The following is a 70,874-nucleotide window of genomic DNA, read 5'->3' on the forward strand; positions in this document are numbered from 1 at the left end:
ACAGCATAAGAACATAGATTTTGGAGCAGCTGAAAATGAATAGTAGTTTCCAGACCAGAAGCAGCCTATAAAGGAGCCCTTTAAAATTCTTGTTTTTATTTGGCGTGCAGTGCTCTTCAGACTTCTTAGCATATTTACATTTCTTATCTGCACAACTAGTCAAAAGGTAGAAAACCTCTCAGGGGGTTGGGGCTTTTCAAAGTTGAAGATAAGGTCTTCCTTTCTCGTCTCCGGATCCCCCACAGATCTTCTGGTTTCCATGATCTTTCCATGATGTTCGGACTGGGGCCATCCAATGCCTCTGGGACTCTTAAGCGGCTCCACCCTGCTTCTTATTCCCTGTTTCCAACCACTCTGTAAATTGGCATCCTGCTCCCATGCAGGGTTCTCTGGTTGGAGAATGCTGCAGGAATCTTTCCTTTTGAGCGAACGCTAATCTGGTAAACCAGATTTGTTTCCCCACTCCTACACACGAAGCTAGCTGGGTGACCTTGGGCAAGTTACAGCTTGGTTGTGAAAGTGGAAGAGACCCCGGGGATGTGGGGGGAGGCATTTGGGGGTGCTGCAAAGACTCCTGCAAAATCCCGCCACCCATCCAACGACTCCGTAGTGAAGCAATAATCGCTCCTTGCCACGATGAATCAGCGGGCTCCATTTCCCCCAAAGGGTTTCCCCTCTTGCTCTCTGGGAGCTCCTCTGCCCCCTTGGAGGCAGAGCCCAGCTCCTCAATACTCTGCATATGCGCCATTGTGCTGTTGGTTTCTGCGCATTCGGCTGCTGCCTGCAAACTAGCAAAATGGCTGCTCTTTTCGCTTTTTGTTCCGATCCTTCCCATCAGCCTGGCCTTGTTGTGGGGCAGGGGTGGTCCCCAAAAGGGCCTGCAGGTTTTCCTCTTGCTTTTCTGGCAGAGCAAACGTGGGTTTTTTTTTTTAGGGTTCCCCTTTCCATTCTCCTATGGCTTTTTCCTCCTGCCAGCAAATCTTCTTTTCTGGGTCCCTTCTGTGGGTGGGCTCACTTCAGCGGCCTTGGGCGATTGATCGTGTGTTTCCAGCAATCTGGCTCTCCTCTTGCAGTCTGGGGCACCTGGGAGAATCTGTTGTGGGGAGGGAAAGGGAAGGTGAGTGTAAGCTAGTTTGACTCTGCCTTAAGTGGTAGAAAAAGCTGGCAAATAAAACCAACTCTTCTTTATACTTTACCAACACCTGTATTAAGCAGCGGATGACCTTTTCAGAAGGCCTTTCTGTTTGATGTCTGGAAGGTGGAAGGTCAGAAGAAATGGGAACCTGAGGAGTCATTATTAAATCAGGCTCTGTGGACTGCTGCTCTCTTGAGCTTCCTCTTCATTTAATATTTTAATATAACTTATGCCCCACTTTTCTCCCCAGTGGGGACCCACAGTGGCCTGCCACATTGTACCCTTTTCCACTTTCTCCTCACAAGAAACCCTGTAAGGTATGTCAGCCTGTGAGTGTGTGACTGGCTCAAGGACACCCAGGTAGCTTTTGTGGCAGAGTGGGGATTCGAACCTGTGACTTCCAGACCTAATCTGGCATTCTAACCACTGCACTACTTGCTCCCTTCTGCTAATTTTGCACTCATTTCAGTGTTTGTCTATCGTAGCAAAATTAAACAAGAGTTCAGAAGACTAACACCCTTGATTCTAGTATGAGCTTTCGTGAATCCGAGCTCACTTCTTCAGATGCAGATTTCACATGTGTGTGTGTGTGTGAAGCTGCCTTACACTGAATCAGACCCTTGTTCCATCAAAGTCAGTACTGTCTACTCTGACTGGCAGTGGCTCTCCAGGGTCTCAGGCAGGGGTCTTTCACATCACCTACCTGCCTAGTCCCTTTAACTGGAGATGCAGAGGATTGAACCTGAGACCTTCTGCATGCCAAGCAGATGCTCTACCACTGAGCCACAGCTCACACTGAGCTCAACACAAAAATAAGTCTTGGCTTCTCAGGAGGTCACAGATCGGACTCTTGTCTTTACAGAAGAATCTGTCAGTGGAGGAAGGTGACGTGCTAGTCCAGGTGGAGGCTCATTGGAACGGGAGGGAGGATGAGGAGAGAACCAGACTCAGCTTTTCCTGAATCAAGAAAAGGGCCTGATGCCACCGAGGCTGGGAGAAGAAGGAAACAGTGCAAAGGAACCATGCAGAAGAGCCTGGGAGACAACGATGTCCTCCCTCCAGATGTGCAGTGTCAGCAGTTCAGGCAGTTTCAATATCAGGAGGCCGAGGGGCCCCGAGAGGTCTGCAGCCGACTCCACCGTCTGTGCAGTCAGTGGCTGGAGCCGGAAAGGCGCAGCAAGAAGGAGATGCTGGACCTGGTGATCCTGGAGCAGTTCCTGGCCGTCCTGCCCCCAGAGATGGAGAGCTGGGTCAGGGAATGTGGGCCAGAGACCAGTTCTCAGGCAATGGCCCTGGCAGAAGGCTTCCTCCTGAGCCAGGCAGAGGACAAGAATAAGGACCAGCAGGTGAGAAGTTATCCTCTCTGTCAGGGGTGTTGAACGCATTGGTTAGGTGTGCCGGATATAACATCGATGTCACTTGGTTGGGCCGGGCCATGTGCGCATAAATAAATTAATACCATATGTAATACCAGATACTGGAGATACAAACTTTACAAAAGACACAGGCAAAGTCAATTAATGGTATTGTTTTTTACTTAAAACACAAACAGGTTTATAACAATAACATTCTTACAGTATTTTATTTTATTTAACAGTTATTGTTATTTTTTAAAGTATGTTTGTATTTTAAGTAAAAAATAAAGTAAAAACAATATAATTAATTGACTTTGAAAGTGTCTTCTATGAATTGGTTCTTGTAGGTTATCCGGGCTGTGTAACCGTGGTCTTGGTATTTTCTTTCCTGACGTTTCGCCAGCAGCTGTGGCAGGCATCTTCAGAGGAGTAACAGAGGAGTGTTACTCCTCTGAAGATGCCTGCCACAGCTGCTGGCGAAACGTCAGGAAAGAAAATACCAAGACCACGGTTACACAGCCCGGATAACCTACAAGAACCAATGAACTCTGACCGTGAAAGCCTTCGACAATATGTCTTCTATGAAGTTTGTATCTCTAGTCCCTGCCATTAATTCTGTTAAAAATTTTAAACCAAGGGGCTGGTGAACCTGCAGTGGGCTCAGCAGCCCACATCTGCACTAGGGGAAGGACTGGCTGTCTTGTCTGGGGAGCCTGCAGCTCTCTCCCAGTCCAGAAAGACAGGGAGAAAGAGAGAGTGAAGAGAAATAAAGAGGGAGAAAGAGTGAAACAGATAGAGGCGAGGGAGGGAGGAAGAGGGGGAGAGGGAGGGAGAGGAATAAAGAAAGGCAGAGAGAGAGAAAGAAGGGAGGGAGAGAAAGAAGCAAGGGGGAGGAAGGGAAAGAAGGAAGGAAGAAAGGAAAGGGAGGGAGGAAATGAGAAAGGGAGAGAGAAAAGGGAGGGAGAGAAAGGAGAGAAAAAAGGAAGGGGGAGCGAGGGAGGGAAAGATGGCTGGAAAGAAGGAAAGGGAGGGAGGGAAGGAAAGGGAGGGACGGTGGGAGAGAGAGACAGAAAAAGTAAGAAAGAGGGAGAGAAAGAAAGGGAGAGAAAAAGAAGAGAGAGACAGAAAAAGGGGGAGAAATAAAAGAAAGAGTGATAAAGAGACAGAAAGAGGGAGAGAGAAAGAAGAGAGAAAGAAAAAAGAATGAAAGAAGGACAGAAAGACAAAGAGGGAGGGGGAAGGATCTTGGCTGTGCTTGAGGGGGGAGGTTTCAGGCTGGAAATGCAGGGCCGGATCCAGCTCGTGTGTGCCAGGAAGGGAGGAAAGGGGCTTCAGGCTGGCACATGGGGCCGGATCCAGCCCCCCCGCATGGCAGGGAAGGGAGGAGGGAGGCTTCTGACTGTTGCGCGGGGCCGGATTTGGCCACAGGAAGCCCAGAAAAGGTCGGGGTTGGGGGGAAAGGGGGACTTGCTGCCTTGGCTCTGCAGGCCAGAGAAAAGCCCTCCAGGGGCTCGATCCGGCCCCGGGGCCGCATGTTTGACGCCCCTGATCTAGGTAGTGTGGGGGAGCATATTGTAATATCCAAGATCCCCTCGAAATCGACACAGGTTGCCCCAACTTTTTGGAAGCCCTTCCCCTTTTTTTGTTTTCCTCTTCCTTTTCTCGCCAGCCTCGCCTTTCATGGATCCCCACTTGTGTTTCAGGTGCAGGAGAGCATGGCACAGGAGCGTTACCACGGAGCAATCTTTCCAGGTATGATCAAAAGGGATTCATGCCCAATGGATGGCCTCCTTGGAAATAGGGGGGCTTCTCTGATGCCCCCTGCTCTTGCGCAGGAAAGATACTCCACTCCATCCTTTCAGTTTAGAAATTTTGCTTGAGGAAGGAGAAACCTAGAATCGATTTAAAATCACCGCAGGATAATTGGACAACTACAGTAAGGGATTTGAGGACAAAGATGCCTCCAAACTCAAATGATGGATGGTTAATGTCAAAAATTGGGGAAATGGTTCATTGGGCCAATAGAAAGAGATAGAAACTCAAAGGTTTTCACGAGCTCTTATCCCTTAGTAAATTCCAATACGTTTAAGTGAAGGGCTTTTTGTTACGCTGTTATCAACAGGGCGAGGTGCATCTAGAGTTGATAAACCGGAGAAGGATGGTGGTGGAAGGTGGCAGTCAGTGATTTTAAAGCTATGTTTTAAAAAAACAAACAAACAATTTTTATTATTTTTCTAAGACAGATAAATATATACATTTCTACATTTACTAATATTCTTACAAAAAAATACAGTGTTATTGAAATATATCTAATATAAATTTAAAAAAGAAAAACGAAAAAAAGAGACTTCCCCTACATCTTCCTCCCTCCAGTGATAAACCTGTGTACTCTTTAGTATTAACAATTCCAAGCCTAATATTTTTAATTTTATTCACTAAACTAAATCACATACAATTTTTTTTAAAAAGCATTGAATATATTCATTAAAAAGTAATTGGTACTAACAAAAAAGAATTAATAAATCATAATAATAAATGGATTAGAATAACATTAATCACCTCCTTTAAAAAAACATTTCTCTGTAAATCCTCCATGTCTCCCAAACACCTATTAATTGTAAGTTATCTTTCTAACATATTAGCGTAATAAGTTGAACCATTTTCACCAAAAACAAGCCTTTTAACCAGTTCCTTTATTCTTCCAGAAGATCTAACTCTTTTAACCAGTCCCTTTGTCCGGAATTTCCAGCCTCTTCCGCTTTTCCTCCTTGACACTAATCGCCGAAGAGCAACCTTGGAGATTGTTGGTAAAATTCCCTCTGCAGACATAGGGTTCTCATGGTCAATTTGCATTGTGGTTTCTTCCATCCCCAAGTCATAAAGAGAGATCCCAGTGACTTCAGCCTTTTCATCCTTCAAGTCCTCCAAGCAAGTGTTAAAGAGTTCTTCAGGCAGATTGTAAAGGCAAAAATCAAAGTCTCTCACATTGAGATCCATTGTAGCCAGATGATCTGTTACAATTTCTTCTTGAAGGTATAGAACAGGGATGGGGAACATCAGGCCCGGGGGCCGTATGCGGCCCCCAAGGACATTTTTTGTGGCCCTCAGGAGCTCCGGGGCCCTGCCGCGGAGGCGGGGTGCAGGGCGTCCCTCCTCGAGGGTATTCCTGAGGCCGCTGCTTACAGGGCCGCTGCGGCGCCCTTTGGACCTCCTCTCGCTGACTGTCGGCTGTTGGTTGGCAAGAGGAGAGGGGAGGGGGAGGGATGCTGCCCCCAAGGCTGCCCCCTACAGCCGTGGCGTGCAGGAATGCCGCGGCACATTGTAAGTCCCTGTTGCTGCCTGTCGGCTGTTGAGCAGCGAGAGGGAGGGGAAGAGGCCGGCAGAGCATGCATGCAGGAGCCGATCGGGCTTCGGGAGGGGCCTTTTGTGGACTGTGGGGAGAAGAGTATGGAGACTGGGGCCCGGTCGCGTGGGGCTCCGTTCACTGCCGTGTGTTTGTGGGGGGCAGGGGAGGCGGGGAGGCTGGGGCCCAGTTGCTTGGGGCTGGTGTGCGCGGGTGTGTGTGTGTGTATGGGAAGGCTTTTCTCTCTTCCTCTTTTTCTGTCACTCTCCTTTCTCTCCCTCTTTCTCCCTCTTTTTCTGTCTTTCTTTGTCTCCCTCCGTCCTTTTCGTTCTTTCCCTCTGTCCTTTTCTTTCTTTCTCCCCCTCTCTCCATTTCTTTCTCCCTTTCTCTCTCTTTCTCCCTCCCACCCTTTTCCTCTTTCTCTGTTTTCCTTCCTCCCTTCCTCCTTTGCCGATTGACTCTGGGCTGAGCCCCCCTGGCGCCTTGTTTGCTCGGGCTGCTGGCTGCTCTCCCGCCTGGGAGTGGGGGAGCAGGGGCGCCCTGCAGGCCTTCTCTGTGTGGCCTCCCCTGGGGTTGCCAACCTCCAGGTGGTGGCTGGAGACCTGGCAACCCTAGCCTCTCCCCCCACCGGGAGATCTACACCTGGTATGGCCCCTGAATGATGTCATAAATGTGCAAATGGCCCTTGGCAGGAAAAAGGTTCCCCACCCCTGGTATAGAACCTCTGATTGCTTATCTTGGCTCTCCACTTCCTTTATAGGATTTTTCTGTTTTTCAGCCGTCTTCTCAGTTAGAAAATCCACTGTTTCCACATCTGGCTTCATTGTAGTAGCTTGGTTTTTTATATCTTTAATTTCGTCTAATATGATGTCCAATTTTTGGTTGATAGATTGATATTGAGTGTTTATCATAGCAAGTAGTTGATCCATCTGTTTGATCGCACGTTCCATGGTTGCTGCTTTCAAAAATTCTATTAAAACTTAGTTGGTAGAGTCCAGACAAATATACAAAAAAAAGAAGTTTGTAAATGGTTTGGTAGGATTCTTGTAATGTGGGTAGTCCTTTAGTATTAGAATACCACCGAGTTAAGGACGCTCTAGCACGGAAACTGCAGGAAACAGGATATACACAAAAGGTTACAGGGTCGTGGACCTTCCATTACCTCCTCTTATCCAGGAACTTGGGAAATATTTTCCAGTTACGCAAAGGAGCCACACTTCCGGTCTCACGACCCAACAGAACTCTCGCGATGGTGTTAAACACTCAGGTCGGAAAGACTTCACCGCTGAGATGGGGGGGGGGGATATCTCTTCCTCCCTCCCCTTTCTGCGTCAGAGTATCTGATTGGTAGTTGTAGCGTCTTTCAAAAAATCGTGTTTGTTATGTCTACCCACTGATCAGATTGATAGGGTTCCTGCCGATTTATCTGATATTTTTTTGTTTTCAAAGAGTCAATTACACATCAGGTGGGGAGGCGTGGATTTAATAGATGTATTTAACGATCCTTCAAAACTTCCAAATCCAGGTAAAACGAAAGAGTTCTTGTAACTTACTCAGATTTTAGAAGAGTAGGTATACTTGCTTCAGTATAATTGCTTAGATGGTAGTAGATAGAGGAGATCTGAGCCTGATGCCAAGGAAACGTTTTCCGCGTTGTATTTCCCATTGGTGCCGGCGGGACCACACCCAATATTCCCGAGAGTCTTCCGAAGTTACTCTCAGAAAAAATGGGGGTCAAACCGCTCTTGTAGGCTGCAGGGGTATTCCTGCTCCCAGTCCACTGCTTAGGATCCGGGTAGGGGGTGCAGGATTGCACCCCAGATTTGAACAATTTTTGGGTCCCTCGGGAGATCCCGAGAAACGTGGCGCTCAGATCAGCGTCTCTACCGGAAGTCTGTGGTTTTAAAGCTATGTTGTATCGGACTGGGTATAATGATCTTGGATCATTCTGTAAATACCCATGTTTGGCAGTATGACATCCCTGGTCTCCTCATTCTTAGTGAATATGATATTCTGTTATTATTCTCAATAACAATAAAATGCAGCTCGATGGGTCCTTACAGGGACCCCGTGGAAAGCACACATACGAGTGGTGTTCCATCCGCTGCATTGGTTCCAGATTGTATACCGGATCAAATTCAAGGTGCTGGTGCTTACTTTTAAAGCCCTAACCAGCCTGAAACCCCCCCCCCCATATTTGAGGAACCACCTCTCACGATATACCCTTTATAGGGTGTTATGCTTGTCAGGAGATAATCTCCTAGTGGACCCTGGCCCAAAGATCTTTTGACTGTCCTAAGCCAGGGCCTTTTTGGTGGCTGCCTATACCTGGTGGGACTCTCTGTCTAGGGAGATCCAAACCCTGAGAGACGTGGCTCAGTTTCACGGGGCTTGCAGGACAGAGATGTTCCGCCAGGCTTATGGTTGAGGACACCGACGGTTCTATACCAGGGCAGGCCATTCGTTGGTACCGCTTCCTGAACCCACCCTGACTTTATTTCGCTGGCCTCCACATCACTCACCCTATCACATCATTCTTATCCAGGCTTTATTGTCCATTTTGTGTGGTTTATTTCGACCCCCGATTTGTTGTAAAAAAAAAAGGTAGATTAATAAATTTTTACAAGGTGGAATATGATATAAGGGGCCATCATCAGCCAGGTTTGTTATTGTATTGTGTTTTTATTCATATTATTTAATTCTATATTGCAATTAGTGCATGCGTTTATATACGGATGTTTTTATTTACATGTAAGCCACCGTGAGCCTTGTTTTGGTGGGGAAAGAGCGGGATAAAAATGTAATAGTAAACAGTAATAAATGAATTGTTAATAATACTAACACTATTTTCTTTTCTGCTCTGACTTTCTAACTGGGACTCAAGGCAGAATATATGTATGATAAAAAGAAACACAATCAGTAAGGAGTGGATTACAAGATAGGATAACAGTATTAGATTGGATAAGAATCTTTGAATTGAACAGCATAGATTCCTCGTGAGGCTAAATAAAGCATTTAGGCTAGGATTGTAGACTGTGGATGAAACGTCAAAGAAGGCATGCAGATAGAATAAAGAAAGCGCACCGGTGGTACGTGCCGCCGTGTCGTCTCAGTATCGTCAAGTGGCTAATGGCTGGTCCTTCACCAAAGGTGAAGTGCCTTTTCCTGTATGAGCTAATAGTCTTGCCACACTCAAGGAGATTCTGGGATTTGGTAGCTGCTATTCTGCCCTTCTTTACCACTTCCTGTTTCTTGCATTGCAGAGATCTTCATTCTAAATTCTGTGAATTCTGACCCATCAGACAAACAGACAGTAGTTTTGTATACGATAACAGAACCAAGACAAGGTCTGGCAAAAGGTTGGAGACAAAAAGGGTGTGCGAAATGAGTATGCGGGGACAATTGTGATCACGAGACAAGAGAGTAGGAGAATTGAGTTCCCCTGCCAAGAAAGTATAACACAAAGTACTTGGAAAGTATAGAACGCCTGCTGTTGACCTTCTTATCTTTCCAGGTGATGCCATCAAACCTATGATGGAGAATCATGATGGAGAAAAAGCGGCTTCTGTGCAGCCAGATCGGGTAAGTGTGGAACTGTGGATCGGGCCCTTGGGTGTCTCCCCGCACCCTCCCTAGGCTGGGGAAAAGCTCTCTCTTCCTCTTTCCCTCGGCTGCTATCTGTGCTGCTCACTGAATAGAAAATGAAAACGTCTGATGAAAGTGTGAACCCTGACATCAAACATTAATTATTGTCCTTTTGGAATGACCCTACGAAGGGGAAGAGCTGTTAGATTATCTGTGAAGGCAAAGGAGTTTCTTCTTTATCTTTTCAGGGTCTGGTGACCTTTCAGGAGGTTTCCGTTCATTTCTCTGAGGAGGAGTGGGGCCTGCTGGATCCAGACCAAAGAAGGCTTCACAAGGAAGTCATGGCGGAGAATTATCAGTATGTGGCCTTCCTGGGTAAGGCACTCATTTCCCTTGATTGATAAATGCTGAAAGCAGAAACCATTCCTTCTAAGAAGGACCTCAGCTCTGACCTGAATGGCCCAGGCTAGCCGTGAAGTAGGTCAGTGACTTTCAATGATTATGTTCTTAGAATTGACCCCTTTCTTAGAAGTGGTATGTTACCTTATTCAGATAATCACCTAATAAGCAGGACACAACTTAAATGACTTATAGAAGTAAGCCCATTTATTGTATAACTTCAATATAATATGTGTATACGCATGTATTGTAATCTTAAAAGTATACAAGAATACAAGCAAGTTCTATACACTAAGTAGTCTTTTTTATATAAATTTTTATTACATTTTTAAACAAAAAGAAAAAAACAATACAAATAACAACAAATACAAAAGAAAAAAGTATAACAATATAGAGAACTACATAATAAGATATATCTATTAAAAGATTTTAAAAGAAGAGAGATACAAAATACAATCATTACATTCTTATTACAATCATCTTACCCATTTTGTTCCCACCTCCCTCCACCAATGTACCCTTAATCCCTCCCACCACTGTGTTGAACTTCCGGAGAAGTGTCTAAACATTGTCGAAGGCTTTCACGGTCAGAGTTCATTGGTTCTTGTAGGTTATCCGGGCTGTGTGACCGTGGTCTTGTATTTTCTTTCCTGACGTTTCGCCAGCAGCTGTGGCAGGCATCTTCAGAGGAGTAACACTGAAGGACAGTGTCTCTCAGTGTCAAGTGTGTAGGAAGAGTAATATATATTCAGAAAGGGGTTGGGTTTGAGCTGAATCATTGTCCTGCAAAAAGTATCAAAGGTAATGTGTTAGTCATTGTCCTGTAAGTATCAAGATAATGTGCTAATGAGGGTGTATTATTAACATACCACACCCTCAATATTATCATCTAGTCTAAACTTAATCAATAATACTTCTAAAACTAAAATAATCAGTAAAGGTGAAAGATGGCACCCTTGTCTGGTGCCCTTTTGGATTTGTAATTGTGGTGATAATAATCAGTTAATCATAAGTCTAGCTGTTTGCTGAGTATATATACTCTCAATTGCTGTATGAAAACCAGTATCCAACCCCATACATTCCAATATTTTTTTCATAAATTTCCAGTTTACGTTATCAAAAGCTTTCTCTGCATCTAGAAAGATCATAGCCATTGGGGTTGGAGTGTACTCTGAATATTCTAATAAATCTATCACCGTTCTTACATTTTGGCTAATCATTCTACCAGGTAGAAAACCAGTTTGATCTTCATGTATTTAATCATTTAATACCTTTTTGAGCCTTGTGGCTAAGATATCAACAAATAGTTTATAATCATTGTTTAATAACGAGATAGGCCTATAGTTCTTAACTTCCAATAAATCTGTATCCACTTTTGGTATTAGTGCTATATTTGCTTGTTTCCAAGTTTGTGGGATAGAACTATTTTGTAAACATAAATTCATGACTTTCAATAAATGCGGAGATATCTGTTCCTTAAAATCCAAAACTTAAAATATAATAGTTAAAGAAGTCTGATTTAGTTAAAAGAATCTGATTCACAATATCTAGAAGAACATTTAAGTAAGTAGATAGACCTACGAAACCAGGTCTCTTTTGAGAACCTCTTGGTCTACACAAAGACTTGGAGAGATCGGACTTTCCTACCTTTCTGCACTCATATTTACATGTCTCCAATATTAATTTAATAATAGGAGAGAAAAATCTTGCTATATTTCAACCTCTGAAGCAGTCAGGATTAAGCAACCAAAGTAGCTTCGGCGTCACTGCTGTTCCTTGCTACAATATTCTTACTATAGCATTGTTGACCTGGCAACATACTGAAAAGGCCTATGCATGGCTCACAGAGTCAGTCAAGTGAGGTGGTGGAGCCCTGAGGTAACAAATGAAAGAAAACCCGGATTTCAGCAGGTGAAGTTTGGCTCTGTGTCACTTGCTGAATTCCTGCTTCTGAGGCTTCTCTGGAATTCGGTTGGGCAGCTGCGGTTTTCCCTTTCTAAGATGGAGGGAAAGGGGGGCTCTGTCTATGCTCGAGTCTGGTTTAAAGATCTGAATCTTTCCTAGAGTTGGAATGTCTGGAAGTCACTGGTCTCTTTCTTTCCCCCGAAGAAGGACTTCTGCTTCTCCAACCTGATTCCATATCCCCAGTGGACGAGGCAGGAGATCCACTTGTCCAAGACGCAGAAGAACCAGAGGGATCAGCAGGTATCTGCTGACTTGTGTGGTGGAAGTGGATAAACTTCTCTTGGGCTTAATTTCACCAGCTGGAGAAAGGAGGGATTCCTCGTGAGGCGACAGCCTGAGCATTGCCAGGAAAGCTTTCTCAAGTGTGAAAGAGAAGTTAAAACAGGAACAAAATGCTGGCTGGTTTGTACCTAAGATTGGTGGGAAATGTTTACTGAGTGCTCAGCTTTAATACACATTAATTTATTTATATGCTGCCTCTTCACAGAGCTGCTGAAGTTAGCTCAAAACAAGAGCATAAAATCTGAATACTGCCTAAATGATCAGTTTAAAAATCCAGGGACAAAAAAATAGTGCAAAAAAGCCACAAAGTTGCCTCAGAAACCTCCTGAGAAACACTCCTCAAGTTTAAAGAAGACCCTGAAACAGCTAAAAAGATAAACCCCCAAGTTAATGCCTAGTTCGAAAGACATGTAGGTCAGCTCCATGCAAGTTTCAAGGGTGGGGCGACATTCCCCAGACGAGGGGCACCACTGGAAATACAAACCCAACCCCTTTCTGACTATATATTACTCTTCCCACACACTTGACACTGAGAGACACTGTCCTTCAGTGTTACTCTTCTGAAGATGCCTGCCACAGCTGCTGGCGAAACGTCAGGAAAGAAAATTCCAAGACCACGGTTACGCAGCCCGGATAACCTACAAGAACCAATGAACTCTGACCATGAAAGCCTTCGACAATATATAGCTATGCTGTTGGTACGAACTCATGCATTTTAACATAGCATATACAGCTATTATAATACATCTACTTAAAACAAATACAGTAAATAATATAAATTAAAATCTAAAACCTTGTCTTGAAGATTCCCAATGAGGACATTTCAAGTTGAGAAGGGGAAATACATCCTGGGTCTGTAACAGCAGGCAATTCATCCAGATCTTGTTAGGTAAGCCCAGAGCTAGAGAAAGAGGACTGAGGCATGTAGCGATGGCATGTGTATCTAACAGATCTATAGTTTGCTGCACGGCTGTATCTATAGCATTTTTCATAGTAAGATCAAGTGGCAAAGTAAGCTCAATCTTGGCATGGCTAGTAGAAGGAACTGAAGTTGTTGCCTCTTCTTCATTTCTCCTCACTGAGTGGAGAGTTGTCCCAATAATTCTTCTTGAAGGTGCATAGTAATCATAATCACGCGCCCTAATATGGTCCACTAGCATATGAATAGTATCTAGAGGACATGACTCAAGTAGGTTAGACGGTGTAACCCCCATTGATTCATACACATCTGGGGCTGTTTCCTGTACCAGGACCAAATCAGGAAAGGATTCATCACAATATCTACAGAAGTATGTCATATCCCATACCCTGAGAACAGGCTGTAAAGCTTGACAACTATAATGATAATAGATTGCCTGTCTATGGCGTCTCCCATAAAGAGATACCACAATATTTGAACATTGTGTCTCATTTACATGAGGATCATTGTTATTCCATATGGGAAGAGTACAGTACCCATACCCATGTACCACTAATTGTTCAGACTCTTGAGAAGAAGAGTCCCTCTTCCTTTTTTTGGGAGTTGATGTTGGTGGCTGTTTTGACAAACTCATGATGGCTTGTAGGTTTTCTATTTAAAACAGGGGTGGGGAACCTCCGGCCCGCGAGATCATTTTGTCCAGCCCCCGGCCCACCTGCCGAGGCCGGGAGCTCCACGGCCCACCTGCCGAGGCCGGGGAGCTCCACGGAGCTAGCTGTCACTAGCCAGGCCCTCATCTCAGCACTTCGGGCTTCACTGGGAAGCCGGAGTGCGTGCACACAAAGCTGAAGGTTGATTGGGGGCGTTTCCTCCAAGTCTCCCTGCTTCCTGTTCCTTGCGAGAGAGAGAAAACATGTGCCTGGCCAGCTCTCTCGGCAGCCCAACTTTGTTTCCTTGGCCCCCTCCCCTTCGCCCGTGCCCTACCCGCTTTTTCTACAAGAGTGAGTGGCTTACCTCGAGTTCTTGCTGCGACGAAGCCCCTGCCTCCATTCCCTCCCGCTTCCTGCGCGCTTGCCTCACCATGGCATCGAGTTCTCGGGGCAGCCGAGGCCCCTGCCTCTATCCCCCCGCCGCCTGCGTGCTTGCCGTGCCACTTGCCGAGGGTCCCCGCCCAGCCCTCCCTCTGCTTGAGCCCGTGGCCCACGAGCTTGCTGCGCTGCTGCCGAAGGGTCCCCCCCAGCCCTCCCCGTGCTCCATTTCCCCGGCCTGCGCGCTTGCTGCGCTGCCGCCGGAGGGTCCCCCCCAGCCCTCCCCGTGTATGTGCGTGTGTGCGTGAGCTCCCCGGGCCGCTGGTGAGTGCGTGCATGTGTGGGGGGGGAAGTGTCCCACCCCCTCCTTCTTTCTTTCTTTCTTTCTTTCTTTCTTTCTTTCTTTCTTTCTTTCTTTCTTTCTTTCTTTCTTCCCTTCCCTTCCTGCGCTGCTGCCAAAGGGTCCCCACCCAGCCCTCCCCATGTTCCATTTCCCCGGCCTGCGCGCTTGTCGCGCTGACCCGGAGGGTCCCTTCCCAGCCCTCCCCGTGCTCTATTCCCCCGGCCTGCGTGCTTGCCGCAGGAGGGTCCCGCGGGAGGGTCCCCCCCAGCCCTCCCCGTGCTCCATTCCCCCGGCCTGTGCGCTTACGCTGCTGCCGGAGGGTCCCTCCCAGCCCTCCCCGTGTATGTGCGTGTGCGCGCGAGAACCCCGGGCTGTTGGTGAGTGCGTGTGTGTGGAACTCTCTTTCTTTCCCTTCTTTCCTTCCTTCCTTCCTTCCTTTCCTTCTTTCTTTCTTTCCTTCTTTCTTTCCTTCTTTCTTTCTTTCCTTCTTTCTTTCCTTCTTTCCTTCTTTCCTTCTTTCCTTCTTTCCTTCTTTCCTTCTTTCTTTCTTTCTTTCTTCCTTCCTTCCTTCCTTCCTTCCTTCCTTCCTTCCTTCCTTCCTTCCTTCCTTCCTTCCTTCCTTCCTCCCTCCCTCCCTCCCTCCCTCCCTCCCTCCCTCCCTCCAGGTGGTGGCTAGAGATCTTGCAACCCTAGCCTCTTTCTCCCCCTCCCCCACACCGGGAGATCTATGCCTGGTATGGCCCCCGAACGATGTTATCAATGTGAAAATGGCCCTTGGCAGGAAAAAGGTTCCCCACCCCTGATTTAAAACAACAAGACATGAATTCATACAATAACAATAATTATCACAATACCCCTGTATTGGTTACCATTCAATATTGATAGATACTCACTTTCTTGAAGAAAGGGCTCACTAGAAGAAGCCACCCACCTTCTGCAAATGCTGAAGGACAATGAATGTTACTTGGGAGTGAGTGCTACCCCACTATCTTAAGTCTGCGTGTTTTAAGGTGCGAGTACATCTTTTTATTATGGCTTCCATTTCCAGGGACGCTGGGGAAATTTCCAGCATGTTATTAGAACATCCAACAGATTAGTTACCAACCTAACTGATTAGGAACCAACCTAGCAACTTTCCTTGCAGTTGTTTTTCGTATGAATGAATGTTTTCAATCATAGTCTCACCAACTCATACACATTATTATTCATATTCATAATTATTTCAATTTTACCTTCATTTTCTTTTGGTGTCATAAATATATTCTAGGAATTTTTTCTCCCTTTGGAGGCGTTCAGCTTAAAACACAATCTGTGCCAGATTGTGCTGGTCCCTCTGTAGGCTTGATAGCCACAACTTCATACAGATACCGTGAGTGGTTATAACAAAACATTGTTGTTCTTCTGCAGCTCCACCGAAAAGATCCTCAGTGGACTTTTCTCGTCTCCAGTTCTAAAACATCATCTTCCGTAAACATCAACATGCTTTGGTCTAACATCACATGGTTCAACATTGTCAATACTTAGCTGTCATCATTTGTACAGCATAAGCTGTTGTGGCATGGTGTAAATGTCTTTTACCACATTATGGAGAAAAGGTTGTTCAGCTTGTAGCATCCGATGTAGAAATATTCTGGATCTTACCAGGCCATCAATGTCCATCAAGCTATTTCTCCTTATTTTGTACTTGCTTCTGTTGCATAGAATTGCAAATCATCTGTTTCCAGTGCATAGGAATTTCCATCCAAGTACCAAAAACATCATAATGGTCAGAGATACTTTCTCAAGCTCTCTGCTTTATTACATTTCTCTTTCTCTTGCCAATTTCTGCACAGGGCACTTCCATAGTCACGTATGCATCCATAGTTTCTTATAGTTCATAGTGTAATGGGTATATCACAACTCACATCAATGATGTCATGTTCACAGTTCCATAGTCAATGAAATAGGATAGGCATATCTTTCTTGTTTCCTGTCATAGCTGTGGAATAAAACTGTAAAATATTAAGGCTGTATAGTACAATAATCTTTTTGTACTTAATTCTTTTGTTGCTGATATCTTCAACATAGTCCAACATTGTTGATTCCTTGGAACACTGACCATGTATTTCATTTTACGAACTTCAGTCTTTTCTTAATGTCATGTGTCATATCTTTCATGACATTCTTCAGAATCTGTGGCTTGTATAAAGCAATAGTTTTCATACTTGCTTTTATGAACATTTTATATTTGAACTGTCTTCCATCCTTTTTCATACATTGTAAATCAGTTGGTACTTGTTCCATATTGATCTGCTTTATTGGAAAGAATTCTAGGAAGATTTATAATTTCTCACCCAGTTGTATCTTAAGCTGACTCTGTCCTAGACACCAATTTTTAAACTAATTGAAGATAAAAGTGAGATTCATATTGTAATGCATACTAATTACCCAGCATATCACTTAGAAACAACAGATAGGAGTTCAATCTTATACATTTCGTCTCTGCTTTTTTCGTTCCACCTTCCCACAACTTTGGGGGTGATAAACGCCCTAGTATTAAGATCATTGCTCCAGGCATCTATTTGCATTTGACCTGCAATTTTACAAACAGAAGGAATCCTGTAGACAAATATTTCAAAATAGCAAATGAGATTCAGAAACAGTGAGTACTCAACGTCTCTGTCAACCATCTGAGGCTCTGGGGATTATACCAAATAAGTTAATATACATTATTTCATTACTGTAGTCATATCTTATACTCTCATAAGAATAGGATACCTTTACTCCAGATATATTGAAACGGGAATAGAAACCTTGTCAGTATTTAACACACACATTTCAGTACAGGTTACACATAGTACATTCATAGAGTTGCTTGCTTGCTTGCTCAGCCAAAGTATTGGCTGTTTCTTTTAGGTTACCCTGTTAATAACCTTTATTTCCCTTGTAAATACATAAGGAAGACATCCATTGGTTCATGTACTTCAGTACATATGTCCTGGCTCATTTCTACATTGTACAAGGGCAAAGTATCATGCAATCTTAACTTCTTACCTTTAAACCTTTACAATATGAAGTTAGTTGGCCTTTTACCCCCAACTAAGATAAATACATATATCCATATTATTTGCATGTTCATAGAGCCATAAACCACCTGTGCTGTGCCTAAGGTACCTTGCAAGGATTAAATTCCAATGGTTTTTATAAATATTCAGAAAACTCAGGATCTCAGGATTCGCACTCAGGTCTGAATACGCCCTGAGTCCTGCCGCGGTCGCCAACTGAAGCGGGTCGTGGTGTTCAAATGATAGGCTCTTAGAATGTTTCACTTACTGAGAAGTGAAGGTATCTTATTCAGCCAATCATTGAATATAGAAAGAGATTTGCTAGAGGTCCCCCTAGTCCAGCGTCTTGTTTCACACGGAGGTCAACTAGAGTCCCTGGAAGTCTCACAAAAAGAGGAGCAGCTCCAAAGCATCCCTCTTCAGAGAGCGACTGCCTCTAAACATGGAGGTTCCACTGGGCTACTGAAGCGGGTCATGCTGTTCAAATGATAGGCTCTTAGAATGTTTCACTTACTGAGAAGTGAAGGTATTTTATTCAGCCAATCATTGAGTAAGCAGGACTCAACAACTTTACCTACTTTTAAAAAGCAAGTTTTTATTTAATAGTTCCAGTGAAAATATGAAAAGAATATTTGAATAAAAATATTACTTATTTCACATAAAATATATGTAAATAATTACAGAAATAAAAACTATAATGGTTAGTTCAACAGGAACAAATATATCTGCAAGAATCAATAGCAATATCATCAATCTTTATGATTCTATTTGAGAGTTTCTCAAGTATATATTTCATTCTGGAAATAATACAGTTTACAGAAATCTTATAAAATAATGATTAGTGCATTGAATAAGTATTCTAGTACTTAACCTAGTTATGTCATTGTAGAGTTTCTGTAAGGATCTATAAGTTCATTTAGAATAGTTAGATTTCCTTCAGGTATTCTCTAAGCATCATTCTGTTATTTCAATGCTTTTAGTAGGAATAGATCTCTCTGGTTTCACAGTTTCATGTTAGAGCTGATTCTGTAGCTCTCTCAGCAGTCTATTTGTGACTGAAGTTTATGAAACCACAAAGTCTTTACATGTTTAAGATCTATGGGTCTGAAGATGAGCTTCAGAATAGAAAAGACTATATGTAAGCCATGCTCTAAGCATGCATTTGATATAAGCATTGTTGTATAGCTAAGAGCCATTCTAATGGTTTAACCATACTATGATTAATCAGTATTTGAAGCTATGTGTAGCTTTAACATTATGTGTAGAGTGTTAACTCCATTCTACTGTCTCTCTGACTGCAGAGTATATTCAGTGCTCTCACCTTGTGTAGAGAAACCCCTGAAATATGCTCTGGTAATAGGCTTCTTAGAGAAGCTGCATTTACATCTTGTCTATCAGAACTAGGAAGTCTGTATATATGACAGATCTTATGAGAAGACATAAGTCTTGTTAGAACAAATATGTCACCATATTCAAATATGGCAAGGTCCATTCTCTTATGATCCTTAGAACACAAGAGCCTCCATCACAGGATGGAGCATTATACAGACAAATCTCCCAGACAATCAGTCTTCAGAGAGACAGATTGTGTGGCATAATATTTCTCTGTGAGAATTCTCCAGAATCAAAAGACAAGAATAAATGTGTCCTGATCCACGCAAGGATCAGTTTCCCTAATCCACGCAAGAATTAGGCTGCCAAGGGTTTTACATCTCTTGGTCAATGGAGGAAGTCCATAGGTCAGCATGTTCAGACCATCAGGATCTTCTCTTAGTCTCACGCCCGAGACATATGTAGGGAGTGAGGTCAGACAGCGTCCAGCCGTCTTCCTTCAACCCCCTGCCATTCTAGTTTTACATCTTGGCAGATGTTTTGGAGGGTTTAACAGCCAAGCAACATTCAGTTGCTCTCTGCCAGCTCTCTAACCCGAAGTCCGAGAGAGAGCTCTATTTATACCTTTCAGTGTCCTAGGATGGATGGGTGCTAATCCAGTCAACCATAGGATTTACAAGCAGTGTTTAAGCTTGCCTGTTTCCAATTAGCAGAAAATAGTTAGTCAAACCTGTGTAAAATAGTCAGTCAGGCTCATACATCAATTAGCAAGCTAATATTCAGCTGAGACAGCAGTTTACCTAATTACAACATCAAGACTCTAAGTAGCATAGTAAATTTTGTTGACCTTGAACTAATTCTGTCACACGCATACCAGTTTATTCCATGGTATGACTATAACAGTAGAATCAGGCTTGCCTTTAAAGAGTTACTTCCATCTGGTTTGAGCTTATTCAATTCCAGTTTATGAAGTAATTACATCTTCTCAATACATTTAATCCTTATAAAACCTAATGGGGACATGCTTTCCTAACATAATCCAGGTTATATGGTCTCAGCCCACGACACTACCTTGTGTCTGCTGGAACTGCCCTTCAAGGAAGCATCAACAGCTGATTCATACAGGGCAGGATTTGACTTTCCTTTAAGTGATCCCAGTTCTGTCGTTCTGGAGAGCAGTTAATGGCCTTTTTTACTTGATTCCGCTTTTGCTTGAAGGTCTTACCAGGCGTTTCTCTTTATTGCAGCGGCTGATGTTCCCCCGAAAAAGCCCAAGGGTGAACCACAACACGTCCTATTTGCTGAAAAGCAGCAGAAAAGAAACGCTGGAACGAAACGGAAGAGGGGGAAGGAATGCGCTGCTTCTCAGGCTGCTGAATCCCAGGTGTTTAATCCACAGTGGAGAATCCACACAGGGAAGAAGCCTGATAAGTGCTTGCAGGGTGGAAGCAGCTTTGTTTGGAAGAGAGACCTCCCTGGCCACCAGCGTATCCACACTGGGGAGAAACCTTATAAATGCTTGCAGTGTGGAAAGGGCTTTGCTTCGAGTTCAGACCTTACTGTCCATCAGCGTATCCACACTGGGGAGAAACCTTATAAATGTTTGCAGTGTGGAAAGAGCTTTGCTCAACGTTCAAACCTTACTATCCATCAGCGTATCCACACTGGGGAGAAACCTTATAAATGCTTGCAGTGTGGAAAGAGTTTTGCTTATAATTCCATATTAATAATCCATCAGCGTATCCACTCTGGGGAGAAACCTTATAAATGCTTGGAGTGTGGAAAAGCCTTTGCCTCGAATTCAGAGCTTATTGTCCATCAGCGTGTCCACACTGGGGAGAAACCTTATAAATGCTTGCAGTGTGGCAAGAGCTTTGGTCGCAGTTCACAGCTTACTATCCATCAGCGTATCCACACTGGGGAGGAACCTTATAAATGCTTGCATTGTGGAAAGAGCTTTGCTCAGAGTTCATGTCTTACTATCCATCAGCGTATCCACACTGGGGAGAAACCTTATAAATGCTTGCAGTGTGGAAAGGACTTTGCTCAGAGTTCTGATCTTATTGTCCATCAGCGTTTCCACACTGGGGAAAAACCTTATAAATGCTTGCAGTGTGGAAAGGGCTTTGCTTCGAGTTCAAGACTTGTTGTCCATCAACGTATCCACACTGGGGAGAAACCTTATAAATGCTTGCAGTGTGGAAAGGGCTTTGCTTCGAGTTCAGGTCTTATTGTCCATCAACGTTTCCACACTGGGGAGAAACCTTATAAATGCTTGCAGTGTGGAAAGGGCTTTGCTCAGAGTTGTGATCTTATTGTCCATCAGCGTATCCACTCTGGGGAGAAACCTTATAAATGCTTGCAGTGTGGAAAGGGCTTTGCTTCAAGTTCGAAACTTGCTATCCATCAACGTTTCCACACTGGGGAAAAACCTTATAAATGCTTGCAGTGTGGAAAGAGTTTTACTCAGCGTTCAACTCTTACTGTCCATCACTGTATCCACACTGGGGAGAAACCTTATAAATGCTTGCAGTGTGGAAAGGGCTTTGCTTCGAGTTCAAGTCTTACTGTCCATCAACGTTTCCACACTGGGGAGCAACCTTATAAATGCTTGCAGTATGCAAAGAGTTTTGCTCAGCGTTCAACTCTTACTGTCCATCATTGTATCCACACTGGGGAGAAACCTTATAAATGCTTGCAGTGTGGAAAGGGCTTTACTCGGAGTTCACACCTTACTCTCCATCAGCGTATCCACACTGGGGAGAAACCTTATAAATGCTTGCAGTGTGCAAAGGGCTTTACTTCGAGTTCAAGTCTTATTGTCCATCAACGTATCCACACTGGGGAGAAACCTTATAAATGCTTGCAGTGTGGAAAGGGCTTTGCTTCGAGTTCAAAACTTACTCTCCATCAGCGTATCCACACTGGGGAGAAACCTTATAAATGCTTGCAGTGCGGAAAGGGCTTTGCTTCGAGTTCACACCTTACTCTCCATCAGCGTATCCACTCTGGGGAGAAACCTTATAAATGTTTGCAGTGTGGAAAGGGCTTTGCTTCGAATTCAAATCTTACTGTCCATCAGCGTATCCATACTGGGGAGAAACCTTATAAATGCTTGCCATGTGGAAAGGGCTTTGCTTCGAGTTCAGAACTTACTGTCCATCACCGTATACACACTGGGAAGAAACCTTATAAATGCTTGCAGTGTGGAGAGGGCTTTGCTTCGAGTTCAAACCTTACTCTCCATCAGCGTATCCACTCTGGGGAGAAACCTTATATATGCCTGCAGTATGGAAAGAGCTTTGCTTTGAGTTCAAACCTTACTGTCCATCACCGTATCCACACTGGGGAGAAACTTTAAAATTCTTGAAGTGTGGAAAGGGCTTTGCTTAGCGTTCAAAACTTACTGTCCATCACCGTATCAACACTGTGGAGAAAGTTTATAAATGCCTGCAGTGTGGATATTGCTTTGCTTCGAGTTCACAACTTACTGTCCATCACCGTATCCACACGGGAGAAACTTTATAAATGCTTGCAGTGTGGAAGCAGCTTTGTTTGGAAGAGAGACCTCCCTGGCCACCACCGTATCCACAGTGGGGAGAAACCTTATAAATGCTTGCAGTGTGGAAAGGGCTTTGCTTCGAGTTCAGACCTTACTGTCCATCACCGTATCCACACTGGGGAGAAACCTTAGAAATGCTTGCAGTGTGGAAAGAGCTTTGCTTAATGGTCAAAACTTACTGTCCATCATTGTATCCACACTGCGGAGAAACCTTATAAATGCTTGCAGTGTGGAAAGAGCTTTGCTCAGAGTTCATATCTTACTGTCCATCAGTGTATTCACACTGGGGAGAAACCTTATAAATGTTGCAGTGTGGAAACGGCTTTGCTTCGAGTTCAAATTTTACTCTCCATCAGCGTATCCACTCTGGGGAGAAACCTTATAAATGCTTGCAGTATGGAAAGAGCTTTGCTTTGAGTTCAAACCTTACTGTCCATCACCGTATCCACACTGTGGAGAAACTTTATAAATGCTTGCAGTGTGGATATTGCTTTGCTTCGAGTTCACAACTTACTGTCCATCACTGTATCCACACGGGAGAAACTTTATAAATGCTTGCAGTGTGGAAGCAGCTTTGTTTGGAAGAGAGACCTCCCTGGCCACCAGCGTATCCACACTGGGGAAAAACCTTATAAATGCTTGCAGTATGGAAAGGACTTTGCTTCGAGTTCAAATCTTACTGTCCATCAGCGTATCCACACTGGGGAGAAACCTTATAAATGCTTGCAGTGTGGAACGAGCTTTGCTCAACGTTCAAACCTTACTAACCATCACCGTATCCACACTGGGGAGAAACCTTATAAATGCTTGCAGTGTGGAAAGGGCTTTGCTTCGAATTCCATATTTATAATCCATCAGCGTATCCACTCTGGGGAGAAACCTTATAAATGCTTGCAGTGTGGAAAGAGCTTTGCTCAAATTTCTTATCTTCCTGTCCATCAGCGTATCCACACTGGGGAGAAACCTTATAAATGCTTGGAGTGTGGAAAGAGCTTTGCTCAGAGTTCATATCTTACTGTCCATCAGCCTATCCACATTGGGGAGAAACCTTATAAATGCCTGCTGTGTGGAAAGGGCTTTGCTCAGTGTTCTGATCTTATTGTCCATCAGTGTTTCTGCACTGGGGAAAAACCTTATAAATTCTTGCAGTGTGGAAAGGGCTTTGCTTCGAGTTCAAGACTTGTCCATCAACGTATCCACACTGGGGAGAAATCTTATAAATGCTTGCAGTGTGGAAAGGGCTTTGCTCAGAGTTCTGATCTTATTGTCCATCAGCGTATCCACTCTGGGGAGAAACCTTATAAATGTTTGCAGTGTGGAAAGGGATTTACTTCAAGTTCAAAACTTGCTATCCATCAGCGTTTCCACACTGGGGAAAAACTTTATAAATGCTTGCAGTGTAGAAAGAGTTTTGCTCAGACTTCATTTCTTATTGCCCATCACCGTATCCACACTGGGGAGAAACCTTATAAATGCTTGCAGGGTGGAAGCATCTTTGTTTGGAAGAGAGACCTCCCTGGCCACCAGCGTATCCACACTGGGGAGAAACCTTATAAATGCTTGCAGTGTGGAAAGGGCTTTGCTTCGGGTTCAGACCTTACTGCCCATAACCGTATCAACTCTGGGGAGAAACCTTATATATGTTTGCAGTGTGGAAAGGGCTTTGCTTCAAGTTCAAACCTTACTGTCCATAACCGTATCAACTCTGGGGAGAAACCTTATAAATGCTTGCAGTGTGGAAAGGGCTTTGCTTTGAGTTCAGACGTTACTGTCCATCACCGTATCCACTGTGGGGAGAACCTTTAGAAATGCTTGCAGTGTGGAAAGAGCTTTGCTTAGCGTTCAAAACTTACTGTCCATCAACGTATCCACACTGTGGAGAAACTTTATAAATGCTTGCAGTGTGGAAAGCGCTGTGCTTCAATTTCAGAGCTTATTGTCCATCAACGTGTCCACACTGGGAAGAAACCTTATAAATGCTTACAGTGTGGAAAGAGTTTTGCTTCGAGTTCAAGTCTTACTGTTCATCAGCGTATCCACATTGGGGAGAAACCTTATAAATGTTTCCAGTGTGGAAAGGGCTTTGCTTCGAATTCAGAGCTTATTGCCCATCAACATATCCACACTGGGGAGAAACCTTATAAATGCTTGCATTGTGGAAAGGGATTTGCTTCGAGTTCAGAACTTATTGTCCATCAATGTATCCACACTCGGGAGAAACCTTATAAATGCTTGCAATGTGGAAAGGGCTTTGCTTCGAGTTCAGAGGTTATTGTCCATCAACCTATCCACACTGGTGAGAAACCTTATAAATATTTGCAGTGTGGAAAGGGCTTTGCTTCGAGTTCAAGTCTTACTGTCCATCAACGTTTCCACACTGGGCAAAAACCTTATAAATGCTTGCAGTGTGGAAATTGCTTTGCTTCGAGTTCACAACTTACTGTGCATCACCGTATCCACACAGGAGAAACCTTATAAATGTTTGCAGTGTGGAAAGGGCTTTTCTTCGACTTCCTGTTCTGCTGTCGATCACTGCAGCAGTGCAAGTATCGCGCCCCGACTGAAGCGGCCTGGGGGTCTGGAATTGGCTCCTCCCCGGACATCTTAACCCGGCTCCCTTTGGTGAAGAAAGGATGCTGATCGAGGTGCCAGCTGGCAGCCCGTCCTAGGCGCGCTTGCTGTGTCAGAAGCGGCGGTGTGCGCCCGGATGGGTCAGTGGAGAGCCGGCGCCATTAAAATCGCAGGAGCCCGGGAGGATGGCATTGACGCACGGAACATCAAAACAAGGTCTTTTTATGCAAATAAATAAACAGCTCACGGGGGTGTCTGACAGTTACTGAGACAGTTAAAATCAACCTGGAATTTTTCTATACTCATTAATGCTTTCGGAAAAAAACTGTCGTGAGTCAGCCTGAACTCTCCTCGGAAGAAGAGGAGGAAGGAGTGGCAGAGCAGGGTGATGCACCGGTGGAAGTCTTACCAGGGCGACCGGACCATAGATCTGAACCAGCAAAGACGACAGATGCAGAAGAAGGTGGTACATATTGGGAAGGAGCAGAGGAACAGAGAATGTTATCACCTCCAGACCCGCCCAGCCCAGTTAGCCGTCGAAGATCAAAGGTTCGGCTCAGCTTGCAGGAGAGGCATCGCAGCGTGAGATTGCAGGCAATTGCTTGCAGGAGTCAACACCAGCGAGTGATGCAGAACAGCTGGCCCGGGAAGGGAGTGAGGAGGAACAGCCATAAATCTTAGGCTGGCCAGTCAGTCAGTGTGGGAACAACTTTGCTAATTACTGCAAGCTCTGCTGCTCGTGCTGAGATCTCTGCGCTCAGTATTATCTCGCTTAGGTGCCAGCTACCAGCTCCTGCCCTTCTGGTATCCCTGCAGAACCTGGGAGGACTGAGCCTAAACCTTGATGCAAAGGAGCTTGTTCTGGTGAGTAGACCTGTTCCTTGTTTAGAGTGCTGCCTTGGTCACACCCTCAGTCCACCCGCACTACCGGGAAGAGTAAACCCCGACAGGCTCTGCTCCCCCCAGTACTCTCCATTGCTGGGAGTGGAGTCAGAGGCCAAGCACCTCTGCCTGGTCCCTGCCTGTACGCAACAAAAAACTTGGCTTTTTGCCAAGCTGTGACGCACTTGGAATTCTACTCTGCCAAGATAACTGTGAAAGGCATTTGTGCAGGCTTGAAGGCGTTTGAGTTGGCAGTGGAACTCTGAATGAAAAAGAAAAACTCTGCCAGTGTCTCTCTAGGATTGATTTGTGCTGTTACTGAAAGTTCCAGTGGTGAAAGATTTCTTTGAACTGATGTTTTAAATAAAACAAAATCTCACCCCCCCTTTCATTTTTTGGATTACAAGTGCAACTTCTTCAAGCCATTTTGATGGGAGAGAAGGAAGAAAAGAATAAAAAAGACACAGAAAAGCATCCTAAAGTACTTATCAAAGAGCCTAAACAGCTTCAAACTCAGCTAACTATACAGTCAAGAAGAAGAGCTTCTGTCACCAGTCCAGCTGTCTCACCAGCCACTTCACCAACAACAGGGTCAACCTTGGCTGCAAAGATGACTAAAAGACCTGAAGCTACCTTGAACTCTTTACAAGAACTTTTAACCAAAACACTTCAGGAAGTGACATTAGTTAAGAAAGAGGTGACAGAAGTTAAACAAGAAGTGGCAGAAATAAAACATGAGATGGTATCAGTTAAACAAGATATGGACTCTGTCAAACAAGGACTCAATCAGAATACTGCTGCCATTTCTGCTCTGCAAGACTCTATTTCATCTCTGACAGTAAAGCAGGACAAGTTGGATGCAAAAGTTCAAAAACAATCTAAGGATAATAAAGAAACCAGAAAAAGGGTTGATGTTCTGGAACTGTCGATGGAAGCAAGCCAAGAAAGAGAGGAAAGGCGCGACCACCATACAGCAATGTTAGAATTAAAGATAAAGGAAAGTTGGATTCGTATACGGGTCTCAAGGAACGGCTGGAGGGCTCAGATTTGAAGGAATACCTGAAAACACTGTTGGCTGACTTTCTCCGGGAAGAGGAAACGATTGTGGAAGGAATGATTGTAACAGCTTACAGAGTTAACTCTGCTTACGGAACCAAAAATAAAGTTCCAAGGGATTGTTTGGTTCAGCTTTTTTCTAGAACTCATCGGGACCTGATTTTGAATAAACATTACAATAATCCTTTGACAATAGAAGGTACTCCGGTGAGACTTATGAAAGAGATCGCAGGAAGATTATTGAGGAAAAGAAAAGATTTTGCAGAGTTTGTGACAAGGCTGAGATACAACGGAATACAACACAGATGGGAATACCCTCAAGGAGTATCCTTTATCTTTAAAGCCAAAAGGTTCAAGATCACAGACATTGTCAAAGCTGAACAGTTTTTGAGAAGATATGAAGGAGATCTTCGTAAACCACCACATCAACCTTCCAAAGAACTGGTTGAAAAAGATCTTACTGAAGAAGAAAAGGCAGAAGAAGCAACAGGAGGAACAAAATCATCATCGGATGAAGAAGAAGTTGGCTGAACTACACAGAAGGGAAAAGAAGTGGGATGGGGTGTGTGAGAGAAATAAATTGATTTTTGGGAGAAAAATAAAATCAATTAACATGGGCTTTTATTAAATTTTAATATGCTACAAATTTTGTCATGGAATGTTAATGGTTTGAATTCTCCAAATAAGAGGAAGAAAATATTTCATAATTTACAAAAATCCAAAGCTAATATTTTCTGTTTACAGGAGACGCATATGATAACAAAGGAGGTTATAAGGTTGGAGCAAATTAAATTGGGTAAACTGTTTACATCTTGTAATGAAAAGGAAAAAACCAATGGAATAGTTATGTATATCCCTTCAATATTCGAACTCAAGATTTTATATAAAGACCTTGAAGGGAGGATTCTGATGGTAGAAATTTTGAATGTTTTTCAAAAAATAATATTGGTTGGTATCTATGCACCTAATACTAATCAGAAATTGTTTTATACTAATTTAGCATCGATACTAGCTGAATATGCTAATGAAAAAATGATCTGGATGGGGGACTTTAATGGTGTAATGGACCCAAGATTGGATAGGTCAGCAAAGAAGAAAATGGGTAATTGTGAAGGTAAATTACCTGGTACTTTCAATCATATAACAGATCAATGGGAAATGTTTGATTTATGGAGATTGGTAAACAGTAATAAAAAGGATATACTTTTTATTCATCGAGACACTGTTCTCATTCAAGAATAGATATGTTTTGGTTGTCCAAAGATATTATAGGTTTGTCGGATGGTCTTGAAGTTTTACCCAAGGTGTTATCGGATCATAATGCATTGTTGCTTAAGATTAATTCAGGGAATAAGAGAAACAAACCTTGGTTTATTAATGATTATCTGTTAAAAAATAAAAAGATTGTAGATAAACTAGAAATAGAGATAGAAAATTATTTTTGGGAAAATGTTGATAAGGGGACTTCTGATGAGATTGTTTGGGATGCAGGGGTAATAAGGGGTTTACTAATACAACAAAATTCGAGGTGGTATAGAGAGAGAAAACGGAAAAAGATGAAGATATTGGAGGAAATTAAACAGGGAGAGATACATTTAAGAAGTGAACAAAGTAAACCACTTAAACAAGAACAGATGGATAAAATAAAAAATTTACAATATCAATATGAACTTCTAATATCCTCAGAAATAGAAAAAAGAATTATGTATAATAGGCAAAAAAAAATTGAACATGCAGATAAACCAGGTAAATTGTTAGCCTGGCAGCTCAAACATAAAGAGAAGAAATTACCCATATTAAAAATAAAGAGGGATGGCAAAGTTACACCAGATAAACAAAAAATTACAGAAACCTTTATTGACTACTATTCAAATCTTTATAGACAAGGAGCGGTCTCTGAGAAAGAAATAGAGGTATATTTAAACCAATTTGAATGGGAAGGAATCTTACAAGAACATAAAGATTTATTAGATGCTAATATAACCATGGAAGAATTAAATGTAGCAATAGGTAAAAGTAAATTAAATAAGTCACCAGGCGAAGATGGATTTACAGCATTTTATTATAAAGTTTATAGAACAACTCTCGCCACATTTATTAAAAGTAATGAATAGTTGCTTGCAGAACGGATCTATTCCAAACACCTGGAAAAAAAGCAAATATAGTCCTAATTCCTAAACTAAATTCTGATTTATTGGAAGCTAAAAATTATAGACCAATATCATTATTGAATAATGACTATAAACTTTTTGTAGCAATTTTAGCAAATAGATTGAAGATTGTATTAAATAAGATTATACATGAAGACCAAGCAGGATTCCTTCCAGGAAGACGGATTAGCCAGAATATTAGAGTAGTGTTAGATCTTTTAGAATATGCTGAATTCAATATAACACCTTTCGCAATGATATTTTTGGATGCAGAGAAAGCGTTTGATAAAGTAAATTGGAAATTTATGAGAAAAATATTGGAATATATGGATTTTGGGGGAAAATTTCAATTGGCTATCGGAAGTATTTACACTTATCAAACTGCAAGGTTGCTTATTAATGGGGATTGAATGTCGCAATTTGAAATCCAAAAGGGAACTAGGCAAGGTTGTCCTCTTTCACCTTTATTGTTTAGAAATATTATTGAATGGAAAGAGGGGAAATGGGGTTTAAAAAGTAGGGAAGAATTAGATATAAAGGATTGGTTTGTGTATTATAGGTTAAGAGATATATTTAATAAAGATAATCAGCTTGGATTTAATAAAAATAAATCTGAGTTAGAGAACATTTTAATTAAAGGAAATAAAGGATTGATAGGTAGAATGTATAAATTATTAATTGGAACCAATTTAGAACAAGAAAGAATTAAACCAGTTATGATCAAATGGATGAAGGAGTTAGGATTTAATATTGATTTGGATATATGGGAAAATTTATGGAAGAGAGAATTTAAATTTACAATTTGCAATGAAATTAGAGAAAACCTATATAAAATGTTTTATAGATGGCATATAACCCCAATTATTATATCTCACATGAATAGAGGAGATAAGGGAATTTGTTGGAAATGTGGAAAGGAAAGAGGAACATATATGCATGTACGGTGGTCATGTAAAAAAAAATTAAAAATTTTGGAAAAAAATATTGATGGAAACAAATAATTTGATTAACGGTAGAGTAAAAAGGAAACCAGCATTTTGTTTACTGGGAATTCCACCAGAAAATATGAGTGGCCAGGACAGGCTTATTTGCCAATATAGTTTTGCTGCTGCAAGAACTGTGATAGCTAAAGTATGGAAACAAGTGAATAAACCTTCAATTATAGACTGGAGAGAGAAATTCTGGATGTATATGAGGATGGCCAAATGAACGGAATTCCTACATGGAAAGGACATGGAAGAATTAAAAAAAACATGGTCTAAGGCCGCCTCATGTTGGGATAATTTGGCAAAAATGGACTATATTAATTAATGAGTTATACAAACCAGTATTTTAACCATTTTATATTATGGTGTTATATAAAGTGTTTAGACACTTCTTAGGAAGTCGGGTGAAGGGTCACTTTTTAGGTGGGTGGAGGGGAAAGGGTACCTTTTTTCAATTTGATAAAATAGTAAACATTAAAGTATATGCATACCCTTTTGTACTTTTTTGTATTTTTGCTTTAAAATTTTTCTTTTCTTTTATTATGGTTTCTATTTCATTTTTATTGTATTTGTTTGTTTTCTATGTTTTGTTACAAACATTTAATAAAAACTTAGAAAAAAAGAAAAGAAAGAGCTTTGCTTTGAGTTCAGAGCTTATTGTCCATCAGCGTATCCATACTGGGGAGAAACCTTATAAATGCCTAGAGTGTGGAAAGGGCTTTGCTCAGAGTTCAGATCTTAACGTCCATCACGTTTCACACTGGGAAGAAACCTTATAAATGCTTGCAGTGTGGAAAGAGCTTTGCTAAGCATTCAAAACTTACTATCCATCAGCGTATTGACTCTGGAGAGAAACCTTATAAATGCTTGCAGTGTGGAAAGGGCTTTGCTTCAAGTTCAAACCTTACTATCCATCAGCGTATCCACTCTGGGGAGAAACCTTAGAAATGCTTGCAGTGTGGAAAGGGCTTTGCTTCAAGTTCAAACCTTACTGTCTATCACCGTATTCACACTGGGCAGAAACCTTAGAAATGCTTGCAGTGTGGAAAGAGCTTTGCTCAGCGTTCAGTACTTACTATCCATCAGGGTATCCACACTGGGGAGAAACCTTAGAAATGCTTGCAGTGTGGAAAGAGATTTGCTTCAAGTTCAAACCTTACTGTCTATCACCGTATTCACACTGGGCAGAAACCTTAGAAATGCTTGCAGTGTGGAAAGAGCTTTGCTCAGCGTTCAGTACTTACTATCCATCAGGGTATCCACACTGGGAAGAAACCTTATAAATGCTTGCAGTGTGGAAAATGCTTTGCTTAGAGTTCATATCTTACTGTCCATCACCGTATCCACTCTGGGGAGAAACCTTATAAATGCTTGCAGTGTGGAAAGAGCTTTGCTTTGAATTCAGAGCTTACAATTCATCAGCATATCCACTCTGGGGAGAAACCTTATAAATGCTTGTAGTGTGGAAAGAGCTTTGCTTTGCTAAGCGTTCAAAACTTACTATCCATCAGCTTATCCACACTGGGGAGAAACCATATAAATGCTTGCAGTGTGGAAAGAGCTTTGCTCAGCGTTCAAAACTTACTATCCATCAGCGTATCCACGCTGGAGAGAAACCTTATAAATGCTTGCAGTGTGGAAAGGGCTTTGCTTATAATTCCATACTTACAATCCATCAGCGTATCCACTCTGGGATCCACTTATAAATGCTTGCAGTGTGGAACGAGATTTGCTCAAAGTTCATATCTTCCTGTCCATCAACGTATCCACACTGGGGGAAAAGCTTATAAACGCTTGCAGTGTGGAAAAGGCTGTGCTTCAAGTTCAGAGCTTATTGTCCATCAACGTATCCACACTGGGGAGAAACCTTATAAATGCTTACAGTGTGGAAAGGTCTTTGCTTCGAGTTCAACTCTCACTGTCCATCAGTGTATCCACATTGGGGAGAAACATTATAAATGCTTGCAGAGTTTAAAGGGCTTTGCTTTGAATTCAGAGCTTACTATTCATCACCGTGTCCACACTGGGGAGAAACCTTATAAATGCTTGCAGTGTGGAAAGGGCTTTGCTTCGAGTTCAGAGCTTATTGTCCATCAACCTATCCACATTGGGGAGAAACCTTATAAATGCTTGCAGTATGGAAAGGGCTTTGCTTCGAGATCAAGTCTTACTGTCCATCAACCTATCCACACTGGGGAGAAACCTTATGAGTGCTTGCAGTGTGGAAAGAGCTTTGCTTTGAATTCAGAGCTTACAATTCATCAGCATATCCACTCTGGGGAGAAGCCTTATAAATGCTTGTAGTGTGGAAAGAGCTTTGCTTTGCTAAGCGTTCAAAACTTACTATCCATCAGCTTATCCACACTGGGGAGAAACCATATAAATGCTTGCAGTGTGGAAAGAGCTTTGCTCAGCATTCAAAACTTACTATCCATCAGCGTATCCACTCTGGAGAGAAACCTTATAAATGCTTGCAGTGTGGAAAGGGCTTTGCTTATAATTCCATACTTACAATCCATCAGCGTATCCACTCTGGGATCCACTTATAAATGCTTGCAGTGTGGAACGAGCTTTGCTCAAAGTTCATATCTTCCTGTCCATCAACGTATCCACACTGGGGGAAAAGCTTATAAACGCTTGCAGTGTGGAAAAGGCTGTGCTTCAAGTTCAGAGCTTATTGTCCATCAACGTATCCACACTGGGGAGAAACCTTATAAATGCTTACAGTGTGGAAAGGTCTTTGCTTCGAGTTCAACTCTCACTGTCCATCAGCGTATCCACATTGGGGAGAAACATTATAAATGCTTGCAGAGTTTAAAGGGCTTTGCTTCGAATTCAGAGCTTACTATTCATCACCGTGTCCACACTGGGGAGAAACCTTATAAATGCTTGCAGTGTGGAAAGGGCTTTGCTTCGAGTTCAGAGCTTATTGTCCATCAACCTATCCACATTGGGGAGAAACCTTATAAATGCTTGCAGTGTGGAAAGAGCTTTGCTCAGCGTTCAGTACTTACTATCCATCAGGGTATCCACACTGGGAAGAAACCTTATAAATGCTTGCAATGTGGAAAATGCTTTGCTTAGAGTTCATATCTTACTGTCCATCACCGTATCCACACTGGGGAGAAACCTTATAAATTCTTGCCGTGTGGAAAGAGCTTTGCTTTGAATTCAGAGCTTACAATTCATCAGCATATCCACTCTGGGGAGAAACCTTATAAATGCTTGTAGTGTGGAAAGAGCTTTGCTGAGCGTTCAAAACTTACTGTCCATCACCGTATCCACACTGGGCAGAAACTTTATACATGCTTGCAGTGTGGAAAGAGCATTGCTGAGCATTCAAAACTTACTGTCCATCACCGTATCCACACTGGGGAGAAACCTTATAAATGCTTGCAGTGTGGAAAGAGCTTTGCTCAGAGTTCAAAACTTACTATCCCTCAGCTTATGCACACTGGGGAGAAACCCTATCAATGCTTGCAGTGTGGAAAGAGCTTTGGTCAGCATTCAGTACTTACTATCCATCAGGGTATCCACACTGGGAAGAAACCTAAAAAATGCTTGCAGTGTGGAAAGTGCTTTGCTTAGAGTTCATATCTTACTGTCCATCACCATATCCACACTGGGGAGAAACCTTATATATGCTTGCAGTGTGGAAAGAGCTTTGCTCAGCGTTCAAAACTTACTATCCATCAGCGTATGCACACTGGGGAGAAACCTTATACATGCTTGCAGTGTGGAAAGAGCTTTGCTCAGCGTTCAGTACTTACTATCCATCGGGGTATCTTTGCTAAGCGTTCAAAACTTACTATCCATCAGCGTTTCCGCACTGGGGAGAAACCTTATAAATGCTTTCAGTGTGGAAAGTGCTTTGCTTAGAAATGCTTTGCTCAGTACTTACTATCCATCAGGGTATCCACACTGGGGAGAAACCGTAGAAATGCTTGCTGTGTGGTAAGAGCTTTGCTGAGCGTTCAAAACTTACTATCCATCAGCGTATCCACTCTGGAGAGAAACCTTATAAATGCTTGCAGTGTGGAAAGGGCTTTGCTTATAATTCCATACTTACAATCCATCAGCGTATCCACTCTGGGATCCACTTATAAATGCTTGCAGTGTGGAAAGAGCTTTGCTCAAAGTTCATATCTTCCTGTCCATCAACGTATCCACACTGGGGGAAAAGCTTATAAACGCTTGCAGTGTGGAAAGGGCTGTGCTTCAAGTTCAGAGCTTATTGTCCATCAACGTATCCACACTGGGGAGAAACCTTATAAATGCTTATAGTGTGGAAAGGTCTTTGCTTCGAGTTCAACTCTCACTGTCCATCAGCGTATCCACATTGGGGAGAAACATTATAAATGCTTGCAGAGTTTAAAGGGCTTTGCTTCAAATTCAGAGCTTACTATTCATCACCGTGTCCACACTGGGGAGAAACCTTATAAATGCTTGCAGTGTGGAAAGGGCTTTGCTTCGAGTTCAGAGCTTATTGTCCATCAACCTATCCACATTGGGGAGAAACCTTATAAATGCTTGCAGTATGGAAAGGGCTTTGCTTCGAGATCAAGTCTTACTGTCCATCAACCTATCCACACTGGGGAGAAACCTTATGAATGCTTGCAGTGTGGAAAGAGCTTTGCTTTGAATTCAGAGCTTACAATTCATCAGCATATCCACTCTGGGGAGAAACCTTATAAATGCTTGTAGTGTGGAAAGAGCTTTGCTTTGCTAAGCGTTCAAAACTTACTATCCATCAGCTTATCCACACTGGGGAGAAACCATATAAATGCTTGCAGTGTGGAAAGAGCTTTGCTCAGCGTTCAAAACTTACTATCCATCAGCGTATCCACTCTGGAGAGAAACCTTATAAATGCTTGCAGTGTGGAAAGGGCTTTGCTTATAATTCCATACTTACAATCCATCAGCGTATCCACTCTGGGATCCACTTATAAATGCTTGCAGTGTGGAACGAGCTTTGCTCAAAGTTCATATCTTCCTGTCCATCAACGTATCCACACTGGGGGAAAAGCTTATAAACACTTGCAGTGTGGAAAGGGCTGTGCTTCAAGTTCAGAGCTTATTGTCCATCAACGTATCCACACTGGGGAGAAACCTTATAAATGCTTTCAGTGTGGAAAGGTCTTTGCTTCGAGTTCAACTCTCACTGTCCATCAGCGTATCCACATTGGGGAGAAACATTATAAATGCTTGCAGAGTTTAAAGGGCTTTGCTTCGAATTCAGAGCTTACTATTCATCACCGTGTCCACACTGGGGAGAAACCTTATAAATGCTTGCAGTGTGGAAAGGGCTTTGCTTCGAGTTCAGAGCTTATTGTCCATCAACCTATCCACATTGGGGAGAAACCTTATAAATGCTTGCAGTATGGAAAGGGCTTTGCTTCGAGATCAAGTCTTACTGTCCATCAACCTATCCACACTGGGTAGAAACCTTATGAATGCTTGCAATCTGGAAAGGGTTTTGCTTTGAGGTCAGACCTTACTGTCCATCAGCGTATCCCCACTGGGGAGAAACCTTATAAATGCTTGCAGTGTGGAAAGGGCTTTGCTTCGAGTTCAAACCTTACTGTCCATCACCGTATTCACACTGGGCAGAAACCTTAGAAATGCTTGCAGTGTAGAAAGAGCATTGCTGAGCGTTCAAAACTTACTGTCCATCACCGTATCCACACTGGGCAGAAACTTTATACATGCTTGCAGTGTGGAAAGAGCATTGCTGAGCATTCAAAATTTACTGTCCATCACCGTATCCACACTGGGGAGAAACCTTATAAATGCTTGCAGTGTGGAAAGAGCTTTGCTCAGAGTTCAAAACTTACTATCCCTCAGCTTATGCACACTGGGGAGAAACCCTATCAATGCTTGCAGTGTGGAAAGAGCTTTGGTTAGCATTCAGTACTTACTATCCATCAGGGTATCCACACTGGGAAGAAACCTAAAAAATGCTTGCAGTGTGGAAAGTGCTTTGCTTAGAGTTCATATCTTACTGTCCATCACCATATCCACACTGGGGAGAAACCTTATATATGCTTGCAGTGTGGAAAGAGCTTTGCTCAGCGTTCAAAACTTACTATCCATCAGCGTATGCACACTGGGGAGAAACCTTATACATGCTTGCAGTGTGGAAAGAGCTTTGCTCAGCGTTCAGTACTTACTATCCATCGGGGTATCTTTGCTAAGCGTTCAAAACTTACTATCCATCAGCGTTTCCGCACTGGGGAGAAACCTTATAAATGCTTTCAGTGTGGAAAGTGCTTTGCTTAGAAATGCTTTGCTCAGTACTTACTATCCATCAGGGTATCCACACTGGGGAGAAACCGTAGAAATGCTTGCTGTGTGGTAAGAGCTTTGCTGAGCGTTCAAAACTTACTATCCATCAGCGTATCCACACTGGGGAGAAACTTTATAAATGCTTGCAGTGTGGAAAGAGCTTTGCTTAGAGTTCACACCATACTGGCCATCAACTAATACACACTTGAGAAACTATATGATCTCCTGGATTGTGGAAAAAACCTTTTTTGGATTCACAGTCTGATTGTTCCTGAATGAATCCACAACAGAGGACGAGCCACATCATCACTTGGAATGTAGAAGGAACCATATGAACTAGAGGGAACCAAATGAATGCTGCCAGTTTTGCAAGATCTTCAGCTCTAGCCCAGTGATGGCGAACCTTTTAGAGACCGAGTGCCCAAACTGCAACCCAAAACCCACTTATTCATCGTAAAGTGCCAACACGGCAATTTAACCTGAATACTGAGGTTTTATTTAGAAAAAACAACTCATACGTTAACATCTTATGCTCACAAGCATAAAATGATCCAAACAAAGTTAGGAAAGCAATCCCAAGTGCTTTCATTGATTTAAAATTATTTGGCAGAGAATTCCACACTTTAAGGATTTCATTTTCAGAACTTACTGTACTATCCTTTGTCATCCATAAAATTAAATCATGGCAATGACTGACAAACACCATTTTCCCCATCTGCATTCCCAAACTCTGCAGGGGGACTTATTGTTGAGTTGTGCATCTGAGTGGCAAGTCCAAGGCAAAACCTCCCATTCACAAATGGACAACAACCCCCCAATGCAGTTTTGAGAATATGGATGGGGGAAATGTGCATCTCAGTGGCAAGTCCAAGGCTAAACCTCCCATACACAAATGGACAACCCCCCCCCCATGCAGTTTTGAGAATCTGGATGGGGGAAATGTGCATCTCAGTGGAAAGTCCAAGGCAAAACCTCTCTTTCACAAATGGACAATACCCCCCCATGCAGTTTTGAGAATCTGGATGGGGGAAATGTGCATCTCAGTGGCAAGTCCAAGTGAAAGAGCCTCCCGCTGCCAGCCTCCCACCGCCCCGCTCCGCCTCAGCAGCAGCGCCGCCGCCCCACCCAGGCGCCGCTCCAGACCCGCCGCCGCTCGCTCATGCTCAGCCCCGAGGGCTGCCCTGCCGGCCGCCCTGCTACGCCCGCCGAGTCGCCCCCGTCCCTCGACAAAGTTGGCTGCGGCGCGGCGGAAACTTGTGCCTAGGCCACGAGGAGGGGCGGAGGAGTGGGATGGGCAGCCAAGGGGGCGGAGGAGGGGGCGGGGGCGACTCGGCGGGCGTAGCAGTGCGGCCGGCAGGGCAGCTCTTGGGGCCGAGCATGAGCGGGCGGCGGCGGGTCTGGAGCGGCGCCTGGGTGGGGCGGTGGCGCTGCTGCTGCTGCTAAGGCGGAGCGTGGCGGCAGGAGGCAGATGGCGTCGAGGGCGCGAGGAGGGGCGGGGGGTGGGCGGGGGGCGGCGGCTCCACGTGTGCCCATAGAAAGGGCTCAGTGTGCCGCTTGTGGCACGCGTGCCATAGGTTCGCCAACACGGCTCTAGCCCAACTTTGCCAGGAGTCATAATCTTGACCAGGGGTGGGTTACGTCAGGCCTGGGGGCCGTTTAAGGCCCACGAAATCATTTGTTCTGGCCCTTCGTGGGTCTTGGCAGATCTCTAGTTCAGAAGGATCTAAGACTGGCGACCATCCTCTGCCACCAGGTGGGTGATTTTTCCACCGTTTTGATGCCTGCCTGCCTCTTGCCCTCACCCCGGGGGGGTTTCATCTGGGGCAGCTGCCTACATGGGGGCTTAGTCAGTTTTTTAAATTTTTAAATTGGGGGCTTAGTCAGTTTTTTAAATTTTTAAATTGATAATTTTGTATGGCTCGCGAATGATGTTATAAATATCCAAATGGCCCTTGGTGGAAAAAAGGTTCCCCACCCCTGATCTAGATTTTGGTGCTTAGTTCAGCTTTACCTTGTTAGGCTGGAAGTAAGTCTAATTGTTAGTGTCATTTTCTTTAAAATGAACTTTTTGAAATAGATACCGCTGGAGGAGAGAGAGGAACCTGCTCAGTAGGCCAGGGAGCTTTTTGTCTCTGAGCTGGTAATTGTAGTCAAAGGCCTTCCTCCATTGCCAGTCAGCGAGAGAACAGATTCTACAGCGATGCCATTTCTGTTGTCGTCTTTGCATTGTTGGACAACGGGATGGAAACATTATAGATTCTCCCGCCTCCCTTCATTAAAAAAAATCAGAAAAATTGCTTTTTTGCTCAACACAGCACTAATTTAATTGTATATGACGTGGCTAAAATATCTGCTTCAAGTTACTGAAATCCATATAGAAATGGTTAAACCGTTCTTTTTGGTGAGAATAAGCATGTGAAATATTGTTGCGCTCTTTGGGGCCTCACTGCTCAATACAGTGTTTCAGTGTCCTAACAAATAGACATGCATTGAGGATTCACAGGGGCCTGGGGGCTGATTCAGAGCATGTGGGGAGAAGGGGTGAAGGAAGTGTAAAATCTCAATTTGTTTGGCTTACACTGTATCACAACAGTTAAGCACATAAGCTAAAATAGCTTATAGGGAAGGTATGTTGTTCAGATTTTATAGGCACGCATATTGTTAAACATATCACCGTATAATAGTACCATTTCACTGAAGTATGTTAAAAATGTATGAAAAACACTTCACTGAAGCACTTAAAGGGATATATGTATAAGCTTTAAATGTCTAGGCCAGGAGGGATCTGACTCTCCTCAAAGTAGAAGAACTCAGCAAGAGTGCACAAGTTCATTAGGTAAGACAGAAGTTTAAAAACCATTCCAAAGATTAGATCAGACCTCTTCAGCAGGACGAAAACATGCCAAGAGGACAGTTAATTGGAAAGGGCATGCCAAAATGGAATTAGAAGGTATAAGGTAGATCTCTCTCAGGTGTGTTATCTCTAGCAGGGTGAGCGAAACTGGGAATCTGGCCAGTTATAGAGGTTGGCATAAAAATAAAGATAGTTGCACCAATTAAGTTAATTGGTAAGGTGACGTCATTAAGCCCGCGTGAGCTCGTGGGGCATGCACAAAGAGCAGACAGGTAGACAAAGAACTCAAAAATGTATAAATACTCCAATGTGTTGCATGACGTCTTTGAAGAGTTGTATTTGACTTTCATAAGTAAGACTCTTCCTGCTAGCATAATAAAATGTCTTGCTTCTAAAGAAATAACCTGAGTGGTCCCTGTTCTTGGTGGGTCTGTGCCATTGAACGGGGTCTGGCTTTTGCATCCAACAGGGGTTTAAGCCCACCAATCAAATATGGCCACGCTTTGAATAATACAGGGCCGACCAGGTTCCTCCAAGAAGTGCACAACACAAGACCATTGCAGCAGCACCATCCTGCCTGTGTTTCACCGCACCTAATATATTCGGCATGCTCCTCTGATCCTGGAGAGAATACATATGCATCATGACTAATAGGCATTTTTACTAGTAGCCATGAATACCCCTCTTCTCCATGAACATGTCCACTCCCCTCTTAAATCCTTCTAAGTTGGCAGCCATCACCACATCCTGGGGTAGGGAGTTCCACATTTTAACTATGTGTTGTGAAGAAATACTTTCTTTTATCAGTTTTGAATCTCTCACCCCAAGTTCTAGTACTATGACAGAGGGACAAAAGTTTTTCCGTGTCCACTCTCTCCAAACCATGCATAATTTTATAGACCTCTATCATGTCTCCCCTTAGCCACCTTCTTTCCAAGCTAAACAACCCTGTTTTGAAACAATTGTGATGTATTGTTTTAAAACAATACATCACAATAATAAATTATCATTAAAACTCTCCTAAAACCCCAGTTTATGCATTCCAATGTCTAAGGCGCCAATCAGCTCATTAATAAATTCTTCAACCAGGAGAAGACGGGTGGGCAAGATGGAACAAGAGTGCAACACATGAGGAAGAGGAGCCAGTTTTGATGGAAACCGTTGATGTCCTCAGCAACAGGCCTGGCGGAACATCTTCGTCTTGCAGGCCCTGCAGAAATGAAGAAGAGTTGGACTTTATACCCCGATTTTCTTTGCCTTTGAGGCAATTCAAACTGGCTTGCAGTTTCCTTCCCTTCCTCTCCCCACAACAGATACCTTGTGAGGTAGGTGGGGCTGAGAGAGTTCGGAGAGAACTGTTGACTGCTAGCCCAAAGTCACCCAGCACGCTTCATGCGGAGGTGTGGGGAAACAAACCCGGTTCACCAGATTAGAGTCCACCGCTCTTAACCTCTACACCACGCCGAGCTAAGCTCTACAGGGCCCAGGTCTCATTTGACAGAGATCTATCAGGCCAGAGCTGATAAGGCTCGCCCTGTTCGAGGACAGCCGGACACTTCTTGGGCCGGGGACCACCAACAAGTTGTTATTGGATGAGGATAATGCTCTCTGAGGGGTGTATCTGGAGATGTGGTCCCTCAGGTACAATCATCCCAGACCGTTTAGGGCCTTAAAGGTCAATACCAGAACCTTGAACCTAATCCTGTAGTGCAGCTGGCAGAGCATTGTTTGGATATGTGCTCTCCAAGGGGTCCCCGCTGCGTTCAGGAGCAGTTGAAGTTTCCAGAGGAGGGCCAAGGGCAGCTCTGCAGAGAGCAAGTTACAGTAGTCTAGCCTAGAGGTGACCATGGCATGGATCACTGTGGCTAGGTCCTGGTGGGACAGATAGGATACCAGCTGCTTTAGCCTGGCACACAGGGAAGAACACCTCCTTGGCTACGGGTGTGACCTGTGCCTCCATCCAGTATCGCACCTAGACTCTGGTGATATTTGCACCACGTCTCACCAAGTGAGACAGGTGATATTTGCACCAAGTCAAGAGTCGATAGCAGGTGTTCATTTGCTGATAGAAAGACTCGGGGAACTGCTGTTGCCGGGGACAGGGGAAGGGAAAATCGCTGCTTTGTGGGCTGCACTGGCAAAATCCATACTTTCCTACTCAGATGACAGCCATGCTGGGTTTGCCGAGGTCTTTCCCACAACTTTGCAGCAAAGCAGTGCTGTAGATTTCGATATATTAGTTTTAGATATTGACGTATTAAGGCTTTTAATTCATTTTTCTCAGTTCTCATCTGTTTAGGCTATGTAACTATGTAATTGTCTGGGAAAGAAAAGCAGCTTTTTAACCACAAAAAGTCGCGCCACCTGCTGTGTGACTTCCTGGCAGCAAAAGAACAAAATAGAAAAAGGGAAAAATCTTCCTTAGTGCTTAATGGGCTACTCCACCTATTTTGGTGGCACAGCAATGCCGCAGCGCGAAGGAGCATTCCTGGGACGAAAGGGGTTAGGAAGTTGCCGAAAGGCAGCTCCGCTCCCATGATGCCACCGCAGGGAGTTATGCCAGGGAAATGGAAGCAGGGAAATGAGCGCTGTGCTGCCCTGTCGTTCCCCATGCTGGCGTAAGTGCTGTGGCACGGGATCATGTTGCCACTTGAGGCGCTTGCCCCCCCCCCTTTCAGGATTGTAAGCTTAAACCTTAGGGGGGAAAGTAGTACATCACTATTTTATTAACTAATTTAATAAATTTCTTTTACTGCTTGGTAGTCCTTCACATATATTATTTGCTGTGTGTAATAATGCAATCATTTGTAATTAACACAAATCATTAATTGTGGGATTGACAAATGCAAGCCTCAAGGCCCCCTCTGCCACACTGTCTTTCTTTTTCTTGCATTGCCAAACACCGCCCTGTGCTTTCCCATTGAATCAGTCACAAAAAAGTTACAGTCCCAAACTGTGTTTCCCACTGAAAAATCCACCGATGTTAAAAAATCAATAAAGGTAAGAAGATTCAAACAAGAGGGGACTATATGTACACCCCCACAATGAGAAATGCCCAGGGCTTCCCCAAGGAAGGAGGAATTAAAGCACAAAATCCTCATAGTTTGGCATTTCTAGGTCACCCGAGCCACAAATTGTTACCTTCTGACACCAGGTGGAGACAGAAGTCCTGCCTATGCTTTACTTACCGAATGGAGGTTTCCATCTGGCTGTTTTGTGTGTTCTTGGATATATACTGATGCTTCCATTACTTTCCTCATTCTCTTGTATGTGTAAATTCACAGGATGACACTTCTCTGCTTTCTTAGTTTCATATCCAGTCATCTTCCCTTTCTTCCCAGAAGACTACAGAAACCCTAAACTGGCTTTTAGGGAGTTAACCGAGAGGTCCTTCTTATGCTGAACTTGGCATTTTCTCTTAGTGCAATTTCCCCCCCAAAACAGGTTCGTGGATTGCTGCCTAAAGCAGAGTTTGGTTATGTGATGTGATCAGAGAAAACAGTGTAAATACCACTTAATGGTGTGTTTTGCTCTGACCCCTTGCCCAGACAAACTGGATGTTATATATCCTCCCCTGTTGTGCTTTAAAATAGTCGTGGTCACTATGGGCGAAAACGCACAGTCGCTTTATTCTCCTTTAATCCCTGTTTTAGCCAGGATCGAAAGCACATTAGGCGTTGAATCCTGGCTGAGACAGGGATTAAAGGAGGATAAAGCGACCGTGCATTTTCGCCCCATGTTTATAGTTGGAAAAAACCGAACTAACGGAATGACCACAAAAGCACCCGTCCCTTCTTTTTCACAGACGTCAAAGCCCCTGTTCCTCCTTCTTCTTGGTCAATGCCCTTGCGGAGAGAAGCCACACAATGGAAATGATTTAGTCCCTTCAAGCCTTCAATAATATTTCTATTACCTCCCGCCTACTAAGACCAACCATCAATATTTTACAAAGCTTTCTTGCCATTTTGTTAGACAAATCAGTAATAGGTTTATCATCCGAGTTCTATAACTATCCCTCCAACTAGGGGAGGGAGCCACAAATCAACAGCAGAAGGAGGAGGAGGAGTTGGTTTTTATATGCCGACTTTCTCTACCACTTAAGGCAGAATCCAACGGGCTTACAATCGCCTTCCCTTCCCCTCCCCGCAACAGAGCATCTACTTGGCTTGCAGAAGGCCTTGGATTCACTCTCTGGCATGTCCAGTGGAAAGGATCAGGGCGTAGGTGACATAAAAGACCCCTGCCTGAGACCCTGGAGAGCTGCTGCCAGTCAGAGGAACTGATCCTGATTATACCTAGGGTCTGATTCAGTATGACGCAGCTTAAATTATGAGGTGAATCAACCAATCTGGGATGGAGCTGAAGTAATGGATGGGGAAATGTCCTCTGACCTTATGTTAGGGGACTGTTGGAGGCTCAGGAGCAAGGACAGGGGAAAGCTGGGGCAACCCATTTTAAACTGTAATTTCCTCAGGAGAGGGGCTGGAAAGTTCTGTCCAGTCATGGCGATTATATAATACAAGTAGGCGCCCGTGACATTCGGGCAGAGGGAATCCCATCTCCCCCCACTGCAGCTCCAGCTCTCCTCCCCTCCCCCAGCCACACTCTCTTGCCAGCTCACTGGAGCTGCTCCCCCAGAGCCAGAGGGGGAGGCCCCTGAAATGTGGTGGTGGTGTGGGGGGGTCCCATCTCGCCCTCCTCCCTGCTTACCTTCCAGCCCAGCTGCAGCCAGATGGGCCTGCCAGTAGCTCCCGAGCTCCCCCACCGCTGCAGACAGGCTTGCCAGCAATGCCCGGGTTCTTCCGCCACAGAGGCAGCCGCCAATGGTAGGTGCGTTCACATTTTTAAATATCGGGCAGAATTTAACCTCCCCCCTTTTTAAAATTTCAGATTTTTATGCAGGCCCAAGGGGTCCCTTCGAGTCTGCAGAAAAACCTGTTGAGGGGGGGGGGGGATGTGTGCCCCCTATCTCCAGACTGAAGTATCTACAGGCAGGGGGCACAGTTGGGAATTAGATATATAGATATAATAATATGAAGAGTAAAAAAGTAAAGGTCCACTGTGCCAGCACCAGGTCATTCCTGACCCATGAGGTGACATCACATCCCGACGTTTCCTAGGCAGACTTTGTTTGCGGGGTGGTTTGCCAGTGCCTTCCCCAGTCATCTTCCCTTTACCCCCAGCAAGTTGGGTACTCATTTTACCGACCTCGGAAGGATAGAAGGCTGAGTCAACCTTGAGTCGGCTACCTGAAGCCAACTTCCGTTGGGATCGAACTCAGGTCGTGAGCAGAGCTTGGACTGCAGTACTGCAGCTTACCACTCTGTGCCATGGAGCTCTTAATACTGTATGAGCAGTATTAAATTACAGCAGGTTGCAGTGGTAGAAGCCTTTTCTGAATGCAGAGCAGCTCAGTGGTGTGAGCAACATTCTTCAAACCTTCAATTTTAAAACATTGAAATCGTGAGTGAGAGTCTTGTGGCACCTCAAAGATTTGACGAGTTTTTTTATTCTAACTAAAGCTTTTGTAGAAGAGAACCTGCCTCCCCTGATGATTCTAAAAACACCAGTGTTTAAAAATCAGCTTTATTTGCTACAGACAACATAGCTTTATTTTTGCTACCGACAACTTGGAAATGAGTGGTTAAAATGGAAATGAGTACATGGTAAACTTGAGAGTAAAGTGAGCGTGCTTACATTCCTAATTCATTGCCTGAACAAGCTCTTCTGAGAAGACCAGAGTCTTTGCCTAAGCGACTCCCATCTTCTTCCATTAGACATTACCATAAGAACCTGAGGAAAGCTGTGCTGGATCAGACCAAGGCCCATCAAGTCCACCAGTCTGTTCACACAAGGGCCAAGCAGGTGCCTCTAGGAAGCCATTAACAAGACAACTGCAACAGTATCCTGCCTTGATGGGCCTTGGTTTGATCCAGCAGGGCCTTTCGTATGTCCTTATGTGTCATTTAAGGACAGGGTATTTTGAATTGCTACACCTTAAGGAGTAGGTTGTACCTAGGTGATGCAATCTGTCAAGGTTTACCACTAATTATACCAACACATGACAACTATTGGGGTGGGGAGGTGAAGGAAAATTAGGAAGGGTAGGTGAAATAGGGCAGGAGAGGATGCTTGTAGCGGATTAGGAGAATAGTTGATTGTACTGTAATTGTAAAAATGTAAATAAAGAAACTGATATGGTAAACCAGAGGTTCGTGGGGGAAATAGAGACCCAAACCGTTATTTCAAGAAAACAGTTTATTCTGGCAGCTGCGACCCAGAGGCCCTAATGGGCAGAAATCTCTGAGTCCCGATTATACTGGGGAAGAGATATTTGTCCAAATTCAAGTTATGACGGTACATCGACAAGTTATGCATATCTGATTGTATTACAGACAGAAAGGCGACTCAGTACAGTTGCAGTTTCATCCAGTTTCTCCTATCGTTGTTTATCGTTCACTCTGACACTCCATGACTCTTAACCCACTTCCTTAAAGCACACAGAGAGCAAGCCTGTATCTAGGTAGACATTCCTTCCCTAGCAGTCTGGATGCCAATTATTACCGAGAGATGTTTCGGGCCACTGTTACAAAACAGTTTGCTTTGTTCATTAAAAGTTAAAGTTGCATTTCAGCTGTCTGAAGAGCATTTGTTGAAGCCCCCCAAATTTCTGGGCAGCCCCTCCCTCAACCCCCATGGCCCTGCTGCCAGAGACAGTGGGAAAGGAAGCCCCTCCCTGTAATGTCACTGGTCCCTCCCTATGACGTCATAGCAATTGCTCGCCCCCCCCCAATTGGAAAGCCGAAGGGTTAAAGGGACGGAGTCTCCATTCCTAGAGCGGCATCAACAACCAACAAGACCAGCTGACCTGGGACCTGAGCCCCTTCTGGCTCCGTTGGGCCTCGGGAGGGGGGGGGAGGAAAGCGGCGGGGGACTTTTTCAAAGGATTGGTAAGCAATAAGAGAAGATTTCCTTTGCAACATCCTTTCCTGGTTGTGAGAGTGGAAGAGACCCTGGGGGGGGGAGGGGAGCATTTGGGGGTGCTGCAAAGACGCCTGCAAAATCCCCTCCCCCCACCCCACGACTCCGTAGTGAAGCAATACTCGCTCCTGGACACGATGAGCCAGCGGGCTCCGTTTCCCCCACAGGGTTTCCCCTCTTGCTCCCCGGGAGCTCCTCTCCCCCCTTGGAGGCAGAGCCCGGCTCCTCCTCAGTACTCTGCACATGCGCCATTGGGCTGTTGGTTTCTGCCCCTTCGGCTGCTGCCTGCAAACTAGCAAAACGGCTGCTCTTTGGGCGTTTTGTTCCGACCCTTCCCATCAGCCTCGCGTTGTTGTGGGGCAGGCAGGGGGGGTCCCCAAAAGGGCCTGCAGGTTTTCCTCTTGCTGTTCTGGCAGAGCAAACGTGGGTTTTGTTTTTTTTGGAGGGTTCCCCTTTCCATCCTGCTATGGCTTTTTCCTCCTGCCAGCCAATCTTCTTTTCTGGGTCCCTTCTGTGGGTGGGCTCACTTCGGGGGCCTTGGGCGATTGATGGTGTGTTTCCAGCAATCTGCCTCTCCTCTTGCAGTCTGGGGCGCCTGGGAGGATCCGATCCCGTCTCGAAGAGTCACCAAGTTCTCGAAAGTCGTCCCTTGGGTTTCTGAAACCAGCCACAGTCCCTGAAAGACCTCTGCCTTGCTTTGCATGCTTGTAGGACAAAGATTATTTTAAATAATTGTTATGCTGACTCTCCAGGGAATCTACCTGAGGTGGCATAAAACGTAAACTATCATAATAAACCTAAAAGATTTATGTCCATCATTGAAAGTCCAGCATGCCCCTGCCACAGCATAAGAACATAGATCTTGGAGCAGCTGAAAATGAATAGTGGTTTCCAGACCAGAAGCAGCCTATAAAGATTAACTCCTAAATAAAAAAGGAGCCCTTTAAAATCCTTGTTTTTATTTGGCATGCAGTGCTCTTCAGACTTCTTAGCATATTTAGATTTTTTATCTGTACAGCTAGTCAAAAGGTAGAAAACCTCTCAGGGGGTTGGGACTTTTCAAAGTTGAAGATAAGATTACTCTTCTCCGAATCCCCCACAGATCTTCTGGTTTCCATGGTCTTTCCATGATGTTTGGATTAGGACCATCCAACGCTTCTGGGACTGTAAGCAGCTCCACCCTGCTTCTTATTCCCTGTTTCCAACCGCTCTGTAAATTGGCATCCTGCTCCCATGCAGGGTTCTCTGGGTGGAGAATGCTGCAGGAATCTTTCCTTTTGAGTCAGACACAATTCTGTGTTGACATGTAAGACTGCTCATGGCAAGCAGATGTAAAAGATGTAAAAGATCTAAGTGACAGCCAGGTGATTGGTGGTGTCACATGACAGCTCAATGACTGAGCAGAAAAACTGGCTTGTACTGGACCGAGCTAGATGGTCCTGGAGACAAGGCAGCCAACAGTTGATTGGCTGGGAGACTATGCCAGATATGTATATAGGTGTGTCATATATGTATTGGGTTGTGGGTTGTGCTTTGCGGAGCATTTTGTCACTGAACAATAAAATAGCACTTTTATATACGTGCTGACTCTGCTGTATTCACTCGCTGTTGGGGTGTCTGATACTTCTTCCAAACACCAACATTCTGGTGAACCAGGTTTGTTTCCCCACTCCTACACACGAAGCCAGCTAGGTGACCTTGGGCTAGTCACAGTATTATTAAGAGCTCTGTCAGCCCCGCCAACCCCACAGGGTGTCTGTTGTGGGGAGGGGAAGAGAAGGTGATTGTAAGCCAGTTTGACTCTGCTTTAAGTGGTAGAGAAAGCTGACATATAAAAACCAACTCTTCTTCTTTATACTTTACCAATACCTGTGTTAAGCAGCGGATGACCTTTTCAGAAGGCCTTTCTGCTTGATCTCTGGAAGGTGGAAGATCAGAAGAAATGGGAACCTGAGGAGTCATTACTAAATCAGGCTCTGTGGACTATTGCTCTCTTAAGCGTCCTCTTCATTTAATATTTCAGTATCATTTATGCCCCACTTTTCTCCCCACTGGGGACCCACAGTTGCCTGCCATATTCTCCCCTATTCCCCTTTCTCCTCACAAGAAACCCTGTAAGGTATGTAAGACTGCGAGTGTGTGACTGGCTCAAGGACACCCAGGTAGCTTTTGTGGCAGAGCGGGGATTTGAACCTGTGACTTCCAGACCTAATCTGGCATTCTAACCACTGCACTACTTGCTCCCTTCTGCTAATTTTGCACTCATCTGAGTGTTTGTCTATCGTAGCAAAACTAAACAAGAGTTCAGAAGACTAACACCCTTGATTCTAGTATGAGCTTTCGTGAGTCCGAGCTCCCTTCTTCAGATGCAGATTTCACATCTGTTTGTATGAAGCTGCCTTATTCTTAATCAGACCCTTGTTCCATCAAAGTCAGTACTGTCTACTCTGGCTGGTGGTGGCTCTCTAGGGTCTCAGGCAGGGGTCTTTCCCATCACCTACCTGCCTAGTCCATTTAACTGGAGATGCTGGGGATTGAACCTGAGACCTTCTGCATTCCAAGCAGATGCTCTACCACTGAGCCACAGCTCAGACTGAGCTCCACACAAAAATCTGTCTTGGCTTCTCAGGAGGTCACAGATCGGACTCTTGTCTTTACAGAAGAATCTGTCAGTGGAGGAAGGTGACGTGCTAGTCCAGGTGGAGGCTCATTGGAGCGGGAGGGAGGATGAGGAGAGAACCGGACTCAGCTTTTCCTGAATCAAGAAAAGGGTCTGATGCCACCAAGGCAGGGAGAAGAAGGGAACAGTGCAAAGGAACCATGCAGAAGAGCCTGGGAGACAACGACGTCCTCCCTCCAGATGCGCAGCGTCAGCAGTTCAGGCAGTTTCAATATCAGGAGGCCGAGGGCCCCCGAGAGGTCTGCAGCCAATTCCACCGTCTTTGCAGTCAGTGGCTGGAGCCGGAAAGGCACAGCAAGAAGGAGATGCTGGACCTGTTGATCCTGGAGCAGTTCCTGGCCGTCCTGCCCCCAGAGATGGAGAGCTGGGTCAGGGAATGTGGGCCAGAGACCAGTTCTCAGGCGGTGGCCCTGGCAGAAGGCTTCCTCCTGAGCCAGGCAGAGGACAAGAATCGGGACCGGCAGGTGAGAAGTTATTAACTGGGTCAGGGGTGTCGAACACATTTGTTAGGTGTGCCGGATATAACATAGATGTCACTTGGTTGGGCCGGGCCATGCGCGCATAAATAAATACCATATGTAATACCAGATACTGGAGATACAAAGTTTACAAAAGACACAGGCAAAGTCAATTAATGGTATTGTTTTTTACTTAAAATAAAACAGGTTTATAACAATAACATTCTTACAGTATTTTCTTTTATTTAACAGTCTTATTGTTATTTTGTGAAGTATGTTTGTATTTTAAGTAAAAAATAAAGTAAAAACAATAGAATTAATTGACTTTGAAAGTGTCTTCTATGAAGTTTGTATCTCTAGTCCCTGCCATTAATTCTGTTAAAAATTTTAAACCAGGGGGCTGGCAAACCTGCAGTGGGCTCAGCAGCTCTAGGTGAGGACTGGCTGTCTTGTCTGGTGAGCCTGCAGCTCTCTCCCAATCCAGAAAGACAGGGAGAAAGAGAGTGTGAAGAGAAATAAAGAGGGAGAAAGAGTGAAACAGATAGAGGAGAAAGAGAGAGGGGGAGGAAGGAAGGGGGGAGAGGAAGGGAGAGGAATAAAGAAAGGCAGAGAGAGAAAGAAGGGAGGGAGAGAAAGAAGGAAGAGGGAGGGAGGGAAAGATGGAAGGAAGGGGAAGGAAGGAAAGGGAGAGAGAGAAAGGGAGAGAGAGAAAGAAGGGGGAGGGAGGGAAAGATGGATGGAAAGAAGGAAAGGGAGGGAGGGAAAGATGGAAGGAAAGGGAGGGATAGTGGGAGAGAGAAACAGAAAAAGTGAGAAAGAGGGAGAGAAAAAGAGAGACAGAAAAGAGGGAGAAATAAGAGAAAAAGTGATAAAGAGACAAAGAAAGGGAGAGAGAAAGAAAAAAGAATGACAGAAAGACAAAGAGGGAGGGGGAAGGATCTTGGCTGTGCTTGAGTGGGGAGGCTTCAGGCTGGACACGCAGGGATGGATCCAGCTCGAGCTTGCCAGGAAGGGAGGAAAGGGGCTTCAGGCTGGCACATGGGGCCGGATCCAGCCCCCCGGCATGCCTGGGAAGGGAGGAGGGAGGTTTCTGGCTGTCGTGCGGGGCCGGATTTGGCCCCAGGAAGCCCAGAAAAGGTTGGGGTTGGGGGGAAAGGGGGACTAGCTGCCTTGGCTCCGCAGGCCGGAAAAAAGCCCTCCAGGGTCCCGATCCAGCCCAAGGGCCTCATGTTTGACACCCCTGATCTAGGTAGTGTGGGGGAGCATATTGTAATATCCAAGATCCCCTTGAAATTGACACAGGTTGTCCCAACGTTTCTGAAACCCCCCCCCCTTTTTTTTGTTTTCCTCTTCCTTTTCTTACCAGCCTCGCCTTTCATGGATTCCCACTTCTGTTTTAGGTGCAGGAGAGGATGGCACAGAAGCGTTACCATGGAGCAACCTTTCCAGGTATGATCAAAAGGGGTTCATGCCCACTGGATGGTCTCCTTGGGAGTAGGGGGGCTGCTCTGATGCCCCCTGCTATTGCGCAGGAAAGATACTCCACTCGATCCTTTCAGTTTAGAAATTTCGCTTGAGGAAGGAGAAACCTAGAATCGATTTAAAATCACTGCAGGATAACTGGACAAATACAGTAAGGGAGTTGAGGACAAAGTTGCCTGCAAACTCAAATGATTGATGGTAAATGTCCAAAATTGGGGAAATGTTTCATTGGGCCAATAGAAAGAGATAGAAACTCAAACGTTTTCAGGAGCTCTTGTCCCTTAGTAAATTCCAGTACTTTTAAGTGAAGGGCTTCTAGCTACGCAGTTATCAACAGGACGAGGTGCATCTAGAGTTGATAAACCGGAGAAGGATGGTGGCGGAAGGTGGCAGTGAGTGGTTTTAAAGCTATGTTGTATCGGACTGGGTAGAATGATCTTGGTTCATTCTGCAAATACCCATGTTTGGCAGTATGACATCCCTGGTCTCCTCATTCTTAGTGAATATGATATTCTGTTATTATTGTCAATAACAATGCATCTCCATGGGTCCTTAGAGGGACCCCGTGGAAAGCATACATACGAGTGGTGCGCCATCCGCTGCATTGGCTCCAGATTGTATACCGGATCAAATTCAAGATGCCGGTGCTTACTTTTAAAGCCCTAAACAGCCTGGGACCATACATGAGGAACCACCTCTCACGATATACCCCTTAGAGGGTGTTATACTCGGACCCTGGCCCAAAGATCTTTTGACTGTCCTAAACCAGGGCCAGAGCCTTTTTGGTGGTGGCCCTCACCTGGTGGAACTCTCTGTCTAGATCCGAATCCTGAGAGACGTGGCTCAGTTTCACAGGGCTTGCAGGTCAGAGATGTTCTGCCAGGCTTTTGGTTGAGGACAGCGATGGGTCTATACCAAGGCTGGCCGTTCGTTGGGACTGCTTCCTGAACCCACCCTGACTTTTATTTCGCTGGCCCCCACATCAGTCACCATATCACATCATTTTTATCCAGGCTTTGTTGTCCAGTTTTTGTGGTTTATTTCGACCCCCGATTTGTTGTAAAAAATATGTAAGTTTAATAAATTTTTACAGGGTGGAATATGATATAAGGGGCCATCATCAGCCAGGTTTGTTATTGTATTGTGTTTTTATTCATATTATTTAATTTTATATTGGAGTTAGTGTGTACATGCTTTTGTAAGCGACCGTGAGCCTTCTTTTGGTGGGGAAAGAGCGGGATAAAAATGTAATAGTAAACAGTAATAAATGAATTGTTAATAATACTAACACTATTTTCTTTTCTGCTCTGACTTTCTAACTGGGACTCAAGGCAGAATATACGTATGATAAAAAGAAACACAATCAGTAAGGAGTGGATTACAAGATAGGATAACAGTATTAGATTGTATAAGAATCTTTTAATTTAACAGCATAGATTCCTTGTGAGGCTAATAAAAGCATTTAGTCTAGGATTGTAGACTGGGGGTGAAACGTCAAAGAAGGTATGCAGATAGAATAAAGAAAGTGCACTGGTGGCATGTGCCGCCCTGTCATCTCAGTATTGTTAAGTGGCTAATGGCTGGTCCTTCACCAAAGGTGAAGTGCCTTTTCCCGTATGAGCTAATAGTCTTGCAACACGCAAGGAGATTCTGGGATTTGGTAGCTGCTTTTCTGCCCTTCTTTACCACTTCCTGTTTCTTGCGATGTAGAGTTTTTCATTCTAAATTCTGTGAATTCTGACCCATCAGACAAACAGACAGTAGTTTTGTATATGATAGCAGGACCAAGACAAGGTCTGGCAAAAGGTTGGAGTCAAAAAGGGTGTGCGAAATGAGGACACAGGGACAATTGTGATCATGAGCCAAGACAGAGACAGTATCTAGTTACCCCGCCAAGAAAGTATAACATAGAGTACTTGGAAAGTATAGAACGCCTTCTGTTGACCTTCTTATCTTTCCAGGTGATGCCATCAAACCTATGATGGAGAATCATGATGGAGGAAAAGCGGCTTCTGTGCAGCCAGATCAGGTAAGTGTGGAACTGTGGACCGGGCCTTTGGGTGTCTCCCTGCACCCTCCCTAGGGCGGGGAAAATCTCCCTCTTCCTCTTTCCCTCGGCTGCTATCTGTGCTGCTCACTGAATAGAAAATGAAAACGTCTGATGAAAGTTTGAACCCTGAAATCAAACATCTAATTATTGCCCTTTTGGAATGCCCCTACGAAGGGGAACAGCTGTTAGATTATCTGTGATGGCAGAGGAGTTTCTCCTTTCTCTTTTCAGGGTCTGGTGACCTTTCAGGAGGTATCCATTGATTTCTCTGAGGAGGAGTGGGGCCTGCTGGATCCGGACCAAAGAAGGCTTCACAAGGAAGTCATGGCGGACAATTATCAGAATGTGGCCTCCCTGGGTAAGGTTCTCATTTCCCTTGATTGAGAGATGCTGAAGGCAGAAACCATTCCTTCTAAGAAGGACCTCAGCTCTGACCTGAATGGCCAAGTCTAGCCCTGAAGTAGGTCAGTGCCTTTCAGTGATTCTGCTGTTAGAATTGACCCCTTTCTGAGAAGTGGTATGTTACCTTACTCAGATAATCACCTGATAAGCAGGACGCAACTTAAATTACTTACAGAGGTAAGTCTTTTTATTCTATAACTTCAATATAATATGTGTATATGCATGTCTTGTAAAGTCTTAAAAGTCTTAAAAGTGTATGCAAGATTACAAGCAAGTTCTATTATTCTTAGTAGTCTTAAAATCCAAAACCAAAACAGTTAAAGAAGTCTGATTTAGTTAAATAATCTGATTCACAATATCTAGAATAGCATATAAGTATGTAGATAGACATCTGAAACCAGGTATCTTCTGAGAACCTCTTGGTCTACACAAAGACTTGGAGAGATCGGACTTTCCTACCTTTCTGCACTCATATTTACATGTCTCCCAATATTAATTAAATAACAGGAGAGCAGAAAATCTTGCTATATTTCAACCTCTGAAGCAGTCAGGATTAAGCAACCAAAGTAGCTTTGGAGTCACTGCTGTTCCTTGCTACAATATTCTTACTATAGCATTGTTGACCTGGCAACATACTGAATAGGCCTAGGCATGGCTCACAGAGTCAGTCAAATAAGGTGGTGGAGCCCTGAGGTAAGAAAGAAAACCCGGATTTCAGCAGGTGAAGTTTGACTCTGAGTCCTGATGAGCTTCACTTGCTGAATTCCTCCCTCTGAGGCTTCTCTGGAATTAGGTTGGGCAGCTGCGGTTTTCCCGTTCTAAGTTGGAAGGAAAGGGGGGATCTGTCTACGCTCGAGTCTGGTTTCAAGATCTGAATCTTTCTTAGAGTTGGAATGTCTGGAAGTCACTGGTCTCTTTCTTTCCCCTGAAGAAGGACTTCTGCTTCTTCAACCTGATTCCATATCCCCAGTGGAAGAAGCAGGAGATCCACTTGTCCAAGACGTAGAAGAACCCGAGGGATCAGCAGGTATCTGTTGACTTGTGTGGTGGGAGTGGATAAACTTCTCTTGGGCTTAATTTCACCAGCTGGAGAACGGAGGGATTCCTCAGGAGGCAACATCTTGAGCATGGCCAGGAAAGCTTCCTCAAGTGTGAAAGAGGAGTTAAAACAGGAACAAAATGCTGGCTGGTTTGAACCTAACATTGGCGGGAAATGTTTTTGAGTGCTCAGCTTTAATACACATTAATTTATGTATGTTGCCTCTTCACAGACCTGCTCAAGTTAGTTCAAAACTCAAAACAATAGCATAAAGTCCTGAATACTGCCTAAATGATCAGTTTGAAAATCCAGGGACAAAAAAAAAGTGCAAAAAAGCCACAGAGTTGCCTCAGAAATCTCCTGAGAAACACTCCTCAAGTTTAAAGAAGACCCTGAAACAGCTAAAAAGATAAACCCCCAAGTTAAAGCCTAGTTGGAAAGACATGTTTTCCCCTCTGTAGGTCAGCTCCAGGCAAGTTTCAAGGGTGGGGGGACATTCCCCAGACGAGGGGCACCACTGGAAATGCCCAGTCTCCAGTCCCCACCTACCTCAGCTCGCCAGGCAGGTCCACAGAACACAGGGCTTGGGAGGCCGAAGTTTTTTTTTTGTGGGGGGGGGAATACGGTGAGCTTTATAAGTTTGGGGCTGAGACTGGGTCTCCATAGTCCAGGTGTAAAGCTCTGCTCCCAACTGGCTGTCCAGTGAACACAGAATATAGAAAGAGATTTATTAGAGGTCCCCCTAGACCAGCCTCCTGTTTCACACGGAGGTCAACTAGAGTCCCTGGAAGTTTCACAAATAGAGGAGCAGCTCCAAAGCATCCCTCTTCAGAGAGCGACTGCCTGTAAACATGGAGGTTCCACTGGGCTAACTTGTGTTTGCTGGAACTGCCCTCCAAGGAAGCATCAACAGCTGATTCATACAGGGCGGGATTTGACTTTCCTTTAAGTGATCCCGGTTCTGTAGTTATGAAGAACAGTTAATGACCATCTTTACTTGATTCTGCTTTTGCTTGAAGGTCTTACCAGGCGTTTTTCTTTGTTTATTGCAGCGGCTGATGTTCCCCCGAAAAAGCCCAAGGATGAACCACAACACCGCCTATTTGCTGAAAAGCAGCAGAAAAGAAACGCTGGAACAAAACGGAAGAGGGGGAAGGAATGCGCTGCTTCTCAGGCTGCTGAATCCCAGGTGTTTAATCCACAGTGGAGAATCCACACAGGGGAGAAGCCTGATAACTGCTTGAAGAGTGGAAGGAGCTTTGCTTGGAAGAGAGACCTTTCTAGCCACCAGCGTATCCACATTGGGGAGAAAGCTTATAAATGCTTGGAGTGTGGAAAGGCCTTTGCTTCGAGTTCAAATCTTAATGTCCATCAGCGTATCCACTCTGGGGAGAAACCTCATAAATGCTTGCAGTGTGGAAAGAGCTTTGTTCGACGTTCACAACTTACTATCCATCAGCGTATCCACACTGGGGAGAAACCTTATAAATGCTTGCAGTGTGCAAAGGGCTTTACTCGGAGTTCAAACCTTACTGTCCATCAGCGTATCCACTCTGGGGAGAAACCTTATAAATGCTTGCAGTGTGGAAAGAGCTTTGTTCAGAATTCATATCTTACTGTTCATCAGCGTATCCACAATGGGGAGGAACCTAATAAATGCTTGCAGTGTGGGAGGAGCTTTGCTGCCCGTTCAAGCCTTACTATCCATCAGCGTATCCACAACGGGGAGAAACCTCATAAATGCTTGCATTGTGGAAAGAGCTTTGTTCGACGTTCACAACTTACTATCCATCAGCGTATCCACACTGGGGAGAAACCTTATAAATGCTTGCAGTGTGGAAAGAGCTTTGCTGAGGGTTCAAAACTTACTATCCATCAGCGTATCCACACGGGGGAGAAACCTTATAAATGCTTGCAGTGTAGAAAGAGCTTTGCTCGGGGTTCAAACCTTACTATCCATCAGCGTATCCACAATGGGGAGGAACCTTATAAATGCTTGCAGTGTGGAAAGAGTTTTGCTTATAATTCTATACTTACAATCCATCAGCGTATCCACTCTGGGGAGAAACCTTATAAATGCTTGCAGTGTGGAAAGAGCTTTGCTCGGCGTGCAAACCTTACTGTCCATCACCGTATCCACACTGGGGAGGAACCTTATAAATGCTTGCAGTGTGGAAAGGCCTGTGCTTCTAATTCAGAGCTTACCATCCATCAGCGTATCCACACTGGGGAGAAACCTTATAAATGCTTGCAGTGTGGAAAGTGCTTTGCTTCGAGTTCAAAGCTTAGTGTACATCAACGTATCCACACTGGGGAGAAACCTTATAAATGCTTGCAGTGTGGAAAGGCCTTTGCTTCTAATTCAGAGCTTACCATCCATCAGCGTATCCACACTGGGGAGAAACCTTATAAATGCTTGCAGTGTGGAAAGGGCTTTGCTTCGAGTTCAAAGGTTAGTGTCCATCAACGTATCCACACTGGGGAGAAACCTTATAAATGCTTGCAGTGTGGAAAGGGCTTTGCTTCGAAATCAAACCTTACTATCCATCAACGTATCCACACTGGGGAGAAACCTTATAAATGCTTGCAGTGTGGAAAGGGCTTTGCTTCGAGTTCAGAGCTTATTGTCCATCAACGTATCCACACTGGGGAGAAACCTTATAAATGCTTGCAGTGTGGAAAGGGCTTTGCTTCGAGTCAAAGTCTTACTATCCATCAGCATATCCACACTGGGGAGGAACCTTATAAATGCTTGCAGTGTGGAAAGAGCTTTGCTCAGAGTTCAAACCTTACTGTCCATCACCGTATCCACACTGGGGAGAAACCTTATAAATGCTTGCGGTGTGGAAAGAGCTTTGCTCAGTGTTCAAACCTTACTACCCATCAACGTATCCACACTGGGGAGAAACCTTATAAATGCTTGCAGTGTGGAAAAGACTTTGCTCAAAATTCACAGCTCACTATCCACCAGGGTATTCACACTCGAGAGAAACCTTATAAATGCTTGCAGTGTGCAAAGGGCTTTGCTTCAAGTTCAAGTCTTACTGTCCATCAGCGTATCCACACTGGGGAGAAACCTTATAAATGCTTGCAGTGTGGAAAGGGCTTTGCTCGGCGTTCAAACCTTACTGTCCATCACCGTATCCACACTGGGGAGAAACCTTATTAATGCTTGCAGTGTTGAAAGGGCTTTGCTTCGAGTTCAAACCTTACTGTCCATCAACGTATCCACACTGGGGAGAAACCTTATAAATGCTTGCAGTTTGGCAAGGGCTTTGTTCTCGTTCTGGGCTCTCCAGGCATCTTGCAGACTGTGGGTTTCACCATCACGTGCCAGGGAGGCAGGACTAAAACTTCTCTTCCTGTCCTCCTGGGCGGGAAAACCTCCCAATGCCAGTTTCCGTCCTGCCTGTGTAAAGGGGAGGCAGCTTCACCAGTCGGCTCCGTTAGAGGACAGCTTTTTCGACAAATTTTCTTTCCCCTTCTATCTCTGTCTAATTTCATCCCATCTCCTCCCTGGTCCACTCTTAATTGAAAAAAAAAGATCTTTTCTTTCACCCGTTTCCCCCCCCACTTCGCTCCGGAGAGCAAGATGGCGGGCGAACGAGGCGACTCGGAAGACAAGCTCTTCTCCGAGGGAGATAACGACCAAGCCCTCGTTGCCTCAACAGGGCAGAGTTGCAAGGAAGGTTCCAACGGCCACTCTTGCAGTTCTGCAGAACTCGGCGCGGACGGCACCAGCGCGCTCCCCCGGTCTGACTGAAAATGGTGCCAAAAGGGCTGCGCGCTGCATCGAGACGGGCAGAGTCACAAATGGAGCAGATAGATCGCTATTGCAGAGTCCTGTTTCCAATCCAGAGAATAACGTAAGCTTGATCGATCCAGAGTCCCCTTTATCCTACAGGGAAGCCTTTGAATTATTTAATGGGGTACTAGCTGGGCAATCACAAATGCTTGAAGCCTTTAGCGACTCCATTTCACCCCTTCTTAAGGGTATTGGGCTGACTCCACAGAGCAATCCACTCTCCCAGAGCCAGGTTGGTCAGCAGTATTCCGGCAATGAGGGAACTTCTAGAGGGTTGTGGCCCACCAAAGCAGCCAGGAAGGCCTCTCACCAGAGTCAACCCAGGCTAATGCAGGAGGATGATTCCTCCAATATTGCCGACTCTGAGGGGGAAAGCAGAGAAGACGGGGAATATTAATCCGAGGAGGATACCCCCATAATATTAGAAGAGCAACAGCCTCGCCTCTTTGGGGCCGAGGACTTCCAGAACCTATTAAGCAAGGCCCTAGTAGCTCTGGACCTAGATGAGGAACCAGAGCCAGCACCAGAGGCTTAAGAAATCTAGAAAGAAGGGAGCCAAAGAATTATTTCCTAGATCTCCCTCTCAACACCATGCCATCCCCTTTCTGGAATTTTTTGAAAACCAAGTCAGAGCTGAGTTTGATAAACCTCTGGCCTACAGACAGTTTCCAGCCAACATCAAAAAGATGTTTGCCATGGTCCCACAGGCCATGGAACTCCTTAAAACGCCTATCATTGATGCTCCTGTCACAGCAGTACACTCCCCAGATCTCCGTCCGGAGGATGGGATGGGAAACATGAGAGATCCCATGGATAGGAAAGCTGAGATCCTAACCAAAAAGATTCATGACTCCTCAGCATTGCCCATCCAGGCCTCTGCAGCCACATCTATCATGGCTAGAGCCTTCATAGTGTGGATTAGGAAAATAGCTCAGCTGTATTCTGGAGACAAGCGTAGGATTACAGATGGCCTAAATAGACTCCTAAAGGCAGCTGCCTTTATGGCAGATACGTCCCTTGACTCGATGACTTTCGCAGCTCGAGGCTTATCCTCTAACATAGCGGTCAGAAGGGCCCTTTGGTTAAGACCGTGGCAAAACGAATTTAAGACAAAATCTCTTACCCTCTCTTACCCATTTCGGGGGGGGGGATTGTTTGGGGAACGGCTAGAAAAAATCCTTGTCGAAGACAAGGACAAAAAGAAGGTTCTTCCAAAATCCTACAAAAGAGATGGGAAACATTCTTCCTCCTACCCCAGCTTTAGGTCCTTTCACTCTCTCGCCGGTTTCAAGCCTGAACAGAGAAGAGGTAGCTGGAATTCCAGCAGAGGCTCATTTCATAGGGGAGGAGGTAGATTTTTTCATCCCCAACAGGGACAACAACAGCAGCAGTACAGTGCCAAGGGAGACAAGTTCTCCAAAAACACTAAGCGATGGCGCCAATCAACTGACAGTGGGGGGAAGGCTTTTAAACTTCAGTCACAAGTGGACTCCACCCCACACCGATGTATGGGTAGCTCAAGTTGTGTCCTCAGGTTACTTAATAGAGTTCGTCAGCACTCCAAGGGACAGGTTTCTAAATTCCCCGAGAGCGTTGAAGCAGGAAAAGCACTTAAGAACTCTGGCAGCCATAAATCACCTGGTTTCCATTCAGGCCATAGAACTGGTTCCCCCCCTAGAGTCTGGCAGAGGGACCTACTCAATATTCTTTACAGTTCCAAAACGAAATGGGGACTGGAGGGCTATTTTAGACCTAAAACAACTGAACAGGTCAGTAAAATGCAGGAAATTCAGGATGGAAACCTTGAAGTCCATCATAGACTATCTTAAACCAGGGGACTTTATGACATCCTTGGATTTAAAAGAAGCCTACCTCCATGTCCCCATCCATCCCCTACACAGGAAGTTCCTAAGATTCTGTTATGCGGGGAATCATTTTCAGTTCAGGGCCCTCCCCTTCAGCCTGGGATCCCCCCCCCCCGTTTTCACAGAGATACTGGTAACCCTGGTGGCCATACTCAGACAGGACGGTATCAGAGTCTTTCCCTATCTGGACGACATTCTGATTTGCTCCAGATCCAGAGAAGAATCACAAACACACACACAGGGTAGTGCAGACATTGACAGCGCATGGCTTCCTAATAAACTCAGAAAAAAGCCAACTAAGTCCGACCCAAAGACTGCAACACTTAGGGGTCATTCTAGACACCAACAAGAATCTAGTCTTCCTACCTCCGGACAAGATTTCAAAAATCAAATCCATAGCACAGGCATTAATCAGGGTCAACAAGGGGGAAATTATGTTTCTCGCCAAGTTCATGGGTCTAATGGTGTCCTGTCTAAGTTGTGTTCCCTGGGCCAGGTTTCACTCGCTGCAGAGCCTTCTTCAACCTCATTGACACCTGATAGCCAGGAAGATAGACAAAACTTTAACCTGGAACCAAGACTTCTGAAACTGCCTACTGTGGTGCAGCCGCAAGAACCTCGGCAGAGGAGCGGATCCAACTGTACATGGACACCAGTTTGGAAGGATGGGGAGTGACCTGTCAATCCCACTTAGTTCAGGGGGTCTGGTCCAAGGCGGAGAAGAAACTGCACATAAACATCCTCGAACTCAGAGCCATCCGCCTAGCACTGATTCACTTCCAGGTCCTGCTTCTCCACTGCCGTGTCCTTGTATGAACAGACAATGTGTCTGCCAAGGCACATTTAAACAAGCAGGGGGGCTCCAGGTCATCGAAGCTCCACCAGGAAGCAGTCCTAATATTCTCCTGGGCAGAAGGGCGAGTAGTCTCCATCTCGGCAGAACACATCAGGGGAGTCCTCAACTCCAAGCCGATTGGTTGAACCATCAGACCTTAGACGAAGGGGAATGGTCCCTCAACAGGTCCATTTTTCGGCAGATAGGGGAGAGGTTCAGCCAGCCAGTAGTGGACCTGTTCGCCTCAGAGCAGAACCATCTTTTCCCACACTTTTTTACAAGGTACTACCATCCAAAAGCAGAATGGATGGATGCCCTGATGTCTCCATGGCCCAAGGCGCTCCTGTTTGCCTTTCCTCCTTTTCCCATCATACCGAAAGTAATCAGGAAAATAAGACAGGAGTGAAGTGGATGGCACGGTTACTTGTGGTATAATAAAATTAAAACTCATGCATCATTTCACAACATATGGTTAAATCCTCCCTTTATAGAATATGGATTAGATACAAACATCTGTTAAAAATAAAAACTCCACTATGGATTTCATCTCAAGAAATGTTAACTTTGTGCCCACTAAGGCCTGCTCAATTTGTAACCTATCGACACCTTTTGAAATGGGATGGTACAAAATGTTCACTTAAAGAATATGAAGAAGTTAAGATTCACTATCATGGTTCCAGTATCACCAAGTTAATTCAGTTTATTTGCAAGACTTAAAAACAGGTTTTTCAAAGACTAAATCAACCTTGCAGAAACGTTTGTTGGATACAAATGATCATCTGATATCTAAAATGTACAAACTTTTGCTTGAACTTAATTGTGAACAAGATCGAATAAAACCTACCATGATTAGCTGTGCACTAATGTTGGGACATGATATAATGTTGCAGAAGTGGGAAAGACTGTGGACAAGAGATTTGAGATTATTGTCATCGCAATTATTAAGAGACAATATATATAAGTTTAGGTTACCTAAGAGTGTTTGGTACAAAAGCCTGGGTTGATGTGCCAGTATCCAAAAGGAGGAGCAAGAGCTAAGAAACTAACTTTCCTTGGGTATCAGTCTGACAAGAAGGCATACAGACTTGCAGATGAACATAATTCTCTCAGCTACAGCAGGGCTGCGAATTTTTGTGAGGGAAGTAACTGGGCCAGGATACATGGACATGAGGAGCCACAGGAAATTGGGCTTCCATTAACAGATCTCATTCAAGATGCAGATGGGGTGAAGCAGGAGGGAACTCCTCAGAGGGCCTCATCACCAAGGGCTGAGGTGGAGAGGCAGATTCCTAGGGTGTCCAGTAGAAGCACTAAAGGAATCCCCCCAGTGAAGTATGGTTTTGAGACTACCGATGTCAATCATGTGCAGATCAAAGAGCTAAAGAGTTTTCAGGAGGTAATGGCTTTGGAAAGCAAAGAAAAAGAGGCCTGGTTCAAAGCCATGCAATCAGAATTTGATTCCCTGGAAGAGAACAAGGTATTTTCTATAGCAAAACTGCCAGAACAGAGAAAGGCCATAGGGTGCAGATGGCTTTACAAAGTCAAACAGCGCCCAGAAGGGAAGGTACTTTGGAAGGCCAGGCTCGTGGCTAAGGGTTATTCCAAAATTGAAGGACAGGACTTTGACGAACTGTTTGCTCCTACCGTGAAAGCTGAAACTATACGGGCTGCACTATGTAAAGCTGTGAAAGATAAAATGTTGGTGCATCATTTTGATTTCACCACTGCGTATTTAAATGCAAAAATAAGTGAAGAAATATATATGGAGCAAATCCCTGGATTTGAATGTAGAGATCAACAGGGAGTACTAAAATTGCACAAAGCACTGTATGGGTTGAAGCAGAGTGCACGTGCGTGGTCACAATGCCTCAGCCAGGCATTGGCTAATCTTGGGTTTAAGCAAAGTGTTGCAGATCCTTGCATGTTTACCAAATGTGTGAAGGGCTCTGACTGTGTGTTGTTTGTGTATGTCGACGATCTTTGTTTGTTGTGTCACACAAATGAACAACTCACATGGTTTAAGGAGGCTACTGAAAAACTGTTTAAAATAAAGCACCTTGGTGACATCCAAAATTATCTGGGGGTAGAGATTACCAGGAACCCAGAAAGGTATTTTGAGTTGTGCCAGGAGAAAAAGATTGAGCAGCTCCTAGAAAAATTTAAAATGTCAGAAGCCAAAAGCACTGAGACTCCCATGACAACAGGGTATATGAAAGAGGTGGATGATAAAGTGTTCCATGATAAAAGTCAATACCAATCGTTGGTGGGTTCATTGTTATATTTGTCCTGCTGGACAAGACCAGACATTTGTATGGCAGTGCATTTGCTTTGTCAGAAATGTGCATGCCCATACATGAAGGACTGGACTGCAGCAAAAAGAGTGCTGCGTTACTTAAAAGCTTCAGCCAGGTTGTGTTTAAAGGCTGATGCAGAGGAGACAGTCACTGTGTATAGTGACTCCAGTTGGGGAGACAGAGAAGATGGAAAGTCTACCACTGGGTATGTGCTGTATCTACATGGGGCACTGGTTATATGGAAGTCTTTAAAACAGACTCATGTGGCTACCAGGACATGTGAGGAGGAGTATTCTGCGTTAAGCGACAGTGAGATTCAGCTGGAGTGGCTGAGTCAACTGGCTAAAGATCTAAATCTTGGATGGGAAATGCCTGTATGTGTTTACTGTGACAATACTGCAGCACAGTAGTTGGCTGGGTATCAAGGAATAAAGACGAGGAGTAAACACATTACAATAAGGTACCAGAATGTCAGGGAAGCGGTCAACAGTGGTTTAATGGTTTTGAAACATTGTGCTTCAAGTGTAAATATTGCTGACATCTTCACCAAGTGTCTGCCAACAGACAAGTTTGAGCAGTTCAGGAGTAAATTGGGGCTTGCTATGGCAGTCTAGGAGGAGTGTTGGAATTTAAGACTGGTCATAGCAAGCATGTAGATTGCTGTAGTCTGAGTGACAGCCAGATGACAGCTGGTGTCACATGACTGCTCATGACTTAGCAGTAAAGCCGGACTGAACTAATTTAAGCAGGATGAGTTCTGACCACTGGGCGGCTAAATGTTGATTGGCTGCTGGACAGGGCCAGAAATGTATATATGTTGTACAGAACTTGTATGGTTGTGGATTATTGATTGCCAAGCGGAGCACTCTGTCACTGTGAAATAAAGAGCACTTATTTATTAGTGCTGAGTCTGCTGTGATTACTCGTCTACCGAGCTGTATAGCGTTTCTTAACAATGCCAATAGTTCCTTCTTCTTCTTGGTCAATGCCCTTGCGGAGAGAAGCCACACAATGGAAATGATTTAGTCTCTTCAAGCCTTTAATAATATTTGTATTACCTCCCACCTACTAAGACAAACCATCAGTATTTTACAGAGCTTTCTTGCCATTTTGTTAGACAAATCAGTAATAGGTTTATTGTTTGAGTTCTACAACTATCCCTCCAACTAGGGGAGGGAGCCACAAATGAACAGCAGCAGAAGAAGGCGTTGGTTTTTATATGCCGACTTTCTCTACCACTTAAGGCAGAATCCAACTGGCTTACAATCACCTTCCTATCTCCAGACTGAAGTATCTACAGGAGGGGGCACAGTTGGGAATTAGATATATAGATATAATAATATGAAGAGTAAAAAGGTAAAGGTCCACTGTGCCAGCACCGGGTCATTCCTGACCCATGAGGTGACATCACATCCCGACGTTTCCTAGGCAGACTTTGTGGGGTGGTTTGCCAGTGCCTTCCCCAATCATCTTCCCTTTACCCCCAGCAAGCTGGGTCCTCATTTTACCAACCTCAGAAGGATGGAAGGCTGAGTCAACCTTGAGTCAGCTACCTGAAACCAACTTCCAGCGGGATCGAACTCAGGTTGTGAGCAGAGCTTGGACTGCAGTACTGCAGCTTATCACTCTGTGCCACGGGGCTCTTAATACTGTATGAGCAGTATTAAATTACAGCAGGTTGCAGAGGTTGAAGCCTTTTCTGAATGTGTTTAAAAATCAGCTTTATTTTGCTACAGACAACATAGCTTTATTTTTGCTACCGACAACTTGGAAATGAGTGGTTAAAATGGAAATGAGTACATGGTAAACTTGAGAGTAAAGTGAGCGTGTTTACATTCCTAATTCATTGCCTGAACAAGCTCTTCTGAGAAGACCAGAGTCTTTGCCTAAGTGACTCCCATCTTCTTGCATTAGACAGTAACATAAGGACCGAAGAAAAGCCGTGCTGGATCAAACCAAGGCCCATCAAGTCCAGCAGTCTGTTCACACAGGGGCCAAGCAGGTGCCTCTAGGAAGCCATTAACAAGACGACTGCAACAGTATCCTGCCTTGATGGGCCTTGGTTTGATCCAGCAGGGCCTTTCGTATGTCCTTATGTGTCATTTAAGGACAGGGTATTTTGAATTGCTACACCTTAAGGAGTAGGTTGTACCTAGGTGATGCAATCTGTCTAGGTTTACCACTAATTATACCAACACATGACAACTATTGGGGTGGGGAGGTGAAGGAAAATTGGGAAGGATAGGTGAAATAGGGCAGGAAAGGATGCTTGTAGCGGATTAGGAGAATAGTTGATTGTACTGTAATTGTAAAAATGTAAATAAAGAAACTGATATGGTAAACCAGAGGTTCGTGGGGGAAATAGAGACCCGAACCATTATTTCAAGAAAACAGTTTATTCTGGCAGCTGCGACCCAGAGGCCCTAATGGGCAGAAATCTCTGAGTCCCGATTATACTGGGGAAGAGATATTTGTCCAAATTCAAGTTATGACGGTACATCGACAAGTTATGCATATCTGATTGTATTACAGACAGAAAGGCGACTCAGTACAGTTGCAGTTTCATCCAGTTTCTCCTATCGTTGTTTATCGTTCACTCTGACACTCCATGACTCTTAACCCACTTCCTTAAAGCACACAGAGAGCAAGCCTGTATCTAGGTAGACATTCCTTCCCTAGCAGTCTGGATGCCAATTATTACCGAGAGATGTTTCGGGCCACTGTTACAAAACAGTTTGCTTTGTTCATTAAAAGTTAAAGTTGCATTTCAGCTGTCTGAAGAGCATTTAGTTGAAGCCCCCCAAATTTCTGGGCAGCCCCTCCCTCAACCCCCCACGGCCCTGCTGCCAGAGACAGTGGGAAAGGAAGCCCCTCCCTGCACTGTCACTGGTCCCTCCCTATGATGTCATAGCAATTGCTCTGGCCCCGCCCCCCCATTGGAAAGCCTTTGCCCTCGGATGCAGCTTTTGGAAGGGCGAAGAGGAGGAGGCCCGTTTTGCCTTCCGGGGAGAATCAGTCGAAGGGTTAAAGGGACGGAGTCTCCATTCCTAGAGCGGCATCAACAACAATCAAGACCAGCTGACCTGGGACCTGAGCCCCTTCTGGCTCCATTGGGCCGCGTGAGCGGGGAGCGCTGTAGGGCGAGGGAAGAAAGAGGAAAGCGGCGGGGGACTTTTTCAAAGGATTGGTGAGCAATGAGAGAAGATTTCCTTTGCAACATCCTTTCCTGGTTGTGAGAGTGGAAGAGACCCAGGAAGGGGGGAGGGGAGCGTGTGGGGGTGCTGCAAAGACTCCTGCAAAAATCCCCCCACCCCACGACTCCCTTCTTGCCCCGATGAGCCAGCGGGCTCCGTTTCCCCCACAGGGTTTCCCCTCTTGTTCCCCGGGAGCTCCTCTCCCCCCTTGGAGGCAGAGCCCGGCTCCTCCTCAGTACTCTGCACATGCGCCATTGTGCTGTGGGTTTCTGCGCCTTCGGCTGCTGCCCGCAGACTAGCGAAACGGCTGCTCTTTGGGCGTTTTGTTCCGATCCTTCCCGTCAGCCTGGCCTTGTTGTGGGGCAGGCAGGGGGGGTCCCCAAAAGGGCCGGCAGGTTTTCCTCTTGCTGTTCTGGCAGAGCAAACTTGGGGGGTTTTTTTGGAGGGAGAAAGAGAGAGACAGAAAGAGTGAAACAGAGGAGGAGGAGAGAGGGAGAGAAAGGAAGGGAAAAAAAGAAATGGGGAGAGAGAGACTAGTGAGCCTGCAGCTCTCTCCCAGTCCAGAAAGACAGGGAGAAAGAAAGAGCAAAGAGAAATAAAGATGGAGAGAGAGACAAAGTGTGGAACAGATAGAAGAGGAGAGAGGGAGAGAGAGAAAGAAGGGAGGAAAAGAAAGGAAAAAAGGGAGAGAGAGAAAGGGAAAGAAAGAAGGAAGGGGGAGGGAGGGAAAGATGGAAGGAAGGAAAGAAGGAAAAGGAGAGAAGGAAGGAAGGAAACGGAGGGACAGTAGGGGAGAGAAAGACAGAAAAAGAGGGAGGGAAAGAAAGAAAAGGAGAGTGACAGAAAAAGAATGAGAAATGAGAGAAAGAAAGAGTGATAGAGAAAGAAAGGGAGAGAAAATGAGATGAGAAAGAAAAAAAATGAAAGAAGGACAGAAAGACAAAGAGGGAGGGGGAAGGATCTTGGCTGTGCTTGATAGGGGAGGCTTCAGGCAGGGCCACATCCAGCTCGTGCGTGCCAGGAAGGGAGGAGGGGGGCTTCCGGCTGGTATGTGGGGCCCCAGGAAGCCCAGAAAAGGTTGGGGGAGGGGGGAAAGGGGGACTAGCTGTCTTGGCTCCGCAGGCCAGAGAAAAGCCCTACAGGGGCCGGATCCGACCCAGGGGCTGCATGTTTGACACCCCTGATCTAGGTAGTGTGGAGGAGTATATTGTAATATCCAAGATCCCCTCGAAATTGACGCAGGTTGCCCCAACTTTTTGGACCCCCCTTTTCTGTTTTCCTCTTCCTTTTCTCAACAGCCTCACTTTTCATGGATCCCCACTTCTTTTTTAGGTGCAGGAGAGGATGGCGCAGGAGCGTTACCACGGAGCAACCTTTCCAGGTATGATCAAAAGGGGTTCATGCCCAATGGATGGCCTCCTTGGGCGTATGGGGGCTGCTCTGATGCCCCCTGCTCTTGTGCGGGGAAAATGCTCCACTCCACACCCAGAATCGATTTTAAATCACTGCAGGATAATTGGACTTATACAGTTAAGGGGTTTGAGGACAAAGATGCCTGCAAACTCAAATGAATGATGGTTAATGTCAAAAATTGGGAAAATGGTTCATTGGGCCAATAGAAAGAGATAGAAACTCAAACGTTTTCACAAGCTCTTATCCCTTAGTAAATTCTAATACTTTAAGTGAAGGGCTTTTTGCTATGCAGTTATCAACAGGGCGAGGTGCATCTAGAGTTGATAAACTAGAGAAGGAAGGTGGTGGAAGGAGGCAGTCACTGGTTTTAAAACTATGTTCTATCCGGCTGGGTATAATGATCTTGGACCATTCTGTAAATACCCATGTTTGACAGTATGACATCCCTGGTCTCCTCATTCTTAGTGAATATGATATTCTGTTATTATTGTCAATAACAATATAATGCGTATATATGAGTCCTTATTTCGACACCCGATTTGTTGTAAAAAAAAGGTAGTTTAATAAATGTTTACGGGGTGGAATATGATTTAAGGGGCCTTCATCAGCCAGGTTTGTTATTGTATTGTGTTTTTATTCATATTATTAAATTTCATATTGGAGTTAGTGTGTACGTTTATATAATGACGTTTTTGTTTACATGTTGTAAGCTACCATGAGCCTTGTTTTGGTGGGGAAAAAGCGGGATAAAAATCTAATAGTAGACAGTAATAAATGAATTGTTAATAATACTAACACTATTTTCTTTTCTGCTCTGACTTTCTAACTGGGACTCAAGGCAGAATATACGTATGATAAAAAGAAACACAATCAGTAAGGAATGGATTACAAAATAGGATAACAGTATTAGATTGGATAAGAATCTTTTTAACAGCATAGAATTCTCGTAAGGGTAATTAAAGTATTTAGGCTAGGATTGTAGACTGGGGATGAAATGTCAAAGAAGGCATGCAAATAGAATACAGAAGTGCATCAGTAGCATCTGCCACCATGTCATCTCAGTACCGTCAAGTGGCTAACTGCTGGTTCTTCACCAAGAGCAAGGCTGCCTTTTCCTGTATGAGCTAATAGTCTTGCCACATGCAAGGAGGTTTTGGGATATGGTAGCTGCTTTTCTGCCCTTCTTTACCACTTCCTGGTTTTTGCGTTGCAGAGTTCTTCATTCTAAATTCTGTCAATTCTGACTCATCAGGCAAACAGACAATAGAAAACTTGCATATGAAAACTTGCATATGATAACAGGACCAAGACAAGGTTTGGCAAAAGGTTGGAGAAAAAAGGGTGTTCGAAATGAGGATGCAGAGAGCAATTGTGATCACGAGGCGAGAGAGAGAGAGAGAATCTAGTTACCCCGCCAAGAAAGTATAACACAGAGTACTTGGAAAGTATAGAATGCCTTCTGTTGACCCTCTTTCCAGGTGATGCCATCAAACCTATGAAGGAGAATCATGATGGAGAAAAAGCGGCTTCTGTGCAGCTAGATCGGGTAAGTGTGGAACTGTGGATCAGGCCCTTGGGTGTCTCTCCGTTCCCTTCCTAGGCCGGAGAAAATCTCCGTCTTCCTCTTTCCCTCAGCTGCTATCTGTGCTGCTCACTGAATAGAAAATGAAAACATCTGATGAAAGTTTGAACCCTGAAATCAAACATCTAATTATTGCCCTTTTGGAATGCCCCAACGAAGGGGAAGAGCTCTGTGATGGCAGAGGAGTTTCTTCTTTCTCTTTTCAGGGTCTGGTGACCTTTCAGGAGGTATCCGTTCAGTTCTCTGAGGAGGAGTGGGGCCTGCTGGATATGGACCAAAGAAGGCTTCACAAGGAAGTCATGGCGGACAATTATCAGAATGTGGCCTCCCTGGGTAAGGCACTCATTTCCCTTGATTGAGAGATGCTGAAAGCAGAAACCATTCCTTCTAAGAAGGACCTCAGCTCTGACCTGAATGGCCAAGGCTAGCCCTGAAGTAGGTCAGTGCCTTTCAGTGATTATGTTCTTAGAATTGACTCCTTTCTAAGAAGTGGTATGTTACCTTATTCAGATAATCACCTAATAAGCAGGACACAACTTAAATTACTTACAGAAGTAAGCCTTTTTATTGTATAACTTCAATATAATATGTGTATACGCATGTATTGTAAAGTCTTAAAAGTGTATACAAGAATACAAGCAAATTCTATATACTAAGGTCTTACCAGGCGTTTTTCTTTGTTTATTGCAGCGGCTGATGTTCCCCCCAAAAAGCCCAAGTGTGAACCACAACACCTCCTATTTGCTGAAAAGCAGCAGAAAAGAAACGCTGGAACAAAACGGAAGAGGGGGAAGGAATGCGCTGCTTCTCAGGCTGCGGAATCCCAGGTGTTTTATACACAGTGGAGAATCCACACAGGGGAGAAGCCTGATAAGTGCTTGAAGGGTGGAAGCAGCTTTGCTTGGAAGAGAGACCTCCCTGGCCACCAGCGTATCCACACTGCGGAGAAACCTTATAAATGTTTGCAGTGTGGAAAGAACTTTGCTCAGTGTTCAAAACTTACTATCCATCAGCGTATCCACACTGCCGAGAAACCTTATGAATGCTTGCAGCGTAGAAAGAACTTTGCTGTTAGTTCAGTCCTTACTATCCACCAGCGTATCCACTCTGGGGAGAAACCTTATAAATGCTTGCAGTGTGGAAAGAGCTTCGCTCGGCATTCAAACTTTACTATCCACCAGCGTATCCACACTGGGGAGAAACCTTATAAATGCTTGCAGTGTGGAAAAAGCTTCGCTCGTCGTTCAGATCTTACTGTCCTTCAACGTATCCACACTGGGGAGAAACCTTATAAATGCTTGCAGTGTGGAAAGAGCTTTGCTGAGCATTCACACCTTACTACCCACCAGCGTATCCACACTGGAGAGAAACCTTATAAATGCTTTCAGTGTGGAAAGAGCTTTGCTCAGCGTTCAAAACTTACTATCCATCAGCGTATCCACACTGGGGAGAAACCTTATAAATGCTTGCAGTGTGGAAAGAGCTTTGCTGAGCGTTCAAAACTTACTATCCATCAGTGTATCCACACTGGGGAGAAACCTTATAAATGCTTGCAGTGTGGAAAGAGCTTCGCTCGGCGTTCCAACCTTACTATCCACCAGCGTATCCACACTGGGGAGAAACCTTATAAATGCTTGCAGTGTGGAAAGAGCTTCGCTGTCTGTTCAAACCTTACTACCCATCAACGTATCCACACTGGGGAGAAACCTTATAAATGC

At 44.6% G+C, this 70,874-nt stretch overlaps 3 protein-coding genes and 1 pseudogene across 3 annotated transcripts in view; all 4 read left to right on the plus strand.

Moving 5' to 3' along the window:
- Nucleotides 1–2,421: 2,421 nt before the first annotated feature.
- LOC130473650 (zinc finger protein 345-like) lies at nt 2,422–24,900 on the plus strand. Its single transcript, XM_056845220.1, has 7 exons — nt 2,422–2,481; nt 4,194–4,242; nt 9,348–9,415; nt 11,927–12,022; nt 20,217–21,057; nt 21,394–22,018; nt 24,831–24,900. The coding sequence occupies exons 1-7, from the start codon at nt 2,422–2,424 to the stop codon at nt 24,898–24,900; spliced, it is 1,809 nt and encodes a 602-aa protein (XP_056701198.1).
- Nucleotides 24,901–28,532: 3,632 nt separating this feature from the next.
- On the plus strand, nt 28,533–54,135 carry LOC130473659 (gastrula zinc finger protein XlCGF49.1-like; annotated as a pseudogene).
- Nucleotides 54,136–54,256: 121 nt separating this feature from the next.
- On the plus strand, nt 54,257–57,337 carry LOC130473670 (zinc finger protein 91-like). The gene is made up of 2 exons (XM_056845242.1): nt 54,257–54,278; nt 55,221–57,337. Exons 1-2 carry the CDS (start codon nt 54,257–54,259, stop codon nt 57,335–57,337), a joined length of 2,139 nt encoding a protein of 712 aa, XP_056701220.1.
- A 10,168-nt stretch (nt 57,338–67,505) lies between these two features.
- Nucleotides 67,506–70,874, plus strand: part of LOC130473682 (zinc finger protein 239-like) — a 3,531-nt gene continuing 162 nt past the window's right edge. The window contains exons 1-3 of the mRNA XM_056845253.1: nt 67,506–67,542; nt 69,053–69,120; nt 70,086–70,874. The exon at nt 70,086–70,874 is cut by the window's right edge and continues 162 nt beyond it. Coding sequence (XP_056701231.1) covers nt 67,506–67,542; nt 69,053–69,120; nt 70,086–70,874 — 894 coding nt within the window. The remainder of the gene's footprint in view (nt 67,543–69,052; nt 69,121–70,085) is intronic.

This window comes from Euleptes europaea, chromosome 1 (genome assembly GCF_029931775.1).
Source record: "Euleptes europaea isolate rEulEur1 chromosome 1, rEulEur1.hap1, whole genome shotgun sequence".
Lineage (NCBI taxonomy): Eukaryota > Metazoa > Chordata > Lepidosauria > Squamata > Sphaerodactylidae > Euleptes > Euleptes europaea.

What these genes read in the sequence shown, in the direction of transcription:
- LOC130473650 (XM_056845220.1), top strand. Translation starts at nt 2,422, where the DNA reads ATGGCCCTGGCAGAAGGCTTCCTCCTGAGCCAGGCAGAGGACAAGAAT. An exon ending in ACAAGAATAAGGACCAGCAG is followed by an intron (nt 2,482 to 4,193) that starts GTGAGAAGTTAT and finishes CTTGTGTTTCAG; the next exon opens with GTGCAGGAGAGCATGGCACA. An exon ending in CCACGGAGCAATCTTTCCAG is followed by an intron (nt 4,243 to 9,347) that starts GTATGATCAAAA and finishes TTATCTTTCCAG; the next exon opens with GTGATGCCATCAAACCTATG.
- LOC130473670 (XM_056845242.1), top strand. Translation starts at nt 54,257, where the DNA reads ATGGCCAGGAAAGCTTCCTCAA. An exon ending in GGCCAGGAAAGCTTCCTCAA is followed by an intron (nt 54,279 to 55,220) that starts GTGTGAAAGAGG and finishes TGTTTATTGCAG; the next exon opens with CGGCTGATGTTCCCCCGAAA.